Source organism: Ciconia boyciana, chromosome 1, assembly GCF_034638445.1.
Source record: "Ciconia boyciana chromosome 1, ASM3463844v1, whole genome shotgun sequence".
NCBI lineage: Eukaryota > Metazoa > Chordata > Aves > Ciconiiformes > Ciconiidae > Ciconia > Ciconia boyciana.
In genome coordinates this window covers 49,052,043-49,124,131 of record NC_132934.1, presented here as the reverse complement: position 1 = coordinate 49,124,131, position 72,089 = coordinate 49,052,043, and the positions used below count along the sequence as shown (strand labels likewise).

At 39.1% G+C, this 72,089-nt stretch overlaps 1 protein-coding gene across 3 annotated transcripts; it reads left to right on the top strand.

Moving 5' to 3' along the window:
* Nucleotides 1–13,617: 13,617 nt before the first annotated feature.
* Nucleotides 13,618–71,487, top strand: KITLG (KIT ligand). Of its 3 annotated transcripts, none has more exons than XM_072864864.1 (10): nucleotides 13,618–13,919; nucleotides 38,960–39,073; nucleotides 47,576–47,638; nucleotides 52,356–52,535; nucleotides 54,453–54,615; nucleotides 55,502–55,597; nucleotides 62,328–62,437; nucleotides 62,943–63,019; nucleotides 64,525–64,609; nucleotides 67,399–71,487. In XM_072864864.1, the coding sequence occupies exons 1-9, from the start codon at nucleotides 13,905–13,907 to the stop codon at nucleotides 64,562–64,564; spliced, it is 858 nt and encodes a 285-aa protein (XP_072720965.1). In that variant the 5' UTR covers nucleotides 13,618–13,904; the 3' UTR covers nucleotides 64,565–64,609; nucleotides 67,399–71,487. The 3 variants fall into 3 exon arrangements, with proteins under 3 accessions (XP_072720965.1, XP_072720949.1, XP_072720957.1); XM_072864848.1 differs by having other exon boundaries at nucleotides 62,307–62,437; XM_072864856.1 differs by lacking the exon at nucleotides 67,399–71,487 and adding an exon at nucleotides 67,064–67,191 and having other exon boundaries at nucleotides 62,307–62,437.
* The last annotated feature ends 602 nt before the right edge of the window (nucleotides 71,488–72,089 follow it).

Here is a 72,089-nt window from a genome sequence, read left to right as displayed (position 1 = left end):
GTGACATAAGGATTACTCTCAATGAATAAAAGTTGAAAAGCATAGGGACAAATATGCATACTCCATTCCTGGCTGTCTGAGAGGTTTCTAATTCCAAATTTAACAGCAAGCAGGGCCAAACATTAAGCTGGTCTATGCCCCACATATAACAAGTCTTTCCTAATAGATAAGCACTCTGAGATAAGCATGAGGCTGGGTACTGAAACTTAGGCCACCTGAATATAAGCCATCAATAGAGTTCTTTAAAATGGCAGTTTTTATTATTTTCCATTTTAAAAATTCAAATAATTTCTACACCAAGATCAAAGTATAGGATTCAAAAACAAAGATACGAATATCAACATACAAGCAAGACTTAAAATGCATCGGTTTAATGATCTTTTGCAAAAGAGCTCTCTTTCCATGCTCAGGAGGCATTTCAAACTGCATTTGACACACAAGGCAATTGATTCCTTTTGGTGCATTTATGTTATCATATTCTGCTCTTTGACACCCAATGTGGTAAAAATGCTGCTTGTTTCAAAATTTATAAAATTATGGGGTTCAGTTTTGCTTCCTGGGGATTCCTATTCTAAGGTGACTATTTTCCTCTTCTCTGTTTTTACTCTGTTCAAAAACACTGATAAATCTGTGTGATAATTAACACACTTTAACTTTTTTGTTTGTAGTGAGTGATACATACTTAGAGGCTGGATTAAATATTATAAATACACACAAAGAGAAGGAAACTATGTTCTGGGTGAAGCATCTTTATTATCTCTGCTCCCTCAAGAAACGCTAATATAAAGTGTCACTATATAAGGAACCTCCAGAATTACAAAGATTGAGTTATCTTCTTAAACCACATGCAGAAATTATAGCTGTTCTGGCATGCATTTTCCAGCCTGTGAAATACTAAAACCAATGCTATCCTGCTTTTATTAAAACATTTTTAGGATGCAAAAGCAAGGAGTAAGAATTTGAGGAAATGCCAAATTAATTTTTAGTTGTGCATTGGTTAGTCAGGACATTTTATCTCTTTATGCACCTGTCCCACACACTAAATGAAAGGAGAAACAGTAGATGGACATATAATTAGACATTCAGTACAACTAATTCATCAAAGACACTTAAGTGTGGTTTCAACAGACACAGTATATGTACTATTTATTAAATTCTGGAACATTCATACAATATAGTCTAATGGTCACACTTTCAGTAGAGAATTTCCTATCTTTTTTTAAAAAGGGGGAAGGGGTAGAGAATTTTCTGATTTGTATATTAAGTGACGTGTCCAGGGAAAACCCCTAAACTCAATTCTTCAGCATACAAGCAGACCTGAGCTTGAGCTGCCAGTCTCATTTGAATAGCTAGCAGCTAAGGCCAGCTTCTGTTCCACAGCAGAAAATGAGCTGCCACCGCCACCACCATTCCAGAAAGCCAAGTCCATCCTGTTTCCTTTTATTTCCCATCATTAGAAGCTTGTGCTTTGCTGAGTCTGGAAAGCAGAGACAATATACCCATGAACAGATTCACTCTCAGGTTGTTCATGTTCAGCTAGTATTTTAGCAGATTGCTAAAGTTTTCCTGGGGAATACAAGTCCCAGAAAAGAAACTGCATTTTTTGCAGTTTCTAATTTAGACAAACTCAAAGAGAGTTTCATGCGACAAAGGAAAACATGTTTTTCTAGGCTAAATTGTTGATTTGTAGCAGCCTTAGAGGAGGTATTAGAACATTTAACACACATACAAGAAAAATGTAAAATGAAAATGGAACATATTAGGCAACCAGGCTGTTTCCAGCTCCCTGTATAATTATTATAAACCTGTTTCCACTCATCCTGTAGATGTTCTGTATGTCTGGCGACAGAGCGGAGCCTCCTTCCAGTACGCAAGTTCCCCTTGTATATAATTCCTTTTCTGCCAAGTAAGAAACCTAAAGACCTAAAGTGGTTACTGGATGCTTATGTGGGCCCAGAATTCCAGAAGTGAATGCTGCCATTTGTCTCTTCCTAATTACCATGAATTCTTCCTTTGTGCATTCAATGGAGATTGGATTAACGCAGCTATTCTGTTTAAAAATCAAATCTCGGCATCGTCACTTGCAGTGCTCTAGTAGCTAAATTTATAGTATCTTATCTTGCTGAGGAATCTTTGCTCTGTTCCAGGACCATTTGTTAATGTCAGCACAGCCATTGAAATGGCACAAGTTCATTATATTGTTATTGTACATACAGCATAACAAAAAACTAAACAGAAGGTCAAATTCTGATCATGTGACTATGTATATAAATCAAGAATATTTCCACTGAGTAAAATGAAATTGCTGGAATAGCTGGCCAAAGACCTAATTTGTTACTGTGGCACCCACGGAAATAGCAAGTAGAAATAAATACACGGACACATATACAGTGAATAGAATATATAATATTATATATCTGTACATTTCGATTTCTCTTAAAAAGCAGATGCAAAAAGATCAAGAATATGAAGGGATTTTCCATTAGTTTACCATATAAGAAAATCCAATGTGGAACCTAAACTTGTTGAAATAAGAACTTCAGTTGGCTAAAGGAATTTTTCAACAGGATGAATATATTTTGCTTTAACCCATTTAGTTTTGCAGCCTTTTTTCACTGCTCCACTTACCCCAGGAAAACTGGCAATTGTGAAAACAGATTTCTTAAAATTGAGTGCAGTCCTTTTTAACCCCATGCTTTGGCCAACACTTAGTGCAGGTTTTGTAAAATGAACAGAGGTGAGAGCTGTTACTAAAACTATCCTATAACATTTACCCCCTGGGCCAGAGATAGGATCAGTTTCCAAGACCATTCTTAAGTTCTTCTGTTTCTACTACCCTTCCACCCTCTCAGGGCATTGAAATCGGCAGGCCTGCTTAAGGATATCTGAACATGTCTGAAACATCCAAAGCCTGACACGTCATATCTCCCCTAGACAAAAGGAAAGCACAAGAGAGAAGGGTTTTAGACTGCTGAGGATCTAGCTTATGTCACAGCACCAGCAAAGGATCAGTCTCTCTCATTATAAATGTATGGACACATTCATACATGTTTTGAAAGATCACTTCTTGTCGGCTTTACTGTCTTGTAAAAAGACAAGTTTAAGATATTCCCAACACTTCCAACATAATATATTCCATTTGTAGCTTACCTTTACTATGTAATGAGGTCTTTTTCCTGATTCACAGCATGATAACATATGACTTATGAAGAACTTAAAACACCTACTGATCCTTACGGTAATGAAGAGATGTGCCACTACCTTGTGCAGGCTAGGGAAAACTCTCTTTGTCCTTATCTCCTTTGTATCACCCACTACATCCCACATAAAAATCATGTCAGGCAGTTCTATTGCGGAAAGAACAAACAGGAGATTATAAAGGACATCGGTGACAATGCTTGAGAGGGAAATGTTCCTCATCGTTGCAGAGAAGCATCACATACTTGTCTATAGGGGCATACTTGGATATTCATTTGTTGGGAAAACCAGAGATTAAAGAATTTCATGCACTAACATTCACCAGACAGTTAGGATTACTGTTCCCCTTCTGACAGGACAGCAAGAGACGGCCTTGGTCTCCAGCTCTTGTCACCTGCTAGTCTCTCCTACAAGCACAATGTAACATCCCCTTCATACACTGACTAAACTCCATGTAGGTATGATTTTGTCCCTCTTCTCCTTTTGGAAGGCCAATCCAGAATATCAGTCCTGTGTGGTTTGCTTGTTTCCAGGTGGCTATTGGCCAGTTTATATCTACATGTCCTTGTGTGAATATTACTACCTTATTTATTACTACATTATTCCTGCCTTACCTCTTTCTTTCCTTGACCTCCACAGAAAAGTACATCTTAGCTTTTGGACTACCAGACCAAGCAAACTAAGATCTTTTTATCCTTTTTCACAAAACAGACTCTCCATTCTCCAAAATAAGCCTCTTTACTGGTGTTCAAAATGAATAACCTTTTCTTAAGCCAGGGTCAACAGAAGTCTTCATCCATTATTAAAGGTGAGAACTTAGGAGGGCCTTGTGCCTCAACACTTCTCTATTGCTGCAGGGTGTATGGTGGACCAACTACTGTATCTACCTTTTCCACAGCTACAAATGTCTCTGAAATATTAAAAAGCACAACTGATCCTGCTTTATTTCACTTACAAAGCTTCTTTTCACTGAAAAAGTGTTAATTCAAACACTAAAGAGAACCATTGTTTTTGTACATTTGTGATTTCTGCCTTTTAGAACTGGATTTAATATTTCATTTCACAAAGAAAATGGATGTGTTGAGAAAGTAAACATGTTAGAGAAGATGAAGCAGGCAGCTCGAAGCTGTCTATTTGTCACTAGCTGCAGCATACAGCTGTAGAGTTCCAGGATCACACGCTGCCAAGGGAACAGCAACCAATTTCAGGGCCAGGGCCAGGAGGCAAGAAGTTGGCAAGGATACACTCCTCCTTCTCCTATACAGACAAACGGACATACAGGGAAGGGGGGATGGCTAGGGCTTAGTCTAAGAGAGGAGGAGGAAGGCCCATTTGAGCACAGAGAGCCAAAGCTCCTGGGGAAATGCTGCCATTAAGGGCAGCAGAATTTGTTGATGACAAGTTTTAGCAGCTAGCTCCTGTCAGATTTAACCACATCATTTCCAGTACTGGCCTGCAGTGTGCTGTCATCACTAGATAAGCTCAGCTTCTGTCCATCAGAACAAACACTCTTTCTTTCAGCCTCTTTTTAACAGGGTAAGCTATGATAAAAGATAGAGAATGGAATTTATCTAAGTCATGGTATGATTTTCCTATAAAAAGCCACTAAAGAGGTTAAATTATTAAATTATTTAATTATTTAATTATTAGTCTAGAGAAAAGATGAGCAGATATGTCTTAGATATGTAACAAATAATAAAGCATGAAAAATATACTAAGTGCTCTTTTGTAAATTCTACAATAATTAAAGAACACAAGGTAACTAAATGATATTGAAAGGCAGTTTGTTTAAAGTAAAAAAGTACTTATATTTTACAAGATGTATAGCTAGCATGTGAAATTGATAGCAATATAATAATTGAGGAATAACTGCAGAAAATGTAAATAAGACTAAAATTAAATGGATAACAGAAATATCTGTATTACATTTTCTCTCCCTTTCTCTCTCTTACTTGCTTTCCTAGTGCTTTCTGAAACGACCATTCACTAAATCTAGGACTAAGGGAGAAAACACGTCAAATCATCCTTCTGAAACAGCTGAGCATGATGACTGTTAGACAGTATTGCATGATGCAGAGAAAAAGAAAGAAAATGAAAGTCATTAAGCACAGTCCTCAAGAACTGGAAACTCTGGGGAAAGAGTTGTCACATGAATCTGTCCTTCTAAAACAATACTTTGAGTTCATATTACTTCATAAATGAAAGCAGACTGAACTACATTTCCTTTTTATAACTACTTTAAAATTAGTGAATTACTTAATAGATTGATTATGTTAAATGAAAATTGCTACTGTTTACAAAAACTTAAGAAAAAAGAACAGGAAAATACATCATCCTTTCACAGTACAGGTGGCACTTTTTTCACGTCCAGTAGAAGAGCAATGTAGTGGTTAACTCCACATGAAACTGATCTGAGGAATGACTCAGGCTTATGTATGTGTCACAGCTCTCCATTTTGGATTTTTTCCAAAACTGGAAGGCAGGGGGAAATCTTGTCTTCACATTTCTTGATTATCTACACAGAGCTCAGGGCTTGTGCATGGATTAGTACTGCCATTTTAATGAAACTGAAAATCAAAGCAAAATAGTTTAATTCTGTATTTTCTTATGCAAATAAATACATAGTAAAGTAAACTGAACAGTCAGTTTGGGGGATTCAAACTATGGCACAAAACTAATTTCAAGCATTTCTCAGCATTCTAACTGGGACTCCAGTTCTGAACAGGGCCTCTCTCTACAGCTGCACTGAAAACACCCTAGTCACACCAAGTCCTTTTAAATGGGGAAAAATCATTAACTTTCTACCTTTCCTCTCTCTTTGTCTTTAAAGGGATACCTAAAGCAAATCCATGGTCTCCTGCAAAAGGTCTGGACTCACTGCCTGGTCTCCCCATCCTTCCTTCTCCAGCAGTTTAAAAGCTTTAGCTGAGTGTTTCCCTGCAGTAATACATAGGAATAACAAGAGCAGACAGTTTCTCAGTGCACCATAACCTCTTGTTGGCACGGTGAGATCTCACTCCCTCAGTGAGCTCCAACAGCAGAGGACCTTCTAGTCAAGGTGAGAATACTTTAGCATGAGCTCATTTCTGCATTCTCGCTTTTTTTCATGTTAATAGAATGCTTTGATTGCATTTCCAAACCTCAAAAGGGAGGAAATTTCAGAATTAAGGTTGACTTTTACTGCACAGGTGCTGTGGTTGGGCATTTCCTGAACACCTGTTTTACCAAACTTTTTTTTTTCCAATATAACTTGCAAATACTATTTTTAGTGCATGCATTAAAAGAGGCAATCCAAACCACAGCTTTAGGCCTGGACCCATTCTCCGGCCCCAGGGTAAGTGGCAGAGGATGGCTTGCATCCACGCAGCTCAACTCTCTTCCTTCCCCGGAACAGGGGGGAACTGCCTACTGGAAATGGATCCTGGCTTGTACTCTTCCTCTGGCTGAGCTCAGATCTGGAGAACACCAGCTGGCTGGACCAAAACTATGCCAAACTGAGTGATAAAAATTAAACTCCACAGACCATTGCATGCCAGTACTTGAGACCATGCTTCGTCTCTCTTTTGTTTATTAGTGTACATATTGCCAGTAGGTTGGGCAGGAGGATCAAAAAGCAGTTGGGAAAGGAAAGCGCTATTTACAGTAAGGGATAACTTTGGCCCAAGAACAAACATGTATAAGTTAACAATGAATATATTAGGCTTCAAATTAAAAGAAGGTTTCCAACCATGAGGTGAGTCAAGTTCTAAAACAACATTCCCATAGAAGAGCAGAGGCAAGAAACTTAACTCATTTTATGCCAGAAATGGATAAACCTTTAAAAGGACTGAATGATACACTTTCTCTTGACAGCAGGGGGCTCAGCCTGGGAAGTCCTTTTACTCCTACCTACGTTTTAGTCCTTCCTACACTCCTAATGCAATCAGACTTCGTCAAACAAAGAGAAAAGTGATGACATAATATGGTTCTGAAGTCACTGTACCTGATACTGTACCTCTCCCTTTCTTCAGACTAAATGCACTATACAAAAAAAAAAAAAAATCACAATTTTTCATTGAACAGGAATAGTCTCAGCTTCCCCTGTAAACAGTGAATATTTATATCCAAACCCACTTACACAGAATTTTGTTTTCAAATGAACCCATTTTATCATGAAACTCCCTAGGGTTGTAATTACTGTGAATAGGATGACATAGACTAATGCAAATCGAGAGATGTAGGCAACAAATCTGGGAACAGAGATATTTATTTCTCATACATTTATCACCTCTACATTACTGGAATCAAAATATGAATATAACAAGGAACTACTTAAGTCTGGTAAAAATGATAAACTTATTTTCTTTGGAAATAGAATTGTACAAGCAAAATAGCATGGGGGTTTTTGAGCTTGTATAACTATAATTAATGCATTAGGCTACACAAACTGATCTCATGACAGGCAACTGACTGAATTTTAGACATAATAAGCAGTGGTTGTCTTGTCCTGTAATAAACATCTAGTTGCACTGTAGATGTCCAAGATAATGTATCAGCTTGTGTCTGCCTACCTCCAACACTGCCTGGCTTGGTGACTGTAGTGTATAATTGTCTTATTTTTCTTCCAAAGTGGAAAACAGGGCAAAATGTGAGGAAAGTTAAAAATCATATGAATGTTGGGGAAATAATGATTATTTAATACAGTAACTGTAATTCCTTGTAATGCTGTAAGCAGTGTGTTTTACACTGTCCGTGAATATGCTCCTTGGAAGCATGAGCTCCAGCACTTTTGAATAGTCATGCCAGTGCCTCTGGCATTCCTGTTTAAGAAATAATGACAAATCTCCCTGTTCCTTCATGACTGGAAGCCTGTGGATACTGAAATATCCCCTAGTATAAATGTGGGGATAGAATTTCATCCCTAGAAGTCATATCAACTACAGCATCTTGAAGAAATCAGTATCTGTATGACAAACAACTGCTCTTTTTTCATCCAACATGTCAGGGGGCACTCCACAGTAGATGGCTGGTGGACTTCAGGAAGAGAGTATTCTTCAGAGTTAGGGCTACTAACTGCATCTGCTGAACAGCAAATTGAGTACTGCTCTCCAATCCTCCAACCAAACCCAGTACAGAAACCACTACAAATAAGAGTAAAGTGTCCTCATGGGCTGGGTATTCCATCATTTCAGAAACAGGACAAAGGTGTTGTTTGGAGTCTGGTAAATTGAACCATGCTGAACACTTGAACATAACCACTACCAGCTGCCACAGCACAGTGTACTATGGTTACACACAAACTAGAGGCTTGGAAAACAGCCAATTTGTCCGTCCCAGTATATGCTCTGGTCTCTTTCTGACCAAATGCCAAGACCAGAGCTGGATGGGCACCATTCACCCCTGCAACCTCCCTCACCATAGAAGGAAACAGAGGCATGCCATCAGAGTAACCACAGTGCGCTCCAGCACGTCTCCCTGATCTGGACAACTGAATAACTTTCAAGATCACACATGTAAGTAATTCCTCAGAAGCAGATGTAGCGTTTTTGAGTGCAATCCCAGATGAAGCAGACCCCTCTTAGCACACATGTGAAAAAAACCCATGAGTTAAGACCAAAAAAAATCTTTGAATTGCTGCTGTCCTCTGATCTTCTTGGAACCTTAGTGGCTGCAAAGAGTTTCAAGGAGCCTCACATTTCTATTAACACCTATTAACATCTGGAGGGTCATCAGAAGCCAAAGGGGGATTGCCAAGGATCACAGAACTCCAGCAGCATCAGTTTTTCCCAAGTTATGTTCTCCATGTACGAGTTTTTTCTAGCTGAGAATTCCCTCATGCCAGTGAGATCTTCAGATGCTCCTTTTAGACTGCTTTAAAACTGTAGTATATTGAAAGAATAGTAGAGAGAAGCTTCCATGTAAGTCAAGAAATGGACATTTACTTTTTAGCAGCTACAACTATATTTTTACAGGTTCTGATCGAGTTTTAAGAGCATCAGTGCAACTTCCTGTTTTGGGCTTGTCTTCCTTGCCAAAAACTTTTCTTAGTAAAACAGAGTATCTTCTGCATGCTAGTTATCCTGCTGTAAAATCCTATTGAAAATAAAACTCTCATTTTACTGCAAAGTAAACCAGCAAAGACACTAATAGACAGAAGCAGTTTTAGGCTTTCAGTAAAAATCTGTCATTCCTTCTCTCCATCAGTATTTCAGACCAGGATGGTAGTCAGATGACCAAAGCCCCCCTTCCTTCCAGTGAAAACAAAGACTACACTCTAGCTTTGTCTACCTGCTTGTCTCTGTAGCTCCTTCTGGGCAAACGAATCTCACACACGACCATATAACTCCAGCCTCCTTCACTGGCACTTCTTGAACAGATTTCCAATAATCTGAAGCCACCTGGCTCTACTCCTATGCTGCAGTGTTTGCTGCTTCTTTTTCCTGTACCTAGATGGCTTTCAGAGTGCACAGGTTTTTTTAAAGAAGCATCATAATGAGGTACTGAGCTACTCATGCTCTCATTTCAATAAATAATTGAATTTCAGTTCAATAAATATATCTCATTTACCCCCAGCTGGTCTGCCAATCAGTCTGCCAAATGAACTGGCCAGTTAGTGATTTTACCATATAATAACACATTATCCCTAGAATCCCAGTCTGTACTAATATATTATGGAGAAACAAACAGTTACACAGAAACTGTTTTTCACAAATTAATCTTTAGAAAAAGATCATGTGAATGAAACAAATGCACCTGAATCCTGTGCTCTTATGGTGCTCAATGAAATAAAAGTGGCTCTATAGTGGTATAGGTGTCCCCATGGACCTAAGTCTTGATTGAGTCGTTCCCTTACTTGCTGATTAGTAATATTGAATAACCACAAAAGTTCTCCCTGTCATTTGTATAAAGCACAAAGGATGTATGGAGCTTAAAAGAAACCAACAGTCACTTTGGTAACTGCTAAGCATAAGAAGACTCAATTAGAAATTCAAAATAGGTACTTTGATCCAATATTAAAGTATTAATACTCAGTTGTGGTTGTGCTCCAAGATTAGAATATATGAGTTCTCAATCACAGGATAACACCTAGTACATTTTGTGGTATTGAAGATAAGGAAGGTCTCTTAGGGAGATAGTTATCTCAATGTACTCCCTCAATATCAAAGTAATTCATATAATTTCCTGTAGATCTTGCAAGTTTGAAAGGTTTTTTTTTTTCTGTAGAGAAGTGATTCCTCTACAAGCAAGTACCTCTGTAAATGAAACCTAAAGAAGCTTGAGAGCACCTTTTGAGTTTCTTGGCTCTATATACCTCAATTTTAACTCTTATTTTTTATTCCTATGTGCCGGAAGTAGGTTAGGAAAGCTTGTACCTGTTACTCTATGTCCTTAAAAAAGACCGGGAAGGGAGGAGTTAACTGAGTTAATGCTACAGACTGGGCCTCTGTGCCAGCAAAGGCCTCCACACGCTCAGAGTCTGTAACAGATTAGATGGGATTAGTGTGTTATCTTACTAATATGTACACACTGGTGTTTGCCTTCACAGCTTAGATGGTTTCATAGGAGAAATTTTTCAATTTTCCAAGCTGGTGCAGAGCACTTTTTAACCCAGCAACCTCAGTGGCTGAGGCTGGATCTGATTGTGCATATTCCCAAATTCTGGCTGTTCCAGCCAGCAGCCAAGCTATGGACACGCTGAGTGGGGTCATTCTTCTCACAGCTGGAGCTATAGAAAGCACAGCAGATATTCCATAAAATTCCAGAATAAATAGCACTTAACAGCCATTTCTCACCTGCAGAAGACGGTGAGACTCTTCCATTCACACCAGACTGGAAAGGCATAATTTATGCTTCAATTGCTGCTATTTCCATATATGCAGAACAGTATTCCTGGTGAAGGACAATCCTGCTGAGTGGGTAGAACCAAATCCTGTGAAGAGCTGGGATGACAAACACTATTTTCCATAGCTTCCCTGTGAAGAAACAGGTTTTCACAGAACTATGACAGGAGCCTATGCTCACCTTTATTTAGAAATGCAGATGAGATAGGCCATAAAAGACCGAGCGGTTTGCAGTTGTGCTTTGGAAACCCACCACTCAATGCACTAACGGTCCATGGCTAATCAGTTCTCACCTGGTAAATCAAAAGTTAGTACTACATTGGAAATGGGCAAGACTAATAAAAACATGATTTTTTATGGGTTGTGGACATAAGTTGTTAATGAGTTTAAACTATTAAACTCTGAATGTCGTAGAAAAGACTTCCCAAACCATCCTGAGGTCAATGTCAGCAGCAATACACTTGCAAATTGCCAGTGTAAAGGAAGGGATGAAAAGGGCATTATTCCACTGTAGCTGGGCTTGGTTAAATGCAAGGGCAGGTTCAAGAACTCACATCAGGGATGGAGAGAAAAGGTGCATGATGCCAGGGTGGTAAAGAAACTTAAAGAGGCCCAAGAGTCTTACCCTCTCTGCACGACTATCAGTAAGGTAACTGGACACAGGGCATCCACTAAAGCTTTCCTGTCATGACTAACGGTGGATTGTGATGGTGCTCAAGGCGGAGAAAGACCAGAAGTGTTTTCCATAAGGTAGGTAACTGCTACGACAGACTGCTCTTTCACACTTTCCAGGGCTTCTCCCCAGGAGACTAAACCTGTCATCTGTTCTAAGGAGGAAATATGCCATAACATTTTAATTTCCTGCCCCTATTTGCTAAATGCATACACTGGGGAAGCAGTATTGGTTGATCACCACTAGGTGATATATAAAATATCCTTTCAGTGAGTGTGGTCCTTGATTTTTTTGTTGTCCCTTTCACTGCTTGTCTATTGCTTGAATCATAACCTTTTAGAGGAAAAGACTGTTACGATATGCATATAAAACAGTCTGACAAAGCTCAGAGGGTAACACAAGAACTCCAAGGTAATTCAGCACAGTAATAATCAAGAAATGCCAAAAACTGTAATGAATTCATCAGCAGTGTTATGCTGTAAAAGAAAATTATCAGCCTATTTTTCTGGATTGGATGGAGAGGCACAAAGAGATTAGATGTTTATCTACCCTATACTGAAACACTATACTGAAATATAGTGGAGTTGGGGATGGGTTCAAAATCTTTCTGTACCTGAACAGCTCATCTTTACTTTGGCAGAAACCTAGTCTTTTGAAAACTTGCAGTTAACTTTAGGTTAAAACTAGACAAACTTTTCTAATGAAATACCTTACTGTGTACTCTGAGCATATCTAATCTCCCTTAGGAAATGATCATTGACTTGGGCAGACTATTCTTCCTTCATTCCGTGTTAACATGCTTTTTAATCATCACCAAAGACTGCTGTCTCAGGAAATGCGAGTTCCATAAACAGCTCTTCTTTCCATTTAATGCACACTCAAGATTTACTCTGCGTTGACCTGACAGCTCTCTTCTCTGAGAGGACTCAAATTCTGTCGCTACTGCTGGGATGGACTTGCCAGGAGGACTCCACGCAGTAAAAATCAAGTGTCGTTTTTCCACACCCAACACTAATACATTATTTACACACTCCGCAAATTGTAACAGCACGTTAAAAGACCTGCAGGATCACAAGCGTTAGGAGGCACTGCTCAACAACTTTTCTGTGGCTGGAGCAGGTAAAAGGAGTTTTCAAGCTCTAGCCAAAATGCTTATTCCAGTGCCTAACTTGTATTCGCCGCGTATGGAAAGGCAGCACTGAAATGGAAATCGCAAATCCGGAGTCGCCTCCCGGGTGTGCGCGCCGCTGCCGCAGCTAGGTGCTGCTCTGAAAATACCGGGCACTTGCTGGGAGCTCTGCCAGCCCTCCGGGCCCGCCGCCTTCCCCGCCGCGGGCCGAGGCGGCGCCGCGGCGGGAGGGAGGGACCCCCCCGGGAGGGAGGAACTCCCGTTCTCACCGGCGTGGCTGGGGGGACACAACCCACGGGCTTGGCTCAGCGCCGGCAGCCTCATTGACCTCGAGTGCCGCGGCGGCAGGAGGCTTCCCGGCAAGCCGCCAGAGCCCACCGCGGAGGAGGCCGGAGACCCCCGCCCCGCTCCGCCCCGCTCGGCTGGGGTCGCCTCTCTCGGTCACCGCCGAGCCCCCGGGCATCGGGCGGGAGAAGCCCTCTGCCACCCTCCCAACGCCGGGGGCCGGTACCGAGCGCCCCTGACCCGCATCCCCCCCGCATCCCCCCGCATCCCCGCCTGCCGCTCTCCCGCGGGGGCCAGCCCGCGGCCCCGCCGGCCCGGCGGCGGTCGCGCTTCCCTCCTGCGCTGGGAAGGGGCAGGTTCGGCTTGTTCCTGCCTCCAACTTCCCCTAAGTTCACTCGGGTTTCCCCCTCCCCGCGGGGTCTGCCTGGGCTCCCGATCGCCCAGGAGGGAGGGAGGGAGGGGAGGAGGGCGGGAGGGAGGGGAAAGGCGTGTCTTGCCGGGGCTGCCGCTGCCGCCGCTGCCGCCGCCGCTGCTGGAGGCAGATCGGAGATATAAAAGACCTGGCCGGGCGCCGGCTGTGGCTCCAGTCAGCGCGGGCGCTCACGCCGTGGGGAGAGGGGCGCAGCGGGGCGCGCAGAGCGGCGGCGGGGGAAGCGGGGCAGGCAGAGGCAGCGCGGGGCTCGCCGTGGGCAACCCCAATGCGTGGACTATCCGCCGCTGCATTATGCTGGAGCTACAGTTCCGCTGAAGGGACTTTGCACACGGCCGGCTGGGCTGGACTGCAGCGCTGCCGTTCCTTATGAAGAAGGCACAAGTGAGTGAGGCCGGGCGGCGGGGGCGAGGGGCGGCCGGGCCGGCCGGACCTACCTGCCGGGCAGGGATGGACCGCGGCTCCCCGGCGGAGAAGGTCCGCTGCGGACCGGGGGGCTGCTGGGGCGAGCGCGGTGCGCGGGTCGGGGCAGCCGCCGGGCGGGGAGTGCGCACCCGCGTCCGTGGGGGTGTTCGCGGGGGGCGGCGGCTCCCGGCGACCCGAGAGGTGAGGGGCGCCGGGGATGGGAGCTGCTGCCGTTGATGAGCGACCTGGGGGAGCGGGGTGGGGGGAGAAGACAATTACTGCCCGGTCTTGCCCTCGGCGCCCGCCGCCCGTGGAAAAGTTGCAACAAGCGGCCGGATCGGCAGCTGAGCCGTGGGAGATCTCAGAAGGCGCTCGGAAAAATTGCCTTAATAAATCAGTTGCCCGTGTTACACTGACGCGCTGAGTGCGAAAACACGAAATGTAATTGGAGGCAGCGGTGCCGTGGCTGCTGTGCTCAGGGGCTCCATTCAAGCCGCTCCAGCCTGCGGCGCCGGGTCGGTGTTGCGGGTAGCCCCCGGCATTCTGCCCCTCGCCCTCCCTCACCCCGCCGGGAGGAGCCGCTCTGTACCGCTGTGGGTGTCCCTGCCTTTATTTCTCCTAGTTGTGTAGAGATTGTAATCGCCGTGCTGTGCATTTTTTAAAAGGGAGGATGGGGACAGACACGAGAGGAAAAATCATCTCCTAACTAGAAGCAGCTCAGAGGAACTCTAAAGAGAAAAAGTTTAAGGCTTGCCTTTGCAAGGTGCCGGTACCCTCCATCCCGGCTGACCTCAGTGAGAGCCAGAGCTACCCAGTGCCGAGACTGAGCTCTGGGAGAGAACCATGCATAGACACGCACACCGCTGGTCCTGCGCTGGGGGCTTTTGCCTTCCCCTCCACTTCTTGGTTAGAAGCAAGATACTTTTTGCCTTCCCCTATTTCTTGGCAATTGCTAGGTCACCCACACACCCAGTAGCCTGAAGACACTTCAGCATACAGTCATTGGAAAAGACATAAAATATATTTTAAGAAAAAGGAAAGGACCTTACTGAAGTTTTTTGGGCAGTTAAATAGTTTTTCAAGAGATGACAGGAATTAGAAGTACTCGCTTTCTGAAATATTTAAATCTCAGCTGGCCAAAGCACTGGAGAATGTACCCATGCTTAAGGAGTTACAACTTGGAGACTTAATTTTTGTGATGCTGAAGTACAGTGAGGTATTATCTTAAATGATCAGTTCTGAATTCTAACAGCATGTATCCATTGCTGTTATTCCCTTTAGATGACTAAAGATGCCTTGCACCTCAAAGCTGTTGTTTCAGACCTTATACACAAACTCGGTCAAATATGCTGAATAGATTATTAGTTGGGAAGAGTCTCTTAAAGTGTAAGAGCCATATTTATGTGTGCTTCGTTATATGCATTCATTTAATATCAGAGTGGATAGCAATATAGTCACAAGATGTTATCCTGGCCCATGAAAGCATACATGTAGGCCTGTTTCTTCAGAGAAGGAAAAACTGTTCAGCAAACAAATGAGGATTTATGAGTGCAAGCGGTCAAGCATTTTATTTCATATGAACTGTAAACTTCTAAAACCAAAAGAGTACTTTTGCAAATTCAGAGCAAAGCAGGAATAATCTCTCTCTCCCAATAAACTGGGAAAGACAGGCAGTCTTGGCATTCAGGACCATATGGCTTGACTCAGGGGCTCACAAGCTGTAGCCTGTGGAACAGCTTCTTGTCGTGGTGGTGAAGCATCTGTCAGCCTTCAAGCAATTATGCTTCCTGCTTTTTGGAGACAGTGACAGACTCCTAGCTCTCCAAAGGATTGTTTCCTTTATTTTAAGGATTAGCAAACAAATGTGATACCAAACCATTAATCATGCCGAGGGGATAAGAGCAGGAGATACTTTGAGAGAGACTTTCCACTAAAACCATGAAGACCCTTGTGCAAAGAGAGAGCAAGTAAAGTACGTACAAGGAGGACTTAAGCACATTGGGGCACTCAGCACATTACAGTAAATTTTAACCTTTATGCTGTCCTGTGGCTACTTTTGCCATCGTCTAGACTGGTAACTGGTATAGTGAAAAGAACAGGATTGGGAAGCCAGGAAAGAAGTTAACATTTCTTATAATAAAATATTCTGCAATAGACATAGTACAGAAAGTGAGAACCACTACATCACTGAGCCTTGAAAACACTTAGTAATACCTGCAGAGTGCTTAAAATAAATCAGGGATTTTGATGTTTGAGGTAATGTTACACAGGGATAATATATAACTATTGCAGTTGAAGGAGCAGCTGAGTCATACGTCAGTGCAAAAAAAGTGCTGAAAGGGAAGAGTCGTGCTAAACGCTAGACTAGAAGTGAGCAGGTTGGTCAGTTTATTTAAATCAGTCTTAACCTGAGAAACCACAGGAACTGCAGAAGCATGTTCCCCAACAGCATCAGTCCTAGAAGGATTGTTTCTGAAACTATACAGTTTGATAAATATATAACCCTCTGTTTTAAATGTACCAACACCTCCTGGATTTTTTTTTTTAAGTAATAATGCCTTTAAAAATGTGATGAAACATTTAGAGTTTAGTCATACAAATCCTTTTTCCATGAATTAATCTTACCAAACGGTTACTTGCATGAGAGGATTTGCAGGCTTATGTACTTAGTAATTAAAACTATTATCAGAAGTGAGTTTATGTCATTTTGCATGCTAATATTACAACAAATAAAATATTACTGATGTCTGGACAGACTTTTACATTGTGAATAAAACAGGATGAGTGGTGCTAGTGTGATACAATCTTGCAAAAACATGTAGCAGATTTTCGATGTGCTTGTTCTTTGTTTGATTTGAAGACAATCTAAATAGGATTAAGTTACTAAGAAATATGCTGCAAGGAGGGGTCACCCCTGGGAGTAGCTCAGAAGGCTGCTGATGTTAAGGTACCACAGATGCTTGGTTCAGGCACTCGATCTTCAGCAGTGGGTTAGATGCACAACCTCTTAGAAACCTCAGTATTAGATCTGGGCTTGGCTTTTTACCTCTGAATGTGCGCATTAATGCTGGTAGATAAATTACCTTCTTAGGTTGTTCTATCCGTAGCATGTTTGTGTCACTGAAGTGGGAGCCTCTGTAGAAATTATTATGGAATGGTACCTGAAAAAATAATTAGTACACAAATTGCCCACTCCGGTCTCATATTGGCAGGCTAAATCAGAAACGCAAAACAGGTATCTGATACCTCGGTGTGAGCTTGCAGAGTCATTATTTTAGGGGAAATAGTGAGCTCTGATTTCCAATCTTTCTTGCTCATTCTGCAAAAAAATGAACACTAGGCACTGGAAGACATTTGGAGCTCACCGTAGGTATAGATCTGCTGCTCATCAGATAGAAAAAGAGAACTTGCTGGAGCCAGAAGGATGTTGTGCTATTCACAGTGAGTAATGGACTAAGGTCTCTTTCCCTTTTCCCCTGGTTTTGACTCTGCTTAGGGGAGGCCAGTTTGCGAGTACTGCAGCTGGAAAGAACAGCCTGGAATAAAGCGTCGTATGGAGGATAAACAGCAGATGACCTGGAAGACTCTAGGGTGGGGGAGCATTTTGTAAGGCGTGTTTAGTGATCATTTTATTTTTTTTTTTTTCTGCACTTGCTCGTATTGTGTGCCTGTAAGTTTTTATCTCCGTGAACTATGCGGCACTTGGCTTTGTAGTTTAAACTGAGGCCGCTAACCCAGTCTGCTTCTGACCCAGTTCTGCCGTTGCACTGAAATCTAGTTTCTCCTTTTGTGCACTGCATGTCAGTCGTTCAGGTACAGTTCTGCAAGCTGACAGTGCCATTCTCCAAGTTTTGTTATGTGACTTAATGGTATGCTGGCTCATGTAATCGCCATATTGTACGAAAGTTAAGAGTTGGCAAGATGCAGCCCTTGGCTTTGGGTAGGCAATGCTCACTATGCAGTATGTAAACACAATACCCATTTATTTGAAGCAAGGCAGCAAAAATCTCCCTACGCAATTCCATTTGAGTGGTGTGGGAGCTGACAGATGAAAACGAAAGCGTTTGTTCTCGCCCTGGTCTTTGGTATGCCAAACCTGAGGTTAGTCAGCCTTTATACACACTGCAAATCTGCTTGGTTTTTGTTTGTTGGTTTGTTTTTTTTTTTTTTTCCCTGTGCACTTGTGGAAAAAGGAGATGGACAAATGTAAGGTGAGTGGAGAGGGGTAGCACTCCTCTTTATTTTTGTTGATTGGCCCGTGTTTGCATTGCATACTGAGTCATATGTAAACCTGCAAAACCGACGTTCATAAACATTACTGTTGCTGAAATAACTGACTGTGGGGAGCACGTAAAACATAGATTTCTTTGCTGGATGGTTTTAGTTATTGACAAATGTAAATAGTATCAGACATTTATTAGTATGAGAATGAAAATTGGAAATACGTTACAGTTACAAAAAGAGAAAATAAAAATAGTGTTAAGTATTTTATTTTATTAAAGCGGGTAGCATGCATAATATCTGAGGTCAATGAAAGTAGATACACTCATGAAAACATTATTTCTACCATATGTCTAAATAAAAGCCAGTTTAGGAGTTCAGATTAATGAACACTTTGGATCACAGTAACGTAGGAAATAAATTATCCTCTAATTTCCTATTGTTATCTAATCACCACTGGGTGAATGATTGGTTGTTGTTTCTGTTTAAAAAATGTTTGAATTATACAAGGTAGATGGATACAGTAATCAGTTTAAATCTGATTAGAAATTTTCTGCTTTATACATATTTTTGCGTTACCATTGCTGCATGGAGCAGACTTAAGTTTAGGTGCAAGGCGAAAATAGCATCAGGTCTAAGATGTCACTGCAGGTATTGCCTGAAGGAGGCCCTTGTGGTACTCAGTGCTTTGGAGCCATGCTTTGGAGCACACTGTTTTGCAAAGTGGGTAAGTCCTGAGCCTCCAGCTGTTCCATCAGCACTTGAACAAATGCTAGAAGTGAGACCAGGTGGTGCAGGCTGCGGGGGGGCCGAGTGCAGGCTCCCCCCTGCAGGGCCAACAGTGCTCTTTGACAGTGGCCAGGGCTCCTGGAAGGCTCTCTCAAGCAGGTCTGCTGTGGACCCACCTTTCAGATACCTGCTAGCCCCAAACCTTCACTGCTGTTAAAGAACACTTGTAAGCATGCAGGGACTGCAGCATTTGGTTATTTTTCTTTTTCTTCATTTTTGCTGCAAAACCTGCTAGATGGAGAAGATCAGGTTCAGGAATGACCCTCAAGGTCCTATTTAGGCCAAGCCTCAAGAGCTCCCTCTTCTCCCATCTGTGATTTGGTGCCTGTTTATAACAGCCATTCGCGTGGTATTTCTTAATGTTCCAGTGAAGAATTTCTAGGAGTCAGGCTGGGTATCTCGGTACTCCTCCACCTGCACTGGCTTCTCACTGATTTTGGGCAGCAGAGCTGGGAAGTCAGAGGTGTGTGCTGGCAGCCTTTGGGCTGGGGCAGAGATGGCTTGCACACTTCAGCTCAGACTGATGTTCTGCAAAGTCTGCAGGTTTAGGCTGGGCTGTCACAAGAGGCTGAATGTATGGTCTACAGATATTACCTCTGGGTTTGCAAACAACCTTGATTCAATCCAGACAGAAAAAGGCTAATCTAAAAGAATTTACCAGAGCATACTCACTGGAGTGAGAGAGACATGGGTTCACATCTTTTCTTGCATAGGAACTTAGGTCTCCAAGAAGAGTCTAACCATCCAGTCTGTCTTGTTGAAGATGTTCTACTTTGTATAAGTAATTATGCATTGTGCCAGAGGGAAGAAAAGGAAAAAAAAAATCAAGTCCAGACTCTGAATCTGAAGTGTAACTTCAGTGTTGCTCCAAATCTGAACTGGTTCTACGCAGATTAAGATTTTAACACCCCTGAGTTAAGTCATACTTTAAGACCAAATTAACTGAGCTGCTAGGTTTATTTGTTCAATCTTGAGGGTGGCTGACACATGAACTAGGAATGTTGGAGGGACTGTATTTCAGGTCACAAGTCCAAATTCACAGATTGCAAATCATGTCAACCTCTGAACCTCCATTCAGACAGATTTAGGCGTCTGCAAATCAGTCTGAAAACATCAGTCTGCCAGTCCTATCTGTTCGTGTAGCTTGGTATTTCCAAGAATGGCCATCCCCTGTGACTGAACCTGGCTTCAACGCAGTCACCTTAACTGTCTCAGTGACAATAAACCCTCATCCAGTGTCTTGTTCAGCTGGTCTTCTGCCTTTTATTTGTTCTGCTGCCATCAGCTTCAGGGACATCAGTTCACTGACAGTTAAGGCCAAAGATAAGTGTAGTCCAGTTCGCTCTACCATCTCTTCTTTAGAAGTACCTTAAGAAGTTTTTAGAAGCACCCTAAATATAGCTTTAGGAATAAGTTATGTATGTGCAGTCTATGCAGTATGCTGGCACCTACATTCTGCATTTGCTTTGGCTGGAATCTCTCTACTTGATGTAGGCAGGATCACTTGTACTCATAGCCTTCCAGTGTCTTTCCTCCTAAATGAACGACACTTTTATTTTTTCCTTGCAAGTAATGAAAATTGGGAAGAAATCCAAATATCTCACCCCATTGAACCAGTGTCCACATACATACAGAGGAACACACACCATGCAAAACCAGCTGTTCATATCCAGTATTCTTTATTTGGATACCAGCCTCTGTCTCTGCAGAAACTTACATGCAGTGAAGGTCCTAAGCGTGGTGTGCAAGCCTTCTGCCTGAGAGATGTGAAAATCTGTATGTAATGTGGGCACAGCTGAGCCCTGGGAATGTCGAGTTTCAACCTAGAATAGCACATGTGCAGAAGTACCTGCCAACGGTGTGTGTTTCCTTTACAGTAGAGACATAATCTGTGTGTGAATTCACACCATGCTTTATCATGAAAGAATTAAGGCAGAGGATAGTACAATAGAACCTCCTCAGAATAAAGGTTTATCCGAGTCCTGTACAGGATAATCTTAAACCCTTCTTGTCAACTGGATGTATAGCTTTTTCTTTGTGCATATTTGTTCTTTATTGTGAAACTCAGAATTCGGTGACAGGTAAAGTTAATTCCTCATTTTTTGAGGAAGAACTTAATAACGCTCAGTTATTTTTTTGAAAGGAGTTTTATGATGATACGTGATAGGCATATACATTTTATTTTAATTTGAAAGTATAAGGAAAAAATAAAATTTTCCTTGCTACCTTGTGCTTGCTTGGTAGCAGCAGACCAATATGTGTCTTCCATTTATGTTCGCAGTATGATACATCATCGCTGGATGGATTCTTTGGTCTGTTTAGTAACACATGACCTCTAATTACTTTTGGATGAAACTTATTCTGGCAATATAAGTCAGACTGTAAAACTAAGTTGTACATGTCCTGACAATCTATTTCTGCTTAGAACAGAAAATGAACTCTGCAAATCGTACAGCAACTCTTTTTGTAAGAGCTGCTCCTGGACAAAAGAATGAACTCAACGATGTCTGCAGCACATACATACTGAAAACTCGGAGTAATACCCTGGTGTACAAGGTTCATTTTAAAGTGTGATTTTTGGACAGTGCCTGTAAATGTGGAGGTTTTAAAGTGTGTAAGGAAGTTTGTTCCTCCATTTCATGTTGATCCAAAAAATTCCTCTCTGTTTATGGAGATTTCCTAATTGTATAAAATGGGAGTAGGATATCAAGGTGCTGACTTTTGTGGTCTAACAGAAGTAATGGACTGAAGTAAGGCAGTAAGGAGTCAAGCATGATACATTTAAATTAATAATATGCTGCATATATGCAAAATAATTCACTAAATGAAAATAAGTGCTTAGAAATTTAGAGAGTTTGAAATTTAAACATGCTAATAGTTTATTTTAAAGAAGTCCTAAGTTGCCTCTAATTTCCAGCCTCCATTTGCTCGTTATTAAGTGAACTCAGCAAAATTTGTCTTTTGCATTAAATGGCAAGCAGGCAATATTATGCATTATGTCTTTAAACTGATATAGATCTGAATGTCAGTTCTTCTTGAGATTTGTTTTTCTTTTACTACTTTGAAGCATGCAGGAATAGGAACATTAGTCAGACAAATGAATTTAGGAACCTTGTATAACACTGCTTGGCACCCTCTTTCGTTTGGATTAAAAAATATGTTCCTGAATAAACAGAGCTTTTTGGTGGTTATTTTAAAAAGGAGGGAAAAAAATATATCTCCAATATTCGTAATTGCTGTTTTTTTCAAATTACTGTGATTCTGCAACATGTGGATTGCATTTCTATTCTAATAGCAAAAACTATCAGCACTGTATTTGACACCAGTTTAAAAGGTTCTGATGGGTCCTGCCTTCTTTATTTTCAAGGAAATATGAACCTTATTTATAAACTGTAAGTTTAAATACTGTAACTGAAGCTGCTTTGATCTTCTGTATTATAATCACCGGCAAAGAATGTGCCCTAGATTTGCCATGCATTCTCTAAATCCAGTCCTTTAAAAATTCTGGCCGTAATCATAGTCTGTTCCAAACTGGTTTGATAAATTTCTTCAGTATTTGGTCCTTTAATAGTGTAAAGCTGGGCAGTGAAAGCCCTCTTTTCAGGCTACTAGATCTAGTGAAAATCTTGCCTTTTTTAAAAAGTAGACTCCATTCCCAAGCAAGGTGGTGCTCATAATCCCCCATCAATTTTCTTCTGCCTCGGATGTGGGAAGATTTTGTTCCCCACCATGTCTGTGACCAAAACTTCTGGATTTTTTTTTTCTATCATCACATCTTAAGCCCACATCTAAAAATGATTGTTCATTCTTCAAGTTTCTCTCTCCTCTCCCTATTCAGACAGAAAACTAACAGTGCTACCTTCATTTTTTGTGCACCTTTCCTGGCCTGTGCTATGTTTAAGTCAGCATCCTCACCTCTGACAATAATACTTCAGCATCCAAAATACTGAAGGGCTGTCTGTCACCATCCTGTTTCCTTCCACGCAATCTAAGCTTCATCTCATCTTTGAATGTTTTCTACAATTTTTGTAGAAGTCTGTCCAGTGGCAATTTTTATTTCCCACAATATTTTTGAGGCCCACTTCAAATATTAACCCTCTGAATAACCAGTTTTTACTGTCTCTTGTCTTGTCTGTGAAAAGTAAGTATCTCAGGATTAGTATGAATCCACTGTTCCGTGGAATATGTTGTTTATTTATATGATGACACTCATAAGCTATTAATACAGTTATGAAGAGCCCTCTGAAATATCGGTCTGCCATTTCTAGAAGTGACAATACCTTTTCCTCCGTAACTTCAGTAATTTTCTTAATATATTAAGAAAATCCTCGCTTTTTTTTTTTTGAAGAGTCAGATACGTATTGAGATCAAAGGAAATCTTTTAGAAGTAATTGTTATTGCTTTCTCCTGTAGCTCTCAGCTTTGTTACCTAACCATGTTAGAAATATCTAATTCGGTGTTGTCATTTGGCCTTTAAAAAATTCTGGCCTAAAACATTCTTTAAATCAACTGGAGTTAATTTCCTGTCTTTCTTCTGTTTCTCCTCAGCACATTTTAAAAAAATCTCTTCTCACACACAGCTTTTGGGGATCCACTAGACATTTGCCAGTAATAGTCAGATTGTTTACAGTACTTTTGGTCATTTCCCACTGTAACAGAATGTTGTTGACATTTGCAAATGGTCTGAGACATATGTGAAGTTAATCTGATTTTAGCCTACTGGTTTATTTCTATTGAAACAAGTCCCTCTTTCTTTGCATCCAGGAACATTATTTCAGTTACTGTTGAATTTGTACCTGTTTAAAGTGCTAATTGTCAAACTATGATGTGCGTTTTGGCTTTATTCACTATGATAGATTCTTCTTCTTTATAGAAGATAGATTCTTCTATTTTCTGTGAGATTAATTATGGAAGCCAAAGAAATTTCATGATAGGCCAGGCTACTTAATGTGTCCTCTTTAAGAAGAGCAATCCTAGGAAACTTGTGAGACCTAAGTGTATAAATTATCTAAGAAATCATATTATATTCTGTAAATATTTGCATTAGTTTCTCCATCAGCACATCTGTAACAAGGATGCTGTTGAACATGTATCAGAATAGTTTCACTACTGACAACTGTGGTTCTTTCTAATTCACATACTTTTGACCAAATGTAAAGCTCTATAGGAAGTAAATGCACTGCACACAATTTACAACTGCATTAAATAACCCCTGTGAAAATCATCAGTAAAAATAAGGTAAAATAGCTGTTTTTCCAAAGGGTTGCATTCTGTCACATCGTTGCAAATGTGAGCATACCTAACATTTCCTATCAGTTACCTACTGAATTCAAAGTACTACATTACTGGTGTCTTTAGAATTATATTTTATAAGCATCTGTATTTAATAGGCATTTATATTTCTCCAAAATTGTACAGACTTAGGGAGCTTTTTTCTCAGATTATTTTTCCTCCAGTTGTATCTGCATCTCCATAGTCACACAGAGCCGCAAACTGACTGACTCAACTTCTTCTTTTGGTATGTTTACCCCACAGTTTCCGCAATTTTTAAGGAAAGCCACAAGTGGAGCTTCAGGTTTAAGTTTAGATATTTACAGTTCTCTCTAGTTAGCACAGCTCAAGCAAAAACATTGAGGCAGCATTTGAATGACATTTGTATTAATTCTGCGGTCACAATTCCATGACAGTGAAGTTAGCTGGGATAGATACATCCTGTGTCTCTTTGCTCTAAGCTGAGAGCACTTCCATGTTGATATATATCATGGGAATGTGCCTCTTCTTCTTGGAAATGTAGGGAAATTGTGGGGAAACACTGAAGTACTAGAAACTCTTTGATGGAGTTTGTAGTCGTTAGCCTATACAAATCCCAATCAAAACCAAAAACAAACAAAAAATCAAAACAAAAAACCTAAACCCACCCACAAACCACCAGGATATTAGAATTACAGTTTGTGTGGACAGGTCTGAAGTTCAGGGCAGGTTATAAATTATAACTCGGGTTAATTTTACAGTAAAGTTGAGGTGTTCATAACTTGGTAAAAATAGGTGATCATGGTGTTACCTTCTTTTTCTCAAATATATAGTAACTGTTAACACATTAACTCTTGATTCTTGTCTTTAGAGTTAATGAATATGTCCAGAGTTTAAAAAAGAATTTTTCTTAACAGCTTGCCTCTATTGTTGTGTTGTCAGCAGATCTTGCTGTATATAAATCAGTCAGTAGAAGGAAGGTGGGAACTCTATATTAATAGAGTTCAATGAAAGGAATAGAAAAGCCCAGCTCCTGTAAAATAAATACTTTCAATGTACTAAAATTCTTTGTGTTTCAAAATGGGTGAATAAAGAGAAAGCATTGAAATTACTTATTTAGATTAAAAAAAAAAAAGTCTAAGAAGAAAACTAAGTAGCCCCACATTGTGTCTCCCTTATCACAACAGTTTGATGAAAAAATGATTTAGGGATAGGAAGCAAAATGCTGGAGTAAGTCATTAATTTGTAACATGGCAGAAACCTAAGAGGTAATGTTCTCTAATTGTCAGCAACCTCATATAGTTCAATCTGATAAGAGGGTTCACAGATTGATGACAGCATGTGCAAGCTACATAAATTACTCAGGTTAATTGAAATTAAAAGAGACTCCGAGGAACTTTGTAAAGGTTTAGAGAAGATAGGAGAACAGATGGCATGATGGCAAGTGGAGTTCATGGTGTTGAAGACCAAGGGGGATGCATTTTGGAAGGAATGTTTTGAACTAATTGTAACTACATTAATAACAGTGGTTTCCATTAGTTATAAAAACTACTTACAAGCTCTTTTTTAATGTTCTTGTAGCCATACTTGGTCAGGAAAAATGGATGAAAAATCCCTGTATTGTACCTGTGGTAGAACAAATCAACCAACATATTGGGATGCAGTAGGAGCAGAAAGAGAAATGTAAAAACTGTAATGCTTTTATGATGGTGATAGCCAGACATCTTGAAAAAAGTCCTGGTTGCCCCGTCAGAAAAAAAATATAACAGAAATAGTGGTCCTAAAATAGGCAAAAGTGTTACATGGAAACAATGTGCATATGAAGGGGGACTGAAAGCTGAGGGCAAGAAACTACTGAGTGATATGCAAGAAGTAGCGAAGAGAATGATTACTGGACATTACTGATCTTTTCTTGATACAAGAGCAAAGAAATATTTAACACAATTGAAAGTCAGAAGATGCTAAAACAGGCAATTCTACCTTCACACACAATTACCAGTCTGGAAAGTTTTTTGACACTAGATATAATATGGCTTGAAATGCAGCTTGATAAATGTCCGAGTGAGCCCAAGAGGTCACTCTCACCAAAAGGCGTAGTCCTAGTCTTCTCATCTTTGCTCATCTCTTCTCCTCCTCCATTCATTCCTCAGGGATTAGTTTTCTGTCTCTGAGCTGAATTGGCTGGTCACTGTGTATGAATTTACTGGCTTGTGGAGGGGTCGGGTGAATGTCAGAGGGAGGGAAGCTGCGGAGAAGGAGACACAGAGAGCCCTCTCAGCAGCAGGGAGCTGTTAGATTGCTTCAGACCATCTCATTAACCTTGACTGAAGAAAAAAAGGATTATACACTTAACTAGGTAAAAAGCCAAGGTTACTTTAGTTCACACTCTGAGCATGAAAGGTTGCTTATCTTCTAATTCATGCAGTTAAAAAGAAATTTTCAAATAGGCAATATATTCTGTAAGTGTGAATGATCAGGTTTCTTCAGTTTCTGTGGCTACCAGACTGATCATGTACCAATCAGACACTTCTTATTTTCCAAATCTTCATTGCCTTAATTGCACAAGTCAGATTTGGCCTAATTATAAACTCAGTTTCATATAGAACCATCTGCCAAAATTGCCATCTGTAACAATTCAGCCTTTAGTTTTGAGAAAAGGAAAACCCTTTGAAATATATTGTAGCTGAACTCCAATTACATGTGAAAGTAATGACAGCTGAGACATTTATACTGAAAGAACTTTCTTTTAGCATGTGAGTATGAATGGTTAGAACTCATAAAATTTTATGCAGTGCTGGCATGTTGCACAGCTCTAGCCATTGAAAGGCAGTGGAGTTTCCATGGACCATCCCTGAAAGATACTCTTGTCCAGTACTTCCGTATCAACAGGAAAAGGCACTTAAAAGTATGTCCTCCCCTTTTAGAGGTGCATAGGAATTCAAAATATACTTGAGTTTCTGATGCAGTAATGCAGTCACTGGCTTTTTATATTATAGGAAACATTTCAATCAGTCCCATCCCATCCCATTTTTGCCATCTTCAACTTACATTGTCCTGGAACAACCTTATACATTGCTTCAAATTCCTAAAATGGCCGTTCTGGCAATTTGCTTTCTTTAAAAAAAATAAATGCATACCTCTCATGAAAATAATTTCAGAAAGAACTTTTAAAATTAATAATGGCATGATGCATTTTAGTAAATTGTGAAAAAGGAATTGATGTTCATTTTCTGGGGTAAAAAGATGTGCAGTTGGAATAATAATCACTTAGGTGTTTTTGACATATGGAAATGTTTTTGACTGAGATTGAAAACTTGAAAAAAAAATAGTTGATTTGTTCTTACTAATATACCAACTTAATTGCTTTAAGACAAGGCATAATGTATTTGTAATTCCAGCTTGCTGAGGTAAAGGGCTTATTGCCTGCCCAGTGCTTATATTGTCTTGCAAGCATACTTAAATGTTTTGAAGATTAGTTTCTAATTTGTTGTGTCAGTTACCTGATTTGTCTGCAGTCTCACAAGCTGTAACTTCAAGGCATTTGAGATTAATCTCATCCATCAGTCTATCACTTCAGATAAATATTCTTTTCACAAAAAAATATAGATTGGTTCTTAATGTCCTTATATTCTAATAACAGTGTAAATGTAAGATTGTGTTATTCTTTCTCAGATCATTACCTTAAAGCTAAATTGTTCACTTGGGTTTTGAGTATGTATACGAAAGCATCCGATTCAAATTATGTAGGAAATAAAATGCTGTCTAAGAGCTTAGGGCATTTTTTGGAAGTAAAATTATTTACTGGGTAGCTTTCATAAATATATATGAGAGAATTGAGTTGAAATCAGGATCTGGAAAAAGTTGGGGTTTTTTTCAGTAAGAAAACGATTTAAATCTGGTTTTGTATTACTCTCTGTTATTTGGAAACAGCTGAGATAAACTTGCATGATTCTCACAAACATTTCTTGGTGCACTACTAATACGTACAGCTCAGCTTGTCAGGTACAGTGTGATAAGAAGTAAAAAATCAAGATCTACTGAAATCTTGAAAATGAGTAGTTTTAAATAGGTCTAGGAAGAACGTAGGCCTAGCAGTGGCGCTTCAGAGGGGCTCATTGAAACTTCATTTGATTATTGAAAAATGTGCAGTCATATGCTTCAAGCTTTTGAATGGTAAGGTTCAAATTTACAGATTTCCCAGGGTAATATCACGACAGACCTTCTGGTTAGCTAACTACTGTATCAAGAAACGCTATGTAAATGAACAAAGAACAATAGGATTTTTATTGTGACAAACAAGTTCAACACACTCAAAGTCCTCAGGGTTTTTCCTGCATCTCCTGATAAAGGAAGATGAAAACTTAGCACCACAGCCAGGAGATGCAGGTTTCATTTTTCACTTTTGTTGTTTTTTTTAGTATGCTGGCTTTTAAATGGCTTGCCTGTAGGTGCTTTTAATCTTTTTCCCTGAAAAATTCTCTTCCAGAAACCTCCTGCAGTTTTTGTAAAAATTGACTATAGATTATTGTTAAAATGTCTGCAGTGGCTGTTTATGGGGCCAGAAGCTGACTTCATTGCCTAACAAGTGTTTTGTTGGAAACAGAACATGGTGTGGAAAGGGTTATGTATTTGTTTTAAAACTCAAATTGTTTCTAACAAACTAGGCACTGTTATGTTAATTTTTCCTCTGAATATTCACTTGTGGCACGTACTAGGTCTTCTGGGCTTTTCAATTAGGCATAATGAAGACTCGGATAGTGGGTTGATCTCCATAAAGACATCAAGAGAACAAACCGGAAAGATGGGAATATAACTACATAAGCAAAGGAGCAGTGTTGCCATGAGATATGACATTGAAATAAACTGCTGTCAGTACACTTAAACTGGACAGTACAAGAAGGCTTTTAACCATTGGAACAGTGAAGATCTGGAACAATTTCCCAAGATTCACCTCAAATACTGTGTTCAGTTTTGGGCCCCTCACAACAAGAAAGACATTGAGGTGCTGGAGTGTGTCCAGAGAAGGGCAACAAAGCTGGTGAAGGGCCTAGAGAACAAGTCCTATAAGGAGCAGCTGAGGGAACAGGGGTTGTTTTGCCTGGAGAAAAGGAGGCTGAGGGGAGACCTTATTGCTCTCTACAACTACCTGAAAGGAGGTTGTAGCCAGCTGGGGGTCTGTCTCTTCTCCCAGGTAACAAGCCTTAGGATAAGACAAAATGGCCTCAAGTTGCACCTGGGGAGGTTTAGATTGGATATTAGGAAAAGTTTCTTTGCCGAAAGGGTTATCAAGTACTGGAACAGGCTGCCCAGGGAAGTGGTTGCGTCACTGTCCCTGGAGGTATTTAAAAGACATGTAGACGTGGCGCTTAGGGACATGGTTTAGTGGTGGACTTGGCAGTGTTAGGCTTACGGTTGGACTTGATGATCTTAAGGGTCTTGTCAACCTAAATGATTCTATGATTCTATGATTATTCACTCCACTCCCACTTTACTCCTCCACTCTTTCTATTTGGTTTTATCCAGTCCTATTACAAATGTAAGCTGCCTGTGGCATCAAAGGAGTGAGATATAACAGAACTGTTATCTGGAGCTTACCTATCCCAGGAGTTACCTGAAGCCCGCAGTGACTTTAAAAACTGATACATGCTGTTAAAAGGGGCAAATAAAGTCAGTCAAGAGATTTATGCTCCAGGAATACCAGTTTTTTGATTGCCTGTTGAGGAGGACTGCCTAGACCTATCCCTGTATGTTGGAATTCAAATTACTGATATCATTTGCCTTAGTAGCAGGTGATGCCAAAGCTTTTCTGGATGGACTGCAGAGTACCACATTTGCCTGATGTTGGTCATGAGATCTTCACAATGGCAGAAGGACTGAGGAAAGCTGCTGGAGTTCAATCCCATGATCTTTATAATGATGCAAACCATATCGTTTATGCAACCTCTGTTTCTCACCTTATCCTGAGTCCTCTTGTAGACCACCAATGTAGACAGCAGCTGTCCAAAGTCAGGAAATGAATAGGCTCATGATATATAGTACAATACTAATGTGAAAAAATATCATCCTTCAGCGCTGTCAAAGCTTATACCAGTGTTGGCATATCCAAGAGATCCAAACAAAGTTCTTTAATCACATCTAAGTTTGTAATTGTAAGGATGTATTGCAATTAAGGTAGGTGGATGAAACACACTTAATCTTGACTGTACTGGCATCTACTTTTAGTCTGTGTTCAGTAATTACCCTTTTGTAATGAGGTCTCTCATATTGAGCAGGTCAGAGAAATTAGTTCTGAATTTGTATCCCTATAAAGGTACAGGGCCTATCAGGGATGTTATCAAAGAAATTCAGAGTTTAGAAACAGAACAGTGTCTTTCTGAGGACATGTCTTTGGTTTAAGACCAAGTTGACCAGTCTGTGATTTATATTTCAAAAATCATCCTCTGCTTGTGCAAGAAAGTATAAAAGGATTGAAAATAAAAAAAGAAAAAGATGCCTAAAAACCTTTTAATTTTGTATGAGAATATTTTTTTCCTGATGTTCTCTTTCCACAGGCTCAAGCATGAACTGAAAACTCTTCATATTTATAATAAAGTTTACTTTCTAGCAAAGTTTATAAGCATGAAAGAGTAAGAGTACACTTAACCTGTTTTACTTCACACTACGAATGAAATACTAGGGAGGACAGAGACATTTTCAACATGTACATGAGTTTCATCATATGCCAAGTATCAAAATAGATGATGTTTTTGCTGTTCTTATTTTTTTTTTTAATTTTGTCAGTGTAATAGTTCTCCCAACCCAAATTCCATGTACTTTGTAGCAGATGGTAAGAATTACAGATCCAGTACAGAATTTCTGTAACAACTCTTATTCCATTTCCTTTACTGGTGCTTGAAGGTCTAAGATTAAAAAGGGTGGCTCTGTATACATTTTCATTATAATTCAAAAGAATATTCAAGATAGTGGATTTTTTTGCACAAACTTGGCAAACAAGCAAGACATCTGAAATAGGTCTCTAAAAACAGTCTTTAATTAAGTATGTTACTTAAGAGAATGTCTTTTCATTCCCTGAGGAAGTCAGATCATCCACCTCCATACAGTGTGAGAATCTTGTCCTCCCTACCAAGATAATCTTGTATCTTACTTTGCCTTCCCCTTTCAATTACTTAAATGCCTTTGGATTTATGCTAGAAAACTCTTTCATAAGTTCCCAGGAGGGAAGAAGAAGAAAAAAAAAAGACAACTTCCTCTTTGGAGTTTGTGGGAGGTTTTGTCGCATCAACTGAAGTCTGGTCTTCTGCTTATTTCTATTTTGATCGTGTAGATATTTTGGATCTCAGTGTCTCTGTTAACAGAACAAGTAAATATTGGTCTTTGTTACTCTAAAGAGGGATAGAAAAATGTAAAATTCCAGTACCAATCCTGGATGTTTGTAGTGGAACTTTACAAGGAGGGGAAAAAAATATCTCTTGCCAGTACATATATCCTAAAAAGACTGTACTAAGTGCAGGACCTCTGAAGGTCCTCATAATCTCTGATTATGACTTAACAGGAAGATTTCTTTTAATTTATTTTTTTTTTTCAAATTTGTAACCTTTCTTCCAATTGAAACACTTTTGTCCATAAAACTCCTGGTTCTTTGCAGAACTAGAATGCCACCTGATGGATGATTATCAGTAAATATTTATTTGGATGCCATTAACACAAGCTCCAGAGGCAACATCCATATAAAATTACCTGTCTCTTGGTAACTTCACTTCCCAGTGTTTGGCAACTAAACAAACTGGCTGTCATCCAGGACAGATTTAGGATGCATGGAAACTGCCTGAATCCCTGATTGTCAAGTGAGATTAAAGAGTGGACAAAATTTATTATGGAACAGATAACATTTTTAAAGAGCCAAAGCCAACAATTTTAGGACAGCCAAATATTTTTCGTTGATATCCTTACAGGGATGGAAAATAGATACATTAATTTACACATTAAAAATGCAGTTTTGTAGTTGTAATTACAAAATACCTAGACTACACTGATTTGCAAGGCAAACTCTATATCAGTTTACACTTCCTCTTGCGTATAATGTTCACGTTGGCTCCAGCTGAAACACATAAACCAAGCACGGCAGGAGTTTGGTTGCACCTTACTAAGTGCAACAGTAGCACATTGGCTGGAGCAGCCTGCTGCTTCTGCATCTGTCAAGGAGAGCTGGAAGGGGTAGAGGATGATAGCAATTGGCCTGAGGTTGCATGAAATGAAGTTGGCATACAGTCTAAGCAGCTTCCTGATTTTCCCAAGATCTGGATGGTGGGAAAGAATAGTGTGATTCATCATTTTCTCAGCACAGTAAGAGCATGTATCTTAAATTTGTCTGTCTCACAAAAAAGATATGCATAATGTGGCAGAACTAGAGAATGGTTTCTCCTTCCAGCTGAAGAAAAAGTAGTGAAGAAGAAAAAGTAGTTCTGCATTAGCATTTAACAGGTTTGGAACTATTTTTATCCATTGACCTGAATAGTTATTTTTGATTCATTAACAGTGTACCTTAGAAGGGAACAAGGTCTGTAAGCGTCTGGATACAGCAGTTGGCTTTTCCTTTGCACATGTGGTTGCTGGAGTCCAGCAAGTACCACTTTAGCATTCTGCCACCAAATGGACATTTGGCTGAAAAATCCTGCTCTTATCAGTTGTCATTAGGCATTCCAGAAGTCCTTTATGGGAAAGCAAGTGAGTGTGCAAAGGTTAAGGGGAAGAGGTTTTTTGGTTGGGAACATCATGGAAAGGCAAATACAGAATGTCGCAAAAAGATTAAACAGCTGTGAAAGCAGGTTGCCCATTGAACTCATTTGAATGTAGGGGGCAATGGCACCGTTCCCTGCTTATGTTTGCAACAAAACTCATTAATTTCCTTCCCTTTTACCCCATGAAGTATCCTCGTATTATGTATTTTAGATATTATATGCAGAACTGGGTAGAAGAGTATTCTGCATTTTGTGAATAACTGAATACATGTTCAAATATTTCATGTCTAAAGCACTCCAAAACTTACTCTGAAAAAGAGTGACCAGGATTTCTGTAGTCTGTGTTCAAACCAGAATCCAAATAATTCACTCTTATACTCCCTGATGAATTTTGTTTACTTTTATCATCATTCTCCTTACCACACATCATCGTTAAAAAAAACGAAGAATAGTATCAGTCACTAGAAAAGTATGCATCTGCTTTTTGTAATCATAACAAAGCATGTAGGGTGTGATCCAGAGATTTTTAGGTGTCTCACCCCGGCAGGGTGATTCACTGAGCTGGAGTTAGCCTCCGTTTTGTTCAATGGACTGCCAAAAGGTTGTTCAGGAAAACTCACATGTTGACTGGGGAGCTTCCCAGAAGTTAGGGTGCCCAGATGGAGGAGCATGTGCGAGACGAGGATACACATAAACTTTCTGATGCCTGTGCAGCAAACATGTCTTTTTTTTCTACATAATGGCTTGCCAGTGTAAAATGCATAAATGTTCTGAAAAATAAGGGTCAGGAATACCAGTGTACCCCCATTTTGCCCTTTCTGGCTAGGAAGCCATCATAGGTGGGAAAGGGCCTCTGGTGGTAATTACGGGGTAGACATCAGAGGAATATAGATATCAGTGAGTTGGAATTACCTTGGTTAGAGGAAATTTAACCTAGGTCTGTCACTCATTAGTGAGCACCCTAGCTGATAGGCTATTATATTCGGTTAGACTAGTGCTAGTCTTTTGAAGGACAATGAGGGGTGTACACTGGACTTAATGCTTCAACTATGTGTTATGCAGGGATCACGCAGTGTTTCCTCCAACTACACTGAAGTCATCTCCAGGGTACCTGAGAACATGTAGGGACCTTTCCAGTTCCAAATGTGCTTGCCAAAATACTCCACTGCTTCCAGACCTAGGTGGTCATGGGTGGGTGACTCTCTTTTCCACACCTAACTCACTCTTTTGGGGCTTGAGCAGTATTTAGCATTTAAGCAGTATTTAGGCACAGCCATTTAGAGTACTAAAGTTAGCGCTGTCATTGCCACTAGTGAAGGTATCGCTGAATACCATGAAAATGGATTACATTCTGTATAAAAGCTCTTCTTTCACTTTAAGATTTTTCCACACTGACAGTAAATTTCTTAACTGGTTAAAGACAATTCTTCCATGACTTTAATTATCTCTATCACAGCTAAATAACTAAAGAGATTAGTAGATATATGAAATAATTATTGTGCTTTTACGCTTCTGGATGCTTTGTGGTTAAAAAAAAAAATAAAGGCAAGAAAGATCTTTTCTTGCTATTTTCATTTTCTCTGAATCTTCTTACAGAAGGCTTTTTAAGGAATAAGTATGAATATTAAGTTAGCTATCCATCACTGACCAACCAGTGTTGTCTATGGCACAAGTTCACAAGCTGTGCCTCTGCAAAACAGCATGCAAACACTGCCTGAGGAGCCAATATTGAGAGATGTTTCTACCCCAGCATTAGCAGAAGTGAAAAATAAATTTGGGAAGCCTGGCCCAGGGTGAATATTGTCCCACATTGTCAGCTAAGCCTACTGCAGCCATGGCTTGGTTGTGGTTAACTGGATGATTTGCTCAAGAAACTGGGCTGAAAAATTCCATGGCTAACATGATTTGAATGCAAGAAATTTTATAATGAAGGACCCATTCATCTGTGTAGTTACTACCTCTCCCCGTGCTTAATTTTTTTTGCATTTTATTATTTGCCTTTTTTTGGGGGGGGGGATTATTTCTCCCTGCTTATGATTAGAATTGTTATCAGTACAAACTAGATATTTGGAAATGTCCAGACTTTCCAATGTTTGGCTTATTTAGCAATGTGGTATTCCCCTTGCTGCTTTCCACTTAAGGAATTAGCTGAGCATTAACCAGCGTGATTGGGTGTCTTTGATAGCATACTGTGAAAAAGATGCTAAAGCACACATTCAGCAGCCTTTGTCAACACTCCAGACTGTAAATGAAGAACATAAATGAAAAAGTTGTTGATTTACAACTGAAAGGATGGCCTTCAACACATTGGATTGCTAGCTAAGCCTCTAAAATGCTGTTAACTGAATAGATTGTGGCTTATAAGCAATAATAAAAATCCTTTGCAGAATGATTGGAAGTGTATACTTGAAAACTTTAATTTTAATTATCCTTTCCAGTCTAATCATTATTTTTTCCCTTTCACAAAAGCAACTTAAATATTCAGTATTTAAGAGAATTCAGAATATAAAAACAATTGAATAATTTTTAAGCCAAAAATAGAAAGAGGCCCTTTGGTGTACAGGTCTGCCTCCTGTCTGCCATATATCTTAAATTTAATGCTGGTAGATGATGTGTGATTAAATCCTGTGGCCAGCTTTGAAAATCCCATTTTAGCTTAGAAGTAATTATATATGGAAATCTGTTATGAGTACTGTGTGGGTAACTTTCATTTATGCTTAGTAAAGTGTAAAACTGGAATCTCTATAAAGCTGTTGTTTAAGCTTCCCTTGTGTTCTGTCCTTGATTTAATTCAGTCTATTCAAGTTTTGCTCAAACAGCAGGTGTGGCCATTAGTAAATAACACAAAAATAGTTTAGCTCTTTGATCTATACAGTCCTTATATACAATGTGCCTGTAGGCATGTGTAATATAAATATTTTGTAAGCGTAAATACTTAAAAGATTTTGGATAATGGACATGTTGAAACTAGCAGTATTTTGCAGATTTTCAGTTCCTGTTGGATGGCACAGGGAACAAATAAGCAAGAAAAACCTCAAATCATCTCAAAATTTACAAAGCATTTGTTTTTAATAGCAGTTATAAAAATTACTATGCTTTTAAATCCCATTATTTACATAGGAAAAAAGTGTATTCTTATTTATGTGCACAATTATAAAATGTGTAGTGATTTTAAGGTTCATGTATGGGTTGTCTTTAGATCCGGAAGTATGAAAACTGACAAGATGCATCAGAATTCTGGTTTTATTTGGAGTGTGCTGCTGCTTTTATTAATATTACTCAGATGATCTGGCAAAAAAAGTATTTCTAGTTAAAGAGTTTTGTTACTTCTTTGATTATTAGACTGTTAGGTTAAACATCGTCCTATGACAGCGACACAAGTCAGTGAACAAATCCCATCTTCCTTTACATACTACTCAGTATTGAGGAACCCAATAAAGAAATCAGCGATTTCTGGTGTGGACTCCATCTCCAAAGAACACATCAGGGAAACGTCCCTGAACCCCAGCGAGTGTAACTGCTAGTGTACTGTTTAACTCTGAAGGTAGAACTACTTTTTTTTTTAATTCTTGAAAGCAGTATCGTTAGTCCATTTTGGAGCTGGTTGTCATTAATTTCTTGCCTTTTTTATAACAATTTTGTTCCAAAAATTGTAGTGGGGAAGTGGTCTGTTAACTTGAGGTCCCCTTTGGTTTCCTCTGTGATTCTGGAGCTTATGTGAGGAGAGGGAGATGTTTCTCTGACCACTTAAAGCTAGTTCCTAAACAACTTGGAGCTCTTAGGCACTGCAAGGAGCTCTCAATGGTCCTTTCAGAGACTAGCAGCATCGCTGTCACTGCTATATGCAAAAGACAGAAGCAGAGGTACAAACATACCAAGGTTGGCCAAATTACTAAAGAGGAAGTACCTCAGGAGAACCAGGTTCCCATGTTCCAGGTCTCACTACCCTTTCATTGGAAAGCAGGGGATAGACAAAGGGTTGTTGTCTGTTGTGTCTCAAGTGTGGCTCTGAGCCTGACAGCTTCATTGCATCTCCCGAGAGCTTGGCTTGTTCATATAACTGCAAAGCTTTGTATAGCATAAGATACAGAGGTTTTGTAGGACTGTTAAGTACCTAACTTCAAGTTAGGTACTTATTCTTAATTCTTCACATAAGTAATTATTCTCAATAATTATTTGTAGAAATATTAAATTAGAAGTATTTCTAAATGCTAGTTATGTTGAAGCAAGAGGCATTCGCAAAAGACATGCTGCATATTGAATGTGTGCTTTGCTTAAAATATTTTCAATTTCTTTGTGTATAAGTCTACCCATCGTCATGATCCTGTGGTGTCTGAAGGTACAGTTTAGGGAAAGCCAAGTGCAGGCTCCACCGAAACGAGCAGTCCTGGCTTGTCCCATCTGTAACAGAGCATTTCTGTTGTCTCCGTTACCTGGATCAGAAAGCTGGTCTGCCTGAAAAATAGCACAGGAAAACAAAAATGGAAGTTGTCTGCCTGGTACAGCTGGCTAAACCATCTCATCAGTACCAGTGCAAGAGACAGGGGGAGGAGGCTAGATTGTCTTTTCCAGCAGCAGCCCACACTGGTTTTGCCTAAATGAGTCAGGAAGCCATATGCTTAGAAAGCAAATGACCAGTTTTACTTGAGATGTAAGATACATATAAGATTTAAGAGATACAAGATACAAGAGAGAGATTTACTTGTCATTTAACAGCTCTAGGGAAAGTGCCTGGCACTGTTCCATCATGTTTATGTAGCTCCCAAGCAATCTTTATCATCATGCCCCTAGCCACTCTAGGTTACTATAATGATACTTAATCTTTTAAATCTGTGATTTTCTCTCTCTGCTTTCCTAGAGAGCTTCATCTATGTTGTTTGATTTGCTTTGGTCTTAAATTGAAAGGTTGGATAGCATTTGAAGGCAAGGCTGGAGACAGGAGCTCTCTACCTGTCACAGGGAACAGACGGGCCTGAGTTCCATCTTAGTTCATGCAAAAGCAAATTCTGGTCTCAGTTCTGCCCTCATGGAGGCTCGGGAGCCTGCACAGGCAAATTCCATACTTGCCGTAAATGAACACCATCATCGTCTCTCGCTGACAGCTTCAGTCAGCTGGCACAAGAAGCTTCATAACCCAAGGCAACTTTTGATTAACCATAACTTAAATGCTTTAACATTCTGGAAATAAATATCTGCAGCTTAAACTTGGCACAGGGCTCTGTGGGAAACCAGCAAAGCACAAGGAACAACAGAAGGCAAGGAAGTTCAGGCAGTGTAGCCAAGGAGACATCCAGGTGCATCGCAGCTAGTTATCTGGTGCTTTCCTGGCTGAGTTTCACAAGCCTGTGTGAGTACATTGCATTGCTGTTCCTAATAGGATTTAGGAGGGGAATGTAGTGCCAAAGCCAAGCTGCCGCTCCTGAGAGGCCAGGGCACATCACTTAGAGAAAACGTATTGTATTGCTGATTGAGATCTCAGTATTTGGGCAGAGTCCAGTTGTGGTTTTGCTTGCAGTTTGAGTATCCAAATGTAATCGCTGTGATTATGAACCTTCTCCTTTTATCTTGCTGTGGTCTGGTATCATTTTGTGCCGTATCAACCATTATCACGTTAGTGGCACAGGTTTATCGAATACCTTATTAGGTGAATGACAAGTATTTAGTTAGCTTTATGTTGATGATGAATATTGCAGTTTGTCTCTTTCTCTTCTTTGGTATCTGTAAACTTTGCAGAAATTCACCGAAGCAGGATCCTGCACAAGTAATCTGATGGCTCAATACCAGGTTTTCCATCATTACTCTAAAGATACTTGCTTCCAGAAAAGATCAGTTAAGTGCATTTCTGTGGATCCCTGCCATGAAGATTATACTATAGTGGTACAAGTATGTTCTCTTGAAAGATGGAGAGTATTGTTGCATCTAGACTTTGTATATGAAAAACATTACTACAATCTCTTGTTACTTCACATTTGGAGATTGCTTACTTGGGGTTTCTTGTTTCTTTTTCTTTTTACTAAATAGACTTGGATTATCACTTGCTTTTGTCTTCAACTACTCCTACTTAATCCTCTTGTCAAAGCCCAGAGTTCCTGCGGGAATCCAGTGACAGATGATGTAAATGACATTGCAAAATTGGTAAGTAGATTTTATTTTAAATTATTCTTTATGTTAAACAATAATCAATGTAAAGTGCTAATGGCACTTACATTTTAAGCAAAGTTAGCAAATCTGTATTAGAACCAGAGGAATATAAAAAAAAAAAATCCATCAACATCTGTCACTTGATCAAAACCAAAACCTTTATTGCAGAGACTGGATAATAGTTTCAGAGTTCATTGAAGAGATGACCTTCTTGACCAAGCTGGAAGGTTTGTACATACGTGTTTTCCTCCCTCCAAACTTCCATGAAAATTGTCAAAAGTCTTGATTTCCTCAAACATTGTCTGGGATCAGATTGCTTCCCATCTTTGTGTTACTGATTTGCGTGGAGCAGACTGGCGGCAAACACAATTGAAATAACCAGAAGTATTTACCTTAGGTATATGGGAAACTTGTGCCATATATAAAAATGGTATGATATTAGACGTTGTTGTAGCAATCAAGGCAATAACAATTGAACAGCTCTTGCAGTCTTTAGGTGTGAGTGGGCTGCACTCATTACATGTTTCTCTCTGTACTTGCTGTACCTAGAAGTTTAAGTCTGAAGGACTCATGGCTTTGTATAAGAACTGAATTCATTTAAGTACATTTTAACTACTACTTAATTGAACACTGCATTAACCTGAAAAACTGCATCTCCCTGTGTGGTCAGTTGGTATTTAATTCCACTGAAGTCAGTGATTATGCTAACTTGCAGTAGTGCAGGATCTAACACCAAAGTTTTTAAGAAATAATATATACCGAACACTTAACAAGCATACCTTCATCTACATATTGACTTCAGCTGAAAATTATGGCTTTTATGGAAAAAAAGTTGCAATACCAGCATTAATATTATCAAACACTTAATTTGGAGTCCCTTGCATTTGCTGCCAGTGCAGTGTTATTGTTTTCCTTAGGCATTGTTACATACATTGACACATAGTGTAAATCTCTGGGGGGTGCTCTACAGTCCTACTCAAATGCTTAGTGGTTCACATTAGTCCCTTTAGGCAGAATTCTGAAGTATTGGCATGTTTATTCAAGATAATACTTCATCTCTTGAAAGCATATTAAGCTGTGATTTAAACCTGTTGAAAGCATGACAGAACAGAACTCCTGTGAGGGCTGGTGAAACTGTCTAGTACAGGGTTAGCAATAACTTTTTGTCAATTGTGTATCCTCACAAAAAACTCTTTAACTTTCCCTTTAGTACAATTTAAACTTCAAGAATGTATAAATACAGGTTACAAGAATTTGCATGCAGCTTGAGCAATCACACTTCGCTTTCAAGATAAATTATGAAAGAAACCTAGTATCATAAAAATTAGGTTAGTCTTTAATTTGGCTGTGACTTCCCATGTTGTGGTCCTACATCTTCCTCCAGACTAGTCCAGCAATTGCAGTTCTTGCACATATCCCTGCAGCACTGTTCCCATATCCCCACCCTCCTCCACATGCCCTCTTAGTTCTCCACATGCAGCATGGTTGCTAGTTCCCTCCCATGCCCCTAAGCACGATGCCTACCTGAACAATGTTTTGAGCACTGGCCAGATTTATATCCCCTTTTGCTTGGGCTGCTGGCTGGGCAGGAAGGACTTCATGTGGGGACTGTTCTGGTGTATGTGCTGCTTGTCCTGGAAGAAAACCTCTGCCGACTGTCCAGGTTGCAATGTGCTTCTGCTGCTGCCAAGCCTGAGCAGAGTGGGGTAGGGCTGAGCTCCTCTGGCCACTCCTCAGTGAGGATGCTGAATGGTCCTTCTCCTGACTTACACCCATACCTTTCAGATCTCTCTACCAAATGCAAAATTTGGGTGAAGTTAACTAGCAAGTTCAAAGATATTTTGGGTTGGAGAAATAACAGAGAGATGCAGAAAATACAAAGCCCAGACACCTGGATTCTCTCTGTTTTGAGTTGTGTGTCTGAGAATGTTTTGAGGAAAGTCTGTATCCCTGTTTTGTCTGTCTGTGTTCATATCTGTCTGTGTTAATATTTGCATAGATTTTTCATGTGGAAATAATTTCTATAAAGCCACTTGAGAATTGAAAGGATAACATGAAAATAAGTTTAGTATCTTAAATTTAGTATAAAAACTCTTTGTTTCAAATAAACTGACTATACTGCAAGTTGGTCATTCTCTTTTGAAATGCTACACCATGACAACTTGACATTGAGAACAAAATGAAAAAAACATATAATAAGATTTAAAGTACTTTTAAAACAAAATATAATTTGCCAACAGTGTGAATACGAGAAGGGAGAAATTCACAGAGAATACCGACTGATCACATTACTTTACTTTGCTAAAAAGTACAATTTTTTTATGCTATATGGAGTATATCCTTAGTATATATAATATGGACTCCAACATGATACTGCTTAGAAATATAGTTCAGGAGACGCTACAGCTCTTGTAAATTACTTTAAATGGTTTTGTACCACTTCTGCTTTTTGAAACAAAATATGCTAATTGAATTAATGAATTATATTCTGATGACTTACATCTTCAAAATTAGACATAGCACCCATAGGTGGTTTGGTTCTTTATTGATTCTATTGGCCTTTAAAAGTCTTATTTCTCTGCTGATACAAAGAGTTTGTGCCAGTAGGACATAGTGTCTTTAATAAATGTCCTCCCCTTTCACACTGAGAACAAATTGTAGCGCCGAGGATTTCACAGAAGCTAATGTTATGTGCACAGTTATTGCCCACAGTTATTGTGATGTTATCCACAAGCTCTATCACACTTGCTGAGAGTGGTATGACAGTTGTTTCTAAAGGCTTTATTCTCGTCCACACTGTTAGGTTCTTTAAACCCTTTTGTCCACAGTCATGAGTATAGTCCCATATCTGTGTGCAATAAACTAGCTGTTCAGCAGTAGTACACGAGTCCCATCATTTAGCTTAGGATATTGGCCTCTCTTCCTCCTGTCTCATCACAAATGCTCAGACCTCAGCTTAGATTCAGTATGGCCTGAATCCTCCACTGAGGTGGATTATGTTCTCTTCATCTCCCCAAAATGTTAGTCTTCCCTGGGCCTTTTCTCCTCACTGTAAAGGTATATCACCATGTCTCCCCAGCCATTCAGGTCTATAACAGAGGTGTCCATTTTGGGTCTTGACACTTCACAGACCCTTGTAAGTTCACTTTTAAAACCTCCATTGTTTTTCCTGTCATACCAGGAACAAATGTTTTGTAGCTCTCTGTCCATACAAATGCACCTTTCTTCCAAATTCTTGGTGGATAAAAATCCAGTCTACTGAAAGTTCCTTTTCTGGCTTCGACTTCTGTAATTTTGCCCTTCTGTCTATTAATTTGCTGCTCTAACCCTGTATCTTCTACTTATTTCCTTCAAGCTGTTCCTCCTTTTTTTCATTATCAATGGCAAGCTTCCTGGTTTTGTCTTCAAAAGCACTATTAGCACTGCCTGTGATGAATTAAGACATGCTGAGTTTGCCCTCTTGTCCTAGCTTCTCCTTGTTGTTTCCATGGTGTCTGTTATGCTGTTCATGGCTGCAGGAAGGATGCTGCTTGATGAACTCCAGACAGATTCTCATCCTCTTCCTATCTAATGCTAAAATCCTTTGCAGCATGAATCAATGTCCCTCTTCTTTCTTTTTCCTACTCTGTTCTTCCCTACCTGTACTGCAGTTCACCTACAGCTTGCCAAACAGTGTCACAATTCCCTACCAAACTCTTTTGCCTATAGCTTGATACAACCTGGTCTTCATTTAGTTGGTTCTGGGCTCCTTATTCCAAGTACTGTAAACTCCCTATATCACTGGTAGAAAACCCCTGAGCATGGCTGCAGCTGTGTTCTGCTCGACTGTATTGTATTCTAGGAATATGGAAAGAACATGCCTCAGTCAGTACTTTCTGTGAATATAGACCAGGGATGTCTACTAAGCCTAAGCTATTGGAGAATAAATAAGGCACGCTGTGCAGTGCCTGAAAATGTGAGTCATTCGCCTAACCAACTTTGTATTGAGTAATAAATTGAGGACAGATGTATGTTGTAACTTTTTTTCAGTGGTGTTAATCTGGATTTCCACTAGCATCGTACTAGACTCATACCAGAAAATTGAATCAGAAAGAAAGAGCAGGTTCAATAACAATAAGGTTTCTGAGCATTAATCAACATAAGACCAAACCAGACTGGTATCTGTTAATACAAAAATTAATTGTATTTTATGTAAGATTAAATTTATTCAAATCTTTTATAATATAATTTTGTCATATGAAAATTGTCCTAAGTAAAACGATTTTAAGAAGCAAAGAACAATTAAACAATCATTTTTTGTTTTTTAATAGTGAGAACTTTAAAAGGGCATAATTTCATACCTATGGAGAATGAAAGTATTTAGAGAGTATTTGTTCTGCATTACTAATCACTTGAACTCCTGCTTCTTTTTTAATGAAGATGTCTGGAGGGAAACACATTACTTGATGAACAAATGTTCCGTATTATGAAACTTTAATTGCAGCACCTGTCAATAAAGCCTGTCCCCATTGTTCTTTTCAACACAGTAAGTCAGCAGAAAGCTGTATTGCTGTAATTGTGACTTTGATTTTGCATAAGAATTAGGAATCTGTTGTATATATGTTTGTTAAATATGAACATCAAGCCTACGTATAAGTAGAATTTTTACTGAGCTGTGCAGTGTGTATAGAATGTACCTACAAATTTTGGTTTCATCCATTAACAAAATCTAATATATTCACCCATTCTTCCATGATCTACTTCTCTAAAGCAATTTTTTCTTGTGAATGTTGGAAGCCTAAACAATAGTCAGCATTTACTGACCAGGTTGCTTGTTCGAGACATGCTGTTTCAAACACTTTGCCTTCACATTGCATCTTTGCTGTAAATGTGTACTTTACACTCTCTGCAACATTTGATATTTATTTTTAAATGAATCTAACTCTCCTGAGTGAAGGGGTTATGAAAAATGATCCAGTGTTGTTATCCTGCAAATAATCTGCCACTATGGCTGTAAGAAGTGTGAACGGAAATCGTTAGCATGTTGTCTTAAGCCAAGTGATGAGGATTTTATTAACTGCTTCATTAGCAGATGAGATAGAGTAGATTGCAGAGATGATGGACAGAAAGTGGAAGCTCCTGCAGGAAAAGAAAAGCTGAGGATGCAAAGAAGAGAGATGCAGATGTATTAAAGAGTAGGAAAAGGGGAATGATGAAGAGAGAAATAGGAGGTAAAAATTGTAGCCAAAAGGAAAGTATGGTTTTCCATCACATGCCTCAGAGTAAAAAAGAAATCACTGACAATGGTAAATGGTAATTTTTACTTTATTAACTTACTTTATCTGTGAACTGTGTATAAAAAAATAATTATATCTATGCTTGTCTCCTTAAAATTTTCAGAACAGTCACAATAAAGAGAATTTCCAAGAGCAGTAGCCCTCATTTCAAAGCACTTAACTGCAGAGATAGGTCATCTCTCTTATGTTCTGTTGTTGCGATGAAAGAGTAGTTTACGGAACCCAAATCGCTTTTACAGCATCCCTTTTTCATCTCCCCGTCTATGTGACCATGAGCATATTTTAAAAGTATATTTGGGTTATGCAATGTTAACAGTGCTGTATTAAATATTCAGACCTCTTTATGTCAAAAAGAATCTTACATTCCCCAGTTTGAGGTTTTGTTACAACTAGGAATATAGCACTTAATGTTGGTGGATTTAAAGACATGAGTCTAGATTCCCTGTTCTTCACCTCTTCTCAGAGCCTGATAGGATTTCTACAACTACACAAACCTACTAAATCAGAGAAACTTTTTGTGGCCTTTTAATTGCAATGCAGGTTACTTTTGCCTAAACCAAGGTAAGTCATGCAGGCAGGTGGTTTGTTGCCCCCAAATTTGTCACTGTAGTTAAGGAGTTGAGTACAGGAACCAAAAAAGCCATTCCAGGACTGAGGGAGTTTCAAAGGTCAGTCCCTTTCCATCCCCCTTTGCTCAGGCAGCTCAGAGTCCTCTTGTCCTCTGCTCTTTTTTGGGAGCCACAGCAGTCAGGCACCCCTCACAAAGTGGGTATACAGAGTCCTTTCCTTCCTTTCAGGATCATTTCAGCAGTTGAAAATCAAGTGGTTGGTTTTGGACCATAGTCTTGGTGGTTACTCTTCAATGAAATTTCAAGGTTCATTTCAGGAAAGCTGGAGAGTACAAAATGCACAGATTTAGTACAAACATATCCTTCACTCTTGCATCAGGGGCTCTACCCTATTTTCTATGCGTGAGTTGGGAAGTCCAACGGGGACACAAATGTAACTCCCTCACTTTGACTGAGCTCCATCATTTACCATCAGCAGAGCATCTGGCATGTGGAGTTTAATCAATAAAACTTTAACAAGTTGTTTTGTCTTGAGGCAGGGCATATATTTTGTGTTTGACACCCTCCCCCCCAGTGATCTTCATTTTTAGTAGTAAATTCAAAAATATCTTTTCTGATTCACAGTCTGTCAAGGAGAAAAATATCTGAGGCTGAGCTGTATTCTCCAGCTTTGTTTGAGAAGCTGTAAGGGCTCTTGGGCAGTTACATTTTTTTAACTGTGCATGAAAAGTGCTTGACAGGCTGTAATGGCAGTAAAGTAGATTGTATACATAATGCATATCAATTCTTGTAGTGTTCATTGATTTGGAACAAATTTAATCTTCCAGTGACCTTTCTTAAAGAACTGTACTTTTGCTGACATTGCTAAGTATTGAATCCCTCTAGAGTGAGTACGGGAAACTTTGCACATACAGTAGCATCTTCACTATCTTTGCTGCTTGAAGTGCTGCTAATCCTACCTCTCTAGGCATGCAAAGGAAGCTGGAAAAGAAACTGGATTACTTGTTAATGTGTCGTGATGTCAGGATGTTTTTAGAGGAGGGAAAAATATACAAAAAATTGTGGATTTGGATTTAGAATAAATCAGATGCTCTAAAGAAAGAACAAATGCATTGCAATATTTTTCAGTACTTATAGCATCTTGAATCAACTCCCCAAAATGCCAGGTAAATAGAAACTGATATAGAGAATTTTAGTGGCACTTCTGCAACTGCTGCTTTGGAAATGTGTAGGTATAAAAAGAAAAAAGAAAACTGATCTATGGAAAGGAATTTAACAGGATCATTTGTATAAAACTTGTTTTTTAAAGCTGTAGGAGAAAGCTAGATGTCACTGAACTGAAAGATTGTGGCTCAGCTCACATTGTAAATAAAAAAATGTTTGGAATTCACTAGTGACTGACTGTGCATAAGTATTGTCCTTGATCATTTCTAGAACCATAACATTTTGAAATTGCTGTTTTAATTTTTAATTGAAACTAAATTTTTTAATTAACAAATAAAACATTCTGTTGTGTCAAACAAAATATTACCTAAAAACTGCACAGGAAAAAAATAATCTCTGTGCTGGTTGCTATAGCAGCAGAATCAAAAGCAGCCATAACAGAATGATCTTTAACCCGAAGAAGTAGAAATGCTTTGCTGAACAAAGTATAGATTCTGGTTCACCAAAGGAATTATATATGTGCTTATTGTCTTTTGACTAAATGGATTTCAAACCAGGATGAGAAATATAAATTGAATCTTTCACTGATACAAAAGAAAATAGATTTGCTGTATCACTAAGCATCATAGTATTGGTAAACCTTTTGAAAAAAGTACTTCAAGAGATTGTGGATTATGGCAGCGTCTCCCTCTTCATCTCCCCACTCAGCACATTCCCCAGATGATCAACAATGTCTCACGGTAGTGTTGGATCTCATCTGTGGCAGATTGCATTATGTAATTCAGTGAGAACCCTTCTTCCATTCCTTGTCCTTGCTTCAGCACTCCCCGTACTCATCCACATCGGCAAAGCCATGCTCAGCTTACATGTGCGGAAGCTCTCCTTTGCCCCAGGACCTTGCTATGATAAAGTTATACAGCTCATCATCGGCAAGAGGCACAGCTTCAAAGTTACAGTTGTGTTCAAGTGGTTTTCTGACCTGGTACATAACTAAGCACAAGGCAGGCAAGTATTTCTTTAGGTTCAGATGCTTGCTGAAGTTGGCAATTATTTGAAGGAAAAAGGCTTAGAGACTACTGGGTCCTCTACTGTTTGGAGTGGTTGGGGTTACATAGAAATTGTCACGTAAACACTTCAAGACATGCCATTAAAAGATGAAAATGCAGTGGAGTTTCTGAAGTAATGAGTAACCTCAGATCAATTCTCCTCACCACATTACTGACTTTAATTCTGCTGGGAAGTGGTAGCACTGAACATGATCAGATCAGATCTGGGAATGTTACAGAGGTGTGGAAAGATGCTTCACTTGTGAGCAAATAAGAGTCAATAGCAGTTCCCCAGGGAACTGAGTATGTAAGCTTTTGCACCTAGTAGGTTACTGAAAATTTGTGTTGAATATTTGATAGATTCTGTTGAGTACTGAGATTGAAATTTAAGTCTTACTTTGTGTAGTCAGTAATAACATTTTTATTATCTGTTTATTGTAGGTTGGAAATCTCCCAAATGATTATAGGATAACCCTTAAATATGTCCCGAAGATGGATAGTCTGGTATGTACAACCACTTCAAGTTAATCCCAATAAAATAGCCCACTGGAACCAGTGATGGCCTTAACATTTTGTACCTAGTCCTATGGCTTAGTAAGTTACAGTTAAATAATGGTTATTTCACTTTTCATATGCTTCGCAAATATTCATTTAAAAGAAATGTAGAGAGAATCCTGCAGTCACTTAAAACCTTTTTAATTACAGGAATCTTAGAAAAATGTTTCTTCCTATTAATTATTTTAACATTTTATCTGGAAAAAAAAGTCAAACTATGGTATTATTTCATTATGTCAATTGAAAGTTGTTGCTTTCTTAAAGAAGCAGTTTCTTTCTAATTGTACTTTGGAATATAGTGCAGAATGTCCTTCTCGTTTCAGCCAGTGGAAATGCCATTAAAGCAAAACAAATACTGAGGAGCCAATAAAGAGAACCCTAAGTTCAGCAAATGGTAGCATCAGTAACTAAACAAACCGGTAGAAAGTGAGGTCATTATTTCATTCAAACATGCTTTGTATTATGCTTTCTATATAATCCCATAGTTAATACATAGTGATACTTTCAAATAAGCATCATCTACCTTCTTTAAAATTTTGTAACATTTTGTATTAAGAACTTTTTCATATTATCTTATTGCTTATTCTACTAAATATTTTCAATGGTTTTCCTTAATTTAAAAAAAATATTTTTAGAATGGTGCATTGAAAATGCTCTCTTGGTTGTTGCATACACTGCAAGAAAAAGGAGAGAAGGAAACAAGGTGAAAGTAGAAATTATGCTGAATGCTATACTGTCCTATATTGTTTTAAGGAAAGAAAAAAAGTAAGAAAAAGACTAGTTTGTCAGTTAAACTGAACAATATTGTGCCTGTCTTAAGAATGAGTCATTGTACACATACATCAGTAGCTGGAAATAATTTGGTGGATGTAAGAAGCTGGTTTTGTGTCTGTACAAAGTTTTCATTATGAAAATCCAATTTGTGTGTGATACATATATAGAAGTGCATCCTGTCTTACAACATTGTAGCAAATCTAGCAATATTGCCTATTGATATTGGAGAATGATGCCAGAAGCAACAGTCTTTCAGTCCTGAATAACAAGAAGACAGCTGGAGGAAAAGGAGGCTGTGGGATAGTGAAGGGCCCTGAGCTGTGAGGTTACAAGGTATTATGGAGATCTGGCAGTGCTCTTACGGGTTTTGTTTAGTAAAAACAAAACTAAACTTTGTTTTTGTTTTAGTTAAAGCTTGCGGCTTTTACTAAAACTTAAAGTACTTTAGAAAACCCGGTTTAAACTTGATTCCTTAGACAGAAAAACTCTGCAGAAGAAATGCTGTGGAAGTCAGGTACTAGATCCTATATAATATAATTAAAACCAATAGGAAAATTTCCATTTCTGAAAATAGCCAATATCCAGAGAAAACGTAAGTAAGACTGGCTGCCACCATCCCCTGGCTGTGGTGCTTTTTGAAGTTCAATGATTTTGGTGCCTGATGTGATGAGATTCAGATGTCTGTGGAGGACAGCTGTAGCCCGAGCGCTGCTCCCCAGCCTCCGGGATGAGTGCGGCAGCTGATGGGTGAGAGCCAGGCTGGATCGGGGCTGTTCCCACCGCTGCGCTCCTGGGGAGGTTGGCACTGTGGATGAAGAAGGCCAGGGAGCCTGCTTGAGTGATGAGTCCTGGTCATTCTCACTGCTTAACTCTTACCTCGCTCCATGGCTCAGTTTTGGCTGCCAGTAGGCAGTTTCTTTTCTGTAGTTTAAATGCCATGTCATCTTGCTGCATCACATCCAGAAGCTTAGATCCAGTTTACATTTACGACGAGCGGCCAAGAAATAAATAGGAAGAAGAGAAGTTCAGAGCCGGGATTTCCATATTCCCTTTGCTTGTACACCACTTTCAGTCGTGGTGATGGAAGGTGCAGCTCTTGGCCACATGCCTTCGCAGGAGGAAGTATTCAGCAGTATTCACATCCCACTTTGCCAAATTCCTCTCTGGGGATTTCAGGTTGTGTTACGCATACCACAGCAAAGGCTGGCTGAATAAGTAGGTTTTGCACTGGGTTCTGCAAGGTCCCTGCAAGCTGGAAAACCCACGGCTTTGCATAAGGTGAATGCCCTTTGTTCAGCTCTGAAAGGATTGAAACAGTGCTCTGCAGTTTTTTTGAATAGATTTCAATCTTCAGTGCGTGCATAAAGTGGGAAGTGTACCCAAGGTAGCAAGTCTCAAATGGAGATGACTAGAGGTAGGAAGGCAGGGTGAATGCAAAGCAGATGGGAAGCCAGTGTAGTGCATGTAACAGGAACAGACTGACCCGATCCATTAAACAGAAGGGTTGTTGCATTATGCACTAGCTCAAGGCATCTGAGTGACTTTAAAAGTAGTCTCGCATAGAGTGAACTCTGTAGTCTAACCTGAAGGTTAAAAGGCAAAGATGACAGCAGCAGGGGCTGAACTCTGAAGAGGAGATAAACTTCAAACTTTTAGATAGGTGTAGAAAGAAAAAGCTAAATGAGGACTACCTGGAAGTACAAGAGAAGTCAGGTTTGCGATTGCCCTAAAAAGTAAATCTTGGTCAAAGTTTACACAAAAAAGCAGAGTTAAACCTCCATTTCTCCTTGCAAACAAAGTCACATTTCTCAATTTCAGCAGTTTCATCCTGTGTTTGGTAGGTATTGAGATAGCAAGCGATTGCACAGCTTGATATTACTGAAAAGAAAGCTTAAAGCTCTCGTGAAATACAGCTTTGTAGGTCAGAACAGTTCAGTCAGAGGAGACTCCCACGCACATGCTAAACCGCGGGAGCAACAAAATAGATTCCCTGCTGGAATCGCCAAATGCTCACTGGGAGAAGCGGCAAGCTTTTGCTAGTCCCTGCCAGAGGAGAATGCACACCCACAAAACCTCAGAGGAAGAGGGTTTCCAGGTTTGCAGTTCAGGAAAGCACAGATGTTCTGTGTCCGTGTTCCTCCACCAATGCAAAGGAAAATGCATTGTCTGTCTCGTGTCTCGTGAGGGCAATGGGACATGGCACAGCACATGCTGCTTGAACAGAGTACATTTCAACAAGCTTTCTCTGATTTACTTCTGCCTCTCCCCTCCCATTGTTGTGCTTGAAGGAAAAAAGGGAAGCAGAATCAAGCCAAACACCATCCATTTCACATTTTGTTTCATTCTTTTTTAAGTCATTGTTGAGATAATTACAGAAGGCGATAATACTGACTTGCCACTTGTTGTGAGTGTGTGAGAGAGTTGTACACAAAAGTGAAGGTCAGGTGGAGCTGAACAGTGTATTTACATATGGTTCTTTAAGCCTGGAAGCCTAATAGTCTGGTTAGTCTTTGAAAGTGTGAATTGGGTTTTTCCTCATCAAAAACTTCTACACATCAAGTCAGAACAACACCTGTGTCACCAAGAAAGTAATTTGTCACCAAGTGATGATATTGATAGTAGTGGATAATTTTTTTTGAATAAAGAATCTGTATGCGGGTTTATTGCAGAAATTGAGTAAAATGAGATTAAGTCTAGAAGCGGATACATCGCCAAACATTTACTGTGCGTTGCAGAAGGTGGAGTGGATGGATTCAGTGGATGCTGCCCATCCACTGGGCAGCAATTGGAAACTGGTTTAGTGACACTGAGAGTACTTAAGGGTTGCTGTGCCAAGATCTTCATATCTGGCAGGCTTTAATGATCCTGAGACATTTTCAGCCATTGAAAGAATAGCTTCACATATGGAATAAATTCCCATAACATATACCATTAAAAATTCAGCGTTCGTTGGGAAGGGATTTCCAGGTACATGTTGCAGTGCGACTAATGCATTACCTGTATTTTTGCTGACCATATTGAGTTAGGGTTTTTCCTGGGCTGGGTGGCTTTTTAATTTGCTTGACTACTGTTATGTAAATCTAAGTAAATAAGTCAATGACTCCCTCTAAGGCAGCAAGATGAATGACCAGGTTTCAGTCACATGAACAGCTGTACAAACTTTATCTGCAAACTAATTGCATAGGTGTCAATGAAACGATTTTAACTCTATTCCAGTGGCACAGATGTGGCAGATACCATGACAGGCAGAACCCTTTTGTTGGCAAAAACTCAGGAAAAGAAAGACTTTTAGATCTAGAAACTGTTCTCAGGAATGGCATTTACCGAAAACGCTGAAGAGGAGTTAACTAAGCTAACTAGTTTAAAGGTGGATAAAAACACACATGGATTTCATGCACAATGTTTATGGAAACCTTCCTCAGAAGAGATTTAAATCAAGGATCTTTGGGGTTAACTGAGTCAAGTGGGGTAATAATAATAAAATGAAAACAGAGATTGGTTTAAAGAAAGTCTGGAAAAAGTTGTTAAACTAGTAGTTATTAAAAAAAAAAAAAAAAGGTTAATGAAAGTATGGAAGAGGGTTCATAGTAGTATGTCCCAAGGCTCAAATTCTCAACAGACTGATGCTTAGCATTCATTAAGAATTTAATGAAGGGGTGGCATTTAACACACAACCATAAATATGTCATTATCAGTGAGAATAGAAATTTTACCAAAAGGACTGCAGAGAAAGTTGGCCACGGTAAAAAAGACGAATTTTAATTTAGACTTTCAAGATAATTTAAATTGGAAAGAACAGTCTAATCTACTTTTGCACATTGAGCTGCTTAACCAGTTTTTGCAAAAGTCTGATATTTAATCTACCTTTGTTTCTCTTTTTATCCCCTGACAGCCTAATCACTGTTGGTTGCATTTGATGGTGCCTGAATTTTCAAAGAGTCTACATAATCTTCTCCAGAAATTTTCAGATATTTCAGATATGTCTGATGTTTTAAGCAACTATTCAATCATCAATAATCTTACAAGGATAATTAATGATCTTATGGCATGCCTAGCTTTTGATAAAAATAAGGTAATCTTACACAGAGTTTCTATTTTTATGCTGGATATTTTTATTTGAACTTTCTGTTGCACAGTACTCAGTTTAAAAATGTCCAAAGCTTCCTTAGATTTGTTCTCATTTCTATTCCTGTACATCTGAAATCCTACTTTGTTTAGAAATGCACTGAGTACACTGTGCTAATGTTGGCTAGTCGGTATCTCCTATTTCAAAGGAAAATGGCTTACAAGGAATTACAGTATATACAATGACCTGTATACAGTTATTATGTAGTCAAAAATGTAACCATCGTCTTTAAGATAATTAATTCATTCTGGTCTGCTTGAAACTGGCAGAAACCTTCCTTGTGCATCCAGCTTAAATTATTCATTTTGCTAGTGATCCTAATGTAAATTTAAAGATGATGTGGTTGAAGCTATTAATATACTCTTAGTATGTATCACAGAGTGTGAAGCTCTGAAAGCTTCACCGTGGTTTAATGAACTTTTTTATACAAAGAGACAGCAAAGACTAGAGGTTATCAGCCCATTTCCATGTGTTTCTGGATTCCAACAGCAGACGGAAGGATTCCAGGAGTCTCACTCAAGAGATGTCTGATTCTCTTGTGTGAAAATGATGGGGGGAAAAAAAATTAACTTTCAAATCCCTTACCCAGCTCTAACCAGTCTATCAGTAATTAAAAATACGTTCTGTAGTTGAAGGTTTTGTCCCACTGAACAAAATGGGCAAAATCCATTCTATTGTTTAAGGCAAGGATTTCATCTTCCATATACGTTTATTTTTGTCAAGTAAATCCTTAGCTGTTGTAATCGCACCTTTTTAACATCCAGAATTAATCAAATGGACTAAAACACTCAATCTCATTTAGAGTAGCATAACCTTGTAACCTTGTCATATATTGGCATTATATTGCTGAGAGTATTTAGACATTCCCTACCTTTCCATTTCAAACTGAATTCTGTCCAATCTTCAATGTATCTCTTTGGTTTTTTTTCTATTCTTGTCCAGATGATTCAAAGCACTCAGCTGGGATGTGGTTGGGAAAGAGGAATTTTATTTTGTAGAATGAAGAAGTAAATATTCTGTAATTCAGAGAAACGACTAGCTATTGATTTCCTCAGAGAAGAATGATTTTAGGTCTAGTACTTTCAGCATTAAACATAAAATAATTTTGGAGCCCAAACTAGGAAGTTTTCCTTAGTACATACTTAATCCATGTTCTTACCACTGTCCTCCTCCTTGGGACTACAGAGTAACCCCAGGCCAAATTCGATCTGCTGGCATAAGAAACAGTTGTTATGAAAGCCAGAGTCAGGTAAAAAGAAAAAAAAGATAACCATCAATGATCTTAACATGGACCTCAGTCGTCTTGTTTAGTCTGGCATAACACACTTGTCTGTTAGACCTCAAAGTGACTGGGCTTCCTTGTTTATAGTCCTGCTCTTATTTTTAGGTACATTATCAGGGATCTGAGCCTGCTTCTCTGCAGTAGTGTATCCCAGCTATTGTATTCTGTTCCCTGTACTCTTATGACAATAGCTGTGATTGTGTTGTGTTCCTGTGTTCAGATTAAAAGGATCATGTGGAACATTGCAAAGTAATGTGAAATCAAGGTAATTTTTTTAATGAGGGAAATAAAAAAAAAAAGTCTCTTCATTTTCAGTGTAGGATGGGAGACTGCCTTTCATTCCTTGGCGATTTTACAACACTGCATTAATAATTTATTTATATTTGCAAAGCTAATTTGAAATCCTCAGATCAGAGGGCTTGTATGTTTTACGAAGATTATATACAGTAAATTTGGTCTTCTGCAGGTTAAAAATTTAAACTACTTTGTGTCATCTTTGGATATTTTTATCATCTGTTGAGGTGCTGAAATGAGCATCTCTCTTAACCTTCTTTCAAGCTAAATTCTATATTTTACCCTAGGATTTTGTAAAAGAAAATGGTCACCTTTATGAAGAAGGTCACTTTATTCCTGAGGATTTTTTTAGGCACTTTAATAGTACCATTGAGGTCTACAAGGAGTTTGCAGACACGTTGGATAAGAATGATTGCATTCTGCCTTCAACAGTAGAAACACCAGAGAATGGTAAGATGGCTCTCATTTTGGGGAACAGAATCTAAGTAGATATAAATGGGTGTTTTTCCTTTGATTTCAGAGATGCTAAGGATCTGATGCTGCCTCCTTTTTACTGCCAGTTAAAATTACTACCAACACCAAAGCTTGTATTTCTGTTCTAAGTCGAGTTCTATCTGGCAGTAAAACTAGTGCCATTGTTCCTAGTGACATCATTCCTTAATATAATTCAAATAACCTCACAATACTCTGCTCTGTTTCTTTTAATCCCAAATATATCCTGGATCATCTTTTTACATTGTTCTTCTTATCTTCTGTTAATGCTCTATTTAATTTTTGTAAGGCAGTAAAGGAGCCTAAGATTGCACTACTGAAAGGATAGGAAGCTAGGACAAGCTGTAAATTGTAGCAGCCTCAAGTCACCTCCATATTCATCTCACCCCTCGTGAAAAGGGCCATGTTTACTTCATTTAAAATTTTTAACAAGCTCAAGTCAGGCTCCTGCAGTTCATTCTCATCCTTCCAGTAAATGGAGGTTTTCTATTCTCTTTTCTTTTACTCTCTCTAGTGACAGCTATTAGCTTTTTAATTAGGGCAATGTATCCGGTTGCACAGTTACACCAGTGGTAACTAGAAGTAGATCAGTGCCATAGCCTAAAAACTTGTTCAAAGCAATTGCTTTTCCAGAACAGCTATTCAGCAGCAGCTCAGTGTGTAGACACATCTGCCTCTTAATAAGACTGCCTTTTTTGGCTTAATCCACTTTATAAACAGCCCTGTAGCCAGATTTTTAAAACAACCCTATAGCCACATCAGAGTAGCCCTATACCCCATCATCTTATATAGAGGGAACTGTATTTTAAGTTACATAATGCTGACACACTCATTTTCTATTTAGATTCCAGAGTCGCTGTCACAAAAACATTTTTGTTTCCTCCTGTTGCTGCCAGCTCGCTTAGGAATGACAGCATTGGCAGTAACACTAGCAGTAACAGTAAGTACAAGTGATTGAATTAATATATGTGTCTCCATTTTGTTCTGGTAGCGGGTTGTTACGAGAGCTCAGAGGAAAAGAATGTCATTAATTGTGCAAATTAATGGGAAGTTACTTGTGCCTGATGGTGTACCATGTGTTTCTCAGCTGTCATACCAAAATGCAATGAATTTATCTAATCAAAATTTAGAGATGCTATCAAGTTACAATGATGTGACAGCTCTCTACAACTTGGAGAGGGCAGGGCTCTTCGTTTTGGCTGTCGTGAGGTCTCACTAGTCATATGGCCTCAGCAAACTTGGCTGTCCCAGACACCTCATTTTAACTCTCAGAAGAGGAAGTTGCTCCAAACGAAAAGAATACCTGCCCTAAATCAAGCTCAGGGTACTCACATGGACAAAGAGGTTAGCTGTACATTGCATTTTGAGAGTACGCTCAATCCCAAGCTTGACACCAAACTTGAAGACAGTCCCGTGTTTGCTTGCTGTAGTCACAGTAGGGCCAGCTCCACAGTCAGCATGCTTTCGCTTGAGGTCAAGGACAAAATCACTACATTTTTGGCAGGCTATAACCTTCTCTCTGGCATGGCCATCTCTGTGTTTCTCATCTGTCTTGGTCAGTGTATTATGTGACTGGTCACTGACAGATAAGAGAGCCCAGAATTGTTGCTGTAAGAGCCTCAACATTACGTGTCACGAGGTCAGAAGGGGTGTAGGAATCTGAGGTGCAGAGAAACCACAAAGTTTCAGAAGGCTTTTAGTGACGTCATGTACAACAAGGTGAATACTGTCTAGAGCTTTCCATGTGAGCAAAAGAAGGGGATTTTCCTTAGAGGTTTCTGAAATGGTGATTAAAGTTTAACCATGTTGTTGTTTCCCTTGTTTCTGCTTCCCGGACGCATCAGGATGACAATGTGTATCTTCTTTTACAATTTCGCCTTTTCACTTCACAAGCATCCATGTTATCTAAATGTGTGACGATGAAGTGTGTGGCTGGTACTCCTTGTGCTTAAGAAAACATGGGCAAGGAGGCAGCCTGATGTAGCCTGGTGGGCACAAAGGTAGCTCCTGACAGATACTACTAAGATTGAGTTTCTTCTCATGCTCCTTCTCTTGGGAATGTGTAATCTAGTTATTCTCTGGGTTTTTATCACCGTGCATGCTACTTCTTAGTCAGCTCACAGCTGCTGTCAGATTTGAAGCCCTTCCTGATTGCTTTCTAATTAAGAGAAGGTCTTAAGTCATTATTCTGCAGAACCCTCTGAGTAGAAGGTTGGAACATAAACTACCTCCAACTCCTGGCTGCCAGCCTGCCTCTCGGGAAAAGGGAAGTCTCACTGCCATAAATTCCTTGCCAAGAAGTCACAGAGCTGGCTGCAAATAACCTGATGAGCCCAGGGCCAATTATGAGGCACCAGGAGGGTGCTAAAGAGTGCATACCTGTCTCTCTGAGGTCTGAACATGTGATAATTTTTGCTGTCGCTGCTAGAGGAAAAATATTCAGCTGCAGTCTGAAGCAATGGGAATGGATCAAGGAGCCAAAAGAAAGACAGATAGATTACAGGAGCAGTTCAGATGAAAGGAGTTTGACCCAGTACAGTAACAGGAGGGGTGCTGGGCAGCACAGCAGAGTGTGGCACCTGTGTCTGTACTGTGGACAGGAGTACAGAAGCAGCTTTATTAATCTTGTTTTATAACTGGAACTGATAATCAAGTAGGAAAAAAGCCTAATTAAAATAATGCAGTAAGTCAAAGAAATTGCTTGGCTGGCCATATGCTGTACAGGTGTGTTTTAACTGATTGTCATTCTCTTAAGCAATTTATTGGAAAATTGGATATCAGTTAACAGCCTTATGTAGAAATGACATGAGGACGGCATGTCTGGGGCTTGGGACAGTTTGAACTCATAATCAGATTAAATTACATTAACTTGAACATTGGATGCTGACTGGTTACACTTCAGTTGTTTGGAGTTTTTTGCAGGGAAAGACCTGTGGCATCTTTATTGGCATCTCTGTCTTACTCCCTGAAAATGGTCTTCAGTACTGATTTTAGTTTTGACTTGGCTTTATTGCTGAGTAAGTTTTATTTTTTACTTAATCCCGACCTTCTTGGAAGGAACAATAATGAATAAACCTTATTACTTCCCATGTGAAGACTCCCCAGCACAGGGGACCCTGTCTGCTGGCTTCAGTACTGTTCTCAGAACAGCACCACTAGACTCAAATTTCAAACAGGAAAACATTTGGAGAAGAGGGGAAACCTGAAAAAAGCATGTCCAGAAACAAAGTACTGCTTTTTTTTTTTTTTTTAAAAATGACCCTCTTTAATTTTAAACAGTTTTAAATTGAGCAATTTAAAATTAATGGTTTCTAGACCATTTAGAAGCATTCACTGTTTGCAAAAGAACCCCTCCAGATAAATAATAAATTTTGAATCTATTAATGAAGTCTGTGTAGGCAGATGACTTGAACTGCTCTTAATTCTAAATTCAACTTAGACAAACCTGAAGTTCATCATCTAATAAAATCATTTGTGAAATAATTAGCATAGAAATTGTATAGAATATAAATTAGCTAAATTATGTTTTTTTCATGGTGTTGCTACGTTTGTTGAAAGAGTCATATTTCATGACTTAATTGTTATTACACAACAATAAAATTAAACTACTGTAATAGAGTAGAATCTTGACTAAATCTACACCAAAAGTCTTACCCCAACTAAGTGTAAAATGGGACAATTATCCTGTTCTAATTTTTTTTGAATGGCAATAGTGCTATTTTCATCCCTGTAGTATTGAGTGTAGATCTGTGGCATGTTCCCACTCCATCTTTTTCCCCATAAAATTCTCAAAACACCACCACCTCCAATTTAGGCTGGTTTGTTTTCTTCTCTTTGTGTTACATGACTGTAGTCCAATTTAAATTCCAATTAACTGTTAAAGTCCCAGTCTTATTGATATTTCTCTGGATGATTATACCATGCATAGTCTAGAGAATTCAGATGAGATGGTTCCTATGTAAAGAACAAGTGTCAGGATAAGGAGTCTTGAGCCCTGATCTCTTCTTTCAGTGGTTGAGCCAAACAATAAATAGTAGTCTTTTTTTTTTCCCCCATCAGATGAATCTCATGTTGCTCTGATTAAAGCTTGAACTTACTAGCTGTTGCTAACACTTCTCACTCAGTTTAGTGCCGTGGTATTGTTTATATTTTCATGGAAAGTTCAGTGTTGCTTTCTTCCATTTTTGTCTATGATTTCCTCACAATAATTTAGCTTTATTATTCAGTACTGAACAGCTCAAAGAACATGTAAACACAGAGATCTCTATAACTGTTTTTAGGAAGAAGGCCTACTTTTATAATTAAGCAAAGAATACCATAGTTTAATTCAGTAATTGCACAACAATTTGAAAATGTTCACCCATGGCTTAATGCAATTGCTGTTGCCTTCTGTGCCTTTGTTCCTTTGTTCCAACTTTATAGTTAATGGAAAACCCCAATGAACAGGTGAGAGCTGCTCTGCATTTTTATAGATAAGATCTTGTGGTAATTGTATTGGAGCTGAGCGGAGGTAAACTGAAAATTCCTTTGAGACATATATGGGAAAAAAATCGAGCCAGTGCTTGGAATCATAATTGGTTGCTAAACCTACACACATGGCTCAAGGTGCAGAGCAGCTCAGTACCTTCATTGTGTAGCTGAGTGGCTTATAATGTAAATATATTTTGTTCACAGCTTAATATCCCAATGTCCATGAAGACTACACATAAATCTACATCAGATGAGCTCACTTCCTAAGGGTTTCTTCCATAAGGTGCAGAGTGAAAGCTCTGAGAGGTGCTGGCCTGCTTCCCTTTTGCACCTTGCTGGATAGAGTCTATTTTAAGTGAATAATACACTAACTGCAAAGCCAGCAGTTCCTCTGGCATTGCCCAAGGAGTTCACAAAGTTATTGCTACACCTTGTTCCTCCTATTCCTTCTCCTACTCTGCCTCTACAGCTGCTGGGAGTGGGAATCTTTCCATGTAGAGCTCTTAAGTTTCTAACAGAGGAAAAGGTCCCTGTGGAAGCAATAAAAACCTCTTGGCAGCCAGCTCGCTTTCCTTATCTCCCTTTTCTTCATTAGGACACAGGTCCCCAGGAGTTTCTCCAGACTGAAAATTCTCCAACCTGTTCTGTTTTAGATGTTACTATAAATAAAAAGCACATGAAGAAACCTGCCATGACTCATTTCATTCTCTCCAGATCTTTCAAGAGACTTTTTTCTGGACTTGAAAGTGAAATTAAATAATCTGTTGTTGTTTGCTTTTTAAGGTAGTTATGGATTACTTAACTTTCATATTAATTCATACACTATCAAGTTATGAAAAAAAATGTATTGTCATTTTTAAAAGGTAGGCTGGGGAGGGTGTCACAATTTGACCGTATTTAGGCTCTGTCCCTGGGTTGCAGGTCCCCACATGGAAAGCTAATTATGAATTCCTTTCAGCTTTCCATAGATGCTGAAGAAAGCATCTGCATTGGAGATATCTTCTCAGAAATCAGGTTTTTCCACTTTTAGATACCTTATTGTAAAGGGAGCTCTTCTGTTGTCTAAGACTCTCTAAAGTTTGTGGAAAATAATGGTAAAAATGAGGGTGCTAGACTATCACTGATCACCTGGCATACAGAACATTTCTGTAGAAGTTCATGTAAAAATCAGCATGCCTGCCATGACATGCTGCCCAGGATTGCAGAGTAAGCAGAGGATTTTTGAGGTTATACACTCTACCATAACATGTTATAAAATAAATTATGCTCTATATGACCTGAAGGGTTTTTCCTTTGATATTTATTTCACTTTTCCATTTTTTCTGAAGTTTGCAGGGCAGAATCCAGAAAACCTGACCATCCCTGTAGGATTTACATAATTCAGTTGTATAACTCAGCGGTCTCTCACTGGGAAGAATGGCTAATGGTATTTGGCAAATCAGTGTTCCATTTTTCTTGAGTAGAGCACAGGAGCAATATAGGAATTTTCTTCTGAGAATATGCTGAGAATACAACTCAGATGAAGTAATGACAGGAATTTTTTTTGAGATGTTCAGGCTGGCTCTACCCCACTTGAGTTTGTCCCAATTTCTTAAAGGTCAGTTCTTCAAGTGAACCTCCTCTATGCCTAATCTGGGGCAGATGGTTTGAAAAAAGATATGCCTCTCCAGTTAATTGCTACTCTTGGTTTTAATGGCCAAGCAGACAGGGACAGACTAATCAATAGCCTCTTTTCTTCAGCTGATGTTCACCTCTGTAGAACTTTGTCTGCTATCTTTCCCTTCTCCTCTGTAGACAGATTTCTTTCACGGTAAGCTAGCATCAGTTCTGCTTGACCAATGTTTCATTTTAGTGTGCCAAGTCTACCAGATGTAAGTAAAATTCAAGTCCCTATAGTCATAACCTAGAGTTTGTAAACAGTGTATGAGATGATAGAGAGATATATGTAGTATATGAGTAATAAGATACAGACTTTTTATTTTCTTACTTTTTAGTTCTGTCTACCATGACTCTAGAAAACACAGATGAATTTCAGAGATAAAAAGAACATTTGTGTAAAAACTTGCAAAATGTCAAGCAGAAAATCTCAGAGAGTTGAAAATGAATTGCTAGTTAATTATGAGAATGCTCCTTTCTAAACTAAAGTATTTTCTTAGAGGCTGTTTGATAATGTACTAAATGCACATTGCTTGACCCAGTATGTCATACCATACGTGCTTAGACATTTGCTATTTGCATGAGTCATACAAATTTCTGGAGCTATCAGTCCATTTTCATTTCTGTATCTAATCACCTACACTTTTCCAGTGCTTACAGTTTGGTTCTTTTCCTGTTCACCCACCATTCGAGCTGCAGACTTGAAATTAACCAAAACTGGATAGATGGTGTCTAAACTAGCAGTCTTCTGTGGCTCACTTTGCATTTCAGAAGGTGGATCCCAGGGTGACTCCGTAGGACTTTTCACATCCTGCTCTTGATTAAATAACTGGAGGGCCACATTTTAGTCTCAGCATGCATACAGCTCCCTGTGAGGGGAATGGAATTGCTTATGTACATAAAAGACTAGGATTGGGGCTCTTCCGTATAAAATGTATGAAAGCTATCAAGAAATGGTAGCAACAAAATAACACACAGCTAGACTTCAAGCTACAAGGGTTTGATCTTACTGAAGTCAGCGGGACCTTTCTAGGCAGACATTAGAAGTGAAGTCAGGCTTATTTTGTTAAATTAACCTCCCTCGAGAGGCCTCATATTGGTCGTTTATTAGTGGCAAAGTGTCTATCTGCAGTCAGTGGGATATGTCTTATGGAACGTAAGCAAATGCATGAAGTGACAGATATATTCTCCTCCAAAGAATTACTACTTTGTGTTACAAAATAAGACCTTTAAAATTGAGAAACCCAAAACTTTGAAGTGTGGGAAAGAGAAAATCCTCTACAAATGCCAAAAAGAGAATTAGTGTTGGAACTATTCAACACAGCTGTTTCAGAAATGCGAGGAGCATCCTTGTGGTCAAAAATTTCCTGTGAGATTTTGTATGAAGCGCACCTCATGTACACAGCACTTTGAAGTATCTGTTCTGCTATTTAAGATGCTGTTATGTAGGTGGTGCATAAAAGTGCTCTTGCTAATAGTGTTGCCCTGAAGCTGGTTTTCTGCTATAAATCTGTCTCCACTAGTAAGAACATCTGTAATTACAGAAGAGGTACTTGGCTTCATTAGCAGCTCCAGCCTGCAAGGGATCAGCATAGCACTGGCATCATTGCTGTCTCTTCTTATTGGCTTTATTTTGGGAGCCATATACTGGAAGGTAAGAAATATTTCATTTAATTGTTTACATAGTGATACTACATGTCTTAGCTATGAGGAGGCAGGAAGAACAGAACCATTCTGCATTTGAAAGCAAGAGACGTCTCTTTTGATCTTCACTGAACTGCGCAAAATGCAAATGTAAATCTATCTTGTCAAATTCTTGAATTCCACCACCAAAGTGCAAATCCTGTCTTACCACCATGATAGCTGACTAATTGGAAATTAAAAACATGGGATTCCCCCAATTTCCCAGTTCTTCTACTGTTCTTCTTGAGAAGAGGATTATTTTGCTTTTACCCCTTGTGCCCCTGCCTACAATACAAAGGCTTTGATAGTAAAATTATACCAGTAGCAGGTGCGTGTTAGATGACAAGATTTGGCCTACATTTTGCAAGATGACTTTGATATTGAAAATCTGAAGCAAACTGAAACATACAACAATTGTTTAGGGAGTTGTTAAAGACAGCTTTAGAATATTTATATTTAATGCATTTTCTTCCTAGAAAACACATCCCAAATCCAGACCAGAAAGTGATGAAACTACACAGTGTCATGACTGTCAAGAAGAAAATGAGATAAGGTATATTATTTTACTTTATATACATATATACAAATGTAAGTTTATCTTTGACAGCTACTTCCTGAAGGTTTCTCTCTAGCTTTAAGACAAACACAAAAAAATTCAAACACAGGGTCTTGCTGTAGAGGCAAAATGTGTGCTTAGGGTGTGTCCTTTAAAGGACCTCCTAGTGTAAATATAAAAATTGATATGGAGGAGAACTCTGTATACAAAATTTTATTAACAGGACATTACCTTTACTTTATTTGTCCTTACTCCCACTGTGACAAAGGATTGCTGAGAGCTATAGGGGAAGCAACAAAAAAAAGTGAATTTTGTCATTTGCTGTGTGGTATGATGATAGGTTGATATTATGTAAATAAATAGAAAACAGTGTCTTCCTAGCTGTGCTTCTAAATAGTTTGAAATATTTTTTACATTAAAATTTTTTATGTTCTTTCACTTTTTTATATTCCCCAGGGTATGTATATATAAGCATCTATGTTTTCCGGGGTTTTTTTCATTTTCATGGAAAGCTAATGAGAACTCATTCAAATGATCATAACTTCATAAGGTCATCCTGAAATGATTCACGGCTCTATTCGTACTTAAACACTGCTTTATCTGATTTTTAAACAGAAAAAAATCTGTGTAACTCAGTCAATCAAATATATGTTAGAAATAACAGTTGAAGACATTCAAACTTGCTTGGACATGACTTGGGCAAAGAAATCTGTGAAATTCAGAAAAGGACTTAGGGATATTTTAAGTTAGAATAGTTCATGCTAAAGCATTTTGAGAGTGTTATTTAACCTCTCAACAGGATGTTTGGTCAAATTTTAACTATGAGGGATTAAGGGAAAGATCTGATGCAGATGGCAGAAGGACATATCCTGTAGGCTTCTCACACTGTTTGAAATGCCTGTAGGCTGCCCACTGTTGAAGGCAGGAATAGGCGAGGTTCTGATCTAGCAGTTTTGGTCACAGGAGCTGAAATTTTCAGTGTTTAAACTTTCTAGAATAATACATTCTTATAACAAATTTTCTTCATGTACAGTACATAGAATGGAAGACTGTGTATTCACCAAGTATATTAGCTGCTACAAATAACGCGTCCTGCACCTCATCCTCACAGGTATTAAAACTCATGAAATGAAACGTGCATCTTCCTTTTAACTTCACAGGAAATATAAAACAGTGCTTTATAGGAGGAAAACAGGAAAAGAGGAAAGAGGAAACAGAACAATTAGTTAAATGCAAGAGATGGCCTTAACAGGAAATTTAAGCAGGTTACATTCTCCATCAGACGTCTTCTTAAATAGATGGCATATGTTTTTTTCTCCCTCTTCCCTGAGAAATTTGTAATATTCCTCTATAAGTAGGAAGACCTATTAGAAAACACAAATTCTAATAATTTGGATTCCCTTTTATTACATATGAATTTTTTTATTGTAACTAACTGATAAAACCTTCCATTCTGTTTCCTTGAAATACTAGCACTGTAGTAATAAAGTACCTTTTTTCAGTATGTTGCAGCAAAAAGAAAAAGAACATCTACAAGTGTAGCTGTTGCTGTTTTCTCCCTCAACACTGTTACTGTTTCGTGTACTGGTAAGTTGTTACGGTTGAGAGTCTTACCATAGGCTTAACAACTTTTAGCTGCTGAAATATAAAGTGATTCAGAGTCCATTTTGGGAAAAAAAAAAACCAAAACTTGTTATCAGTAGGCTTTGTTTGTACCTAAGATCTTTAGCTGCTAATGTAATTAATCCTGTATTATTAATTTAGGCATTTGACTTTTAACCTGAATGTTACAAAATGAAATATGTCAGAATTCCAAAATGAAGGACAGCTGCTGCTTCTCCTTTTTTGGCGTGAAGTCTTCAGCTGTTGTCCTACAGCTGTTTCAAAGTAGCATGACCTAAAAACCACAATCCTTAAACTAGCAGGTGAGTGTAGGAGAACAGGCCAAGTAGAGCTGAGCTTCTACAGAGCTGAGCTTTACACCACTTAGACATTCACAAGTCTATGGGCCCTGATGAGATCCACCCAAGAGTACTGAAGGAACTGGCAGATGTGCTCACCAAGCCCCTTTCCATCATTTACCAGCAGTCCTGGCTAACTGGGGAGGTCCCAGTTGACTGGAGATTAGCGAATGTGACACCCATCTACAAGAAGGGCTGGAAGGAGGACCCGGGGAACTACAGGCCTGTCAGCCTGACCTCGGTACCGGGGAAGCTGATGGAGCAGATCATCCTGAGTGCCATCACACGGCATGTAGAGGATAACCAAGAGATCAAGCCCAGCCAGCATGGGTTTAGGAAAGGCAGGTCCTGCTTGACCAACCTGATCTCCTTCTACGACAAGGTGACCCGCCTAATGGATGAGGGGAAGGCTGTGGATGTTGTCTATCTAGACTTTAGTAAAGCCTTTGACACAGTTTCCCACAGCATTCTCCTGGAGAAATTGGCTGCTCATGGCTTGGATGGGTGTACTCTTCGCTGGGTAAAGAACTGGCTGGATGGCCAGGCCCAAAGAGTGGTGGTGAATGGAGTTAAATCCAGTTGGCAGCCTGTCACAAGCGGTGTTCCCCAGGGCTCTGTGTTGGGGCCAGTCCTGTTTAATATCTTTATCAGTGATCTGGACAAAGGGATTGAGTGCACCCTCAGTAAGTTTGCAGACGACACCAAGTTGTGCAGGAGTGTTGATCTGCTTGAGGGGAGGAAGGCTCTACAGAGGGACCTGGACAGGCTGGATCAATGGCTGGGGCCAATTGTATGAGGTTCAACAGGGCTAAGTGCAAGGTCCTGCACTTGGGTCACAACAACCCCATGCAACGCTACAGGCTTGGGGAAGAGTGGCTGGAAAACTGCCCAGCAGGGAAGGACCTGGGACTGTTGGCTGACAGCTGCCTGAATATGAGCTAGCAGTGTGCTCAGGTGGCCAAGAAGGCCAATGGCATCCTGGCTTGTATCAGGAATAGTGTGGCCAGCAGGACTAGGGAAGTGATTGTGCCCCTGTACTCAGCACTGGTGAGGCCGCACCTTGAATACCGTGTTCAGTTTTGGGCCCCTCACTACAAGAGAGACATTGAGGTGCTGGAGCATGTGCAGAAAAGGGCAACGAAGCTGGTGAAGGGTCTGGAGAACAAGTCTTATGAGGAGCGGCTGAGGGAACTGGAATTGTTTAGCCTGGAGAAAAGGAGGCTGAGGGGAGACCTTATTGCTCATTACAACTACCTGAAAGGAGGTTGTAGAGAGGTGGGGGTCGGTCTCTTCTCCCAGGTAACAAGTGATAGAATGAGAGGAAATGGCCTCAAGTTGTGCCAGGGGAGGTTTAGACTGGATATTAGGAAATTCTATTTCACTGAAAGGGTTATCAAGCATTGGAACAGGCTGTCCAGGGAAGTGGTTGAGTCACCATCCCTGGAGGTATTTAAAAGACGTTTGGATGAGGTGCTTAGGGACATGGTGTAGTGGTGGTCTTGGTAGTGTTAGGTTTACGGTTGGACTCAATGATCTTAAAGGTCTTTTCCAACCTATACGATTCTGTGATTCTGTGATTCTATTAATTGTTGTTTACTCAGCACAGTTTGCAGTCTCTGTAGCCTTATCAGATACATCACTCTTGCTTTAGTATGTAAGAGCAAGGAGCAAAGGTGAGTGAGCTTTCTCGGTCCCAGCTGTCCTCTCCAGAACAGTGCACATCTCTGGCAAGGGGGTTCTTACCACAGGAGTTGTGCTGTACTTAACCCACGGCATCTCTGGCAAGGGTCTGGAAGATTCAGGCAGCGCTGAATGCTTCATTTTATTGCGTGGGTGGAAAGAGCAGCGTAAGAGTATAACAGGCAATCCAGGTTTTACAGTTTATCCTGTAGCAGTCACACTCAGGTGTATTCCAGAATGTTTGTTGTGATCTTGTTATCTACAACTTGAGAGATTTCCAGCATCCTTAACTGCTTTGTTCTAACATCTGCTCACTGAGAAGGGAAATTGTCACTGCATTGGACAAGTCATTTGATTTTTGAAAAGATTTTTCAACTCGGTTTGATATTGGCTTGTCTAGATGACTTCAAAGGGAAGTTTACTGCCAGAGATCACCAGATACCAAAATACACAAACATAAGAGTTCTGTAAAACCAAGAGAGTTGTTTCATCACCACAGATGACATCAATGAGCTTTTGCAGGCAAGTGTGTTCTTGGACCAGGAAAGTACATCTTACAACAGTAATTTTTGTTTCAGAATGAAGGAATGTCTATGCAAGTGTCGTTTAATTTATCTATTCCCAAAATTATAAGAAAAAATGTCTATGTTATATGTCTGTGAAAAGCTCTACTGTTTAGTAATACAGAGAGGAAAACTAAACAGCAAAATTATAATTTCTGTTTTTTCTCCTCAGGCAGGTAACAGTTCCATGTTCGCTTCATAAATGAAGCAGCTTTAAGCACATTCGTATTCCTTCTGGAGTGACAGACTGAGTCTGCATCTGTTGTTGCTGCCCATGACTCCATAGACATGATATAGAAATGAGGACAATTTGTGTTTGTTACTGTGAAACCAACACTGAATTGAACAACGACAAGAAGAGTGTGCACTTAGCAGGACTGTATCTCATGTGAATATCTACTTTGTGTGGCATTTGGGGATTTTTAATTGCATTAATACTTGCAGCAGACTCTGACAAACAAAGTACATGTCCTGAACAAAAAGCATCTTTCAAATGCCTCCAACTATGTGTAATCATTGAAAATCATAAATACATTTGCATCCTTAATTTAAGTTCTGTGTCCTCTACTTTACCTTGGTGTCTTCAGATGGAGTTCTCTGAACTGACAGAAAATGCAGAAATGGATACAGATAACATACTCTTCAATATTGTATATAAAACTTGAAAGCAAAGTCCTGCTATGGACCCGTGTTCTAGCATTTTACTTATAAGGAGCTGTGTTTATGCCTCGCAAAGGTCATGTGTACAGCAACATGTGGTCTCTGTCGGGTGCCAGGTGGCTGGTTGCCCACCCCAGAAAGCCTCAAGAATTCATCAGCGTTGGTGGTCTCTGTTCAGGAGAAGCAAATACTGGATGAAGACAAAGTAAACAGGAGGTGAATGTACCTCATGGAGCTTCGAAGCATTAAGAGTAACTGCTGGGTATGTGAACACTGGTGAAATTTCCAGCCATGCCAAGGGAAGGGAGAGTAAAGAGTCTGAATCGCGTTCAAACATCAGAATAAAGACAAACCTATTACATGCATTTTAAATGCTGAAGATGCATGCCATTAATACCTTGTCTTTAAATGTAGAGCATAGAAAAGCTGAAAGATCCTGAGAGTGTATTTAGCTTTTACTTACATCAGCTGTAAGTAGTGTTTGCATTGTGTTTTAAATGATTAGTAAGCTTTAATATCCTGGCATTCTCCACTCCTAAAGTTAATTCTCTCGAAACAAAAGAGAAAGGCTTTATTTCCCACTTGTCTTCTGCATCTGTTGCTGTTATAGCATCCATGGAATCTGTACAGGACTGATGTACAGACATGCACTTTCAAGTAAATCCTAAAAATACCATGGTAAAAGTTACAAGTGTAGTTGTGCATCTTTTCATCCTGGCTCTTTCCAAACAATGGCTATGAATTATTTATCTGTATTAGGGGTTTGTACTTCAGAAGGTAAAGGTGGCTCACTTCAGATGACAAACTGTCATCTCTCATCAAACTGACCAGGTCAGCAAGAGCTTTAGTTTAAGTAACTTGAAAACTTAAAAAAAAAAACAAAAAAACAACAAAAAACCACCCTTTTAATGTTTTGCATAAAGTTGGAGTTTTCTTTAAAGTATATGGTTACTTAATTTTTTAAGAATTCTTATAGAAATTTTAATCATCTGCTGAATTTTCTGGGAACATGCATAAATAGAATATGACATACATATAGTATATACGTGTGTGTGTGTGTGTATTATTGGTAAAACTGATTCATCTTGCATACTTACCAAAAAGAAAAAAAAAATCAAAACCTTACTATGTTTGATGACAGAGTTTATGTGTGCATGTGGCCACTCCGCATGGAATTTTGACCCTACTGAGATTAATGTCAAAACTTCTCATTAATTCACTGATACAAGGATTTGATCATGGGGAACTATTTTTTAGTTATACTGAGGCTTTTTTGCACTTCTTGGGTGTCAGAAAAGGGTCCTCAAGTCCTTCTCAGCTGGTAGAAATTAGCATAGTGCCATTAATATTAACAGAGCTTTGGGGTTTGCATCATCTGAGGAACTTCTCTTAGACTAGATCAAAAAAAGATTAATGTGAGAATTAGGCCTTCATTTTTATTCAGAAGATGCTGGAGCACTCACCGCTTAATAAGAAATAATCAAGGTTGCTCATCCCTTCTAAAAAGCAAGTGCATTGCAAATTTTAGCTCTGGAAAAATCAAATAACAGACTTCCCCATCTGCAGCTCAGTCTCATTTGACATTGCATGGTTCTTTACTCACAAAGCCCTCAGACTTTGTGTTTCAAATTTATTTAAGAGTTACCCTGAAAGAAATGTCAGCATGACCTAATTGATGGGAAATTTGCACCTTATTGGTAATGCGGAGAATAACTGCGTATTGATTTTGACAGAACAGAAAAGTATCCAGAGTAAATGGAAGCAATTATTCTTATGCATTTTACAAAAACCTTAAATACTTCATGTTGCTATACAATATGTTCTCTAAGCAAGCTTATGCATTTGAAGTTTTACAGTATTTTTCTTAGATTCAGTTAAACAAAAATCTTGTATTTATTAATGGTCTTTGTTCATAAGAATGTTAGTTTTCGTAAATGCATTTTTGCCAGAAAATCAAATACACAATAACATTGCACATTGGTGTGCCCCAAATGATACTTTGATATTGAAAATGCACGATGTTTTAGGCTCCTTAGTCTACTGGTCAATACTAAAGAAAATATCAGCTGCAAATTGAAACATGCATTAAACCAAGATAGACTGCTGCAAAATGTTCATCTTCCAAGAGTAACATCTTAAAATGGTAGCTAAGTCACTTTCAAATAATGTCAGAATCTTTAATCTCTTCCATGGAGCAAGGCAAATTTAAGGCTAAATGAGAACAGAAAGAAAATTCATGTATAAACCTTCCAAGTTCACATCACAAACATTGTTCTTTGAATATGCACCAAAGTAGTACGACACATGGAGTAGCAGAACTGTTGCTGGAGCTCATGGTTTTCCTGTTCTTCTCACACACTTTTGAGAGATCTGAACAAAACATTGGGTGTTCTCAATCATTTTGCAAAGCAGAAGTACACTTCTAGACATTCGTGGGTACAGTGGATGGCATGGCACTTGGAAATGTGATCGTGAAATTATTTGAAAATTTCTGTGCCCAGTTTGTCAACCCATTGAGGAGTCCCTTACTTCAGATGTAGTGAAATTTTGAAAGACTACTGACTTGTGAGACATCTTTGAAATCAATGGAAATATAAGTTACTGTTCAGTGGGAGTAGTGATGGCAGAAATAGTCCTTTAATTGCTTCTTTATCCAGTTGTAAGCTATTTAACTTCTGAAAAGTGATTGGTTTTCCAGTCTTCTTTTTGGGTAGACACAGCCCATGCATTAACACAGTTAGAAAATGAACGCCCTTTCTCTTAAAATGAAATTGGGGAAAAGCAAGTGTTGTATTTTTTATACAAAAGTCAACCAAATTTGGTTTTCAGATATCTGTGGTTTTGTGAGAAACTAACCTTTTTAGGTTTCCTTTGGAGTAGTTAAACATTGCATGCAATTAATAGTGGCCTTGTGAGAATAAAAAGCAGATAGTGATATACTGAGTAACTCAATGTGTTACTTTAGATGTGTGTTTACTTGAATAAATTAATGGTACTTATTTCATCACAAGGTCATTTTATAAGTAAGCTTATAAAATATGCTATACTATGGAGTATGTGTACAACCTGCACATTGTTTAGATTCTGATGTTCACCAGCTGTTTTCTCTGTTGCTCTCTCTTTGTAATACACTGAAACTGTTCAGTATACACAATACAACTACTAAATTGAAAAGCTAACTGTATATATAAAACACAGATATTTTGAGTTAGATTTACATTTAAGAATTATCCAACTTTCTTCAATTCAGGAATCTGATTCAACTGTCTATTAAATGCAGACCTACAGTAATGGTGGCATGTTGCTATTATGTTATCAAATTGATGGAACGCGGAAACTTCAGACTCTTTAGTGATAGAGACACAGACATTTGCTGGTTGTATCATGGGCAAATTCATTTATTTCAATGTAAATGTCAGCACAATCTTGCATAGTTACATTCTGACTGAAGGTAATCAACAAGGTTTATAAAATGTGATGTGTATGTATATATGTGTCCTCTTAAAGATAGATGTTTTCCCTGATCCTTTTTTATACCAGTTCAAATTTGGAATTTACATTATATACATATACTTTATTGTTCTAAATAAAGATATTATGCACTGCCAAATAATTAATGTATTGCTTTGTGTCAGTCCTGTTTAAGACCTTTTTTTAAGTCCTGTAATCTCCTGGAATAATTTTCTGCCAGAATGTATGCTACTAGATGCAGACTCCTTCATAATACATTTCATTTCTTAATCATGCATTTTGATATGTCCTCATTATCAGCCTCTGGTGCTGATCCATAGTGTATCTGTGATTATGAAAATTATTCCAGCTTCAGAATTAAAAGTTTCTTGTAGCTCCTTAATGAGCTTGAATTTTTTTTGTGCCCTGCTTTAGGCAGTTTTTCACATCCCATTCTTGCTATTAGCCACATATTGGGATTTTAATTTAATTTACCACTAAAAAGTCTGAATGTTGTTGATGCACTTCTTTTGCAGTAAGTGGCATTTACCAATTAAAAAAATTATTACAAATAGAGGGGTTTTCTAGCTGAGACCAGAGCTTAGCCTGTAAGGATGGCATTCCGCCTTTCAGGTTTCAGCAGTTTATTGTGGCTTTTCAGTAAGAAGCCCGGGACAGCGGATGAGGTTGGGAGGAAAAACTGAGAACCTCTCCCCTCCTGAGAGCCAGTGAAAGGACTCCAGCATAAGAGGA

Coding starts and splice junctions, on each gene's coding strand:
- KITLG (XM_072864848.1), top strand. Junction 39,074..47,575: donor TAAATGACATTGCAAAATTG/GTAAGTAGATTT, acceptor TGTTTATTGTAG/GTTGGAAATCTCCCAAATGA. Junction 47,639..52,355: donor TCCCGAAGATGGATAGTCTG/GTATGTACAACC, acceptor ATCCCCTGACAG/CCTAATCACTGTTGGTTGCA.